Source organism: Dromaius novaehollandiae, chromosome 3 (genome assembly GCF_036370855.1).
Source record: "Dromaius novaehollandiae isolate bDroNov1 chromosome 3, bDroNov1.hap1, whole genome shotgun sequence".
In the NCBI taxonomy this organism is placed as follows: domain Eukaryota; kingdom Metazoa; phylum Chordata; class Aves; order Casuariiformes; family Dromaiidae; genus Dromaius; species Dromaius novaehollandiae.
Window position 1 is genome coordinate 7720264 of NC_088100.1, and position 72089 is coordinate 7792352.

Genomic DNA, 72089 nt, shown 5'->3' on the forward strand with positions numbered 1-72089 from the left:
GAGACCTGCAAACAATGCAGAGAGACCCATAGGAACAGGATATTTGCATGTGTGGAGAGACAGGATCAACCACTAAGCACCACAGAGACCTCAAGAAATGCAAGGACCAGAGGGAAAGCCAAGGAAAAGTAGTAAATGACAATGTAGACTAACTGAAAAAAGAATTAAAAAGCCTGCTTTCAGATTCCCAAAGACATTTAAATGCCTAGGAAGCTTTAAAACTATCAATCCCCCCTGTATTTCCCTGGACATTTATGTACTTATAGTTTCTAAATACTTTAGACATTTATTGTAGAAGTTTGAGCTTGACCCTCCTGGCTAAATGATGGGAGGCACAAAAACAGCTACCTCCATACGAGATGGAGCAGAAATATTCAAGGTCAAACAAGAAAATTCATAAACAGGACTGGCAAAAGAGACACTGCTCCTGGGGATTCTCCATAGAAGTAGTTGCCAAGCACAGCTGCCTATTTAAAACCATGTTGTTATCCATTTTGCTTAGAAACATTTGGGATCGGGGCTGGAAGTTTGCAAGAATAGTTCTCCAAATATGTTTTAAGCTTTTGGAGAGATGAGGATACTCCCCTCTGTGGGTAAGAGCAGCTATTTTTACTACATCCTTTTGCTGCTTAGTGCTAAAGAAATGAGATTATTTTACTTACTAAACTGAGTGGCGATCAGAAGAAACCCTACAGTCCAGGCACAAGCCTGAAGTGAGGAGAGCAGTGGGTTCTTCCCTGACTCATCCCACAAACAAGAATCACCTGAAAGCTTAGTCATGTAATACTTTTTCTAGTCAATGCATGAATGGCAATAAAAGAGAGGGCAGCTTCAAACTCAAAGCAGCCTGGAAGAACTCAAGAACACGCACTTGTCCCATTGAAACACAGCCTAGGCCTTTCACCAAAGGAGTCAGTTCAGGTCTTCATGGTCCTGACAGAATTGTCTCTTTGACTCTCTATAAAGTCCCCAATTCAGCAAAAGCTCTAGAATGAATTTTTCTTGAAGGAGAAAACCAGAAACCTTGCAAACGGCGACAGCAATTTTGAGAGTAAGTTTGGTTTGGCCATGCTGGCCAAAGTATAACAGATAACGCATTTCAATGGGACAAAGCCTCACCGGAAGAGTTCAACGATATAAATAAATCTTTTTCCAGCTCTAGTGTGCTTGACGCAGGTTCAATTCTAATCTCATTTACAGAGGTCTGACCACGACTGACTGTATTGAAATTGACTGTATTTTCCCAGTGTGAAAACAGGACTAGACCCTATAGCTACAATTATGTAGAAAAATAGCTTTATAAAATAAAGATTTGAGTTGAAAGGAATCCCACTGACAGATTGAGGCACCAAGACCCAGCTACTATAAAAAAAAGACACAATATTTTATGCAGAAAAGTAATAAATGCTTAACAAAGTTCCTTGCTTCCTCTGTGACTGTAACCAGCCTTAAGCTCAGTAACACAGCTGGAAGACAGGAATCAGATGCCCCTGCAAACTTCCATATTTTGTGTGATTACTTTCATTCTGTACTGAAAAATTACGACCAGATTAGGCTGAATTAAAATGTTTTCACTAACAGATTTGTCAGTGCAGGAGGATATAGCCATCTTTATCCATGAATGGAATTTAGTGTATCTTTTTTTCTTATCTTTTCCTTTTATTCATCCTCTTCTTTCTACCTCTGATCAGATGCCTTGGAGGCATGGATTCATCAGGCTCCTGAAAGTGAAGAAGAAGTAAAAAGCTCCTGCACGTTGCACTGCATTCCAGTTATGATGTTTTGCTTACAGCTGTACACTCCCTCCTGCGAACCCAGCTCCACCATCTGAAATGGTGCCTTGCTGTGACTTCCTCCTCCTTCTCCTCCTCCTCCCACAGCGCCATCCATCTTTGCTTGCTGCTACTGATTCTAGTAGTTCATGATGTCTAACATCCTTACAGCTCATCCCATTTATGCTTTGTCATTTCTTACCCTACATGTTTCTTTTCTAGAAATATTTGAGGAATTATCTTTGCCACAAAATGTCCGTTCTCCACGTGTATCTTTAATGTAGTGTTGAAAAACTGAATGCCCTGGAATAGGGTAATTTTATTCCTGCGGGTGCCCCCTGTGAAGAATAGGTCAGTGGCCTCATGTCCTTGTTTCGTGGGCTCAGTTAGTTGGCTAGCTTGCAAGTCCTGTGAGGTGTAACCCCTGCAAGTACGAACATCATGGTACCACACCAGGTTGTAGTCTAAGTAAAAGATCTATGCTATAGAGGAGAAATGGATTTGAATCACTCAAACTATTACTCTTGTGAGGAAGCATAAGGGCATTTCTAAAACCAAAGATTTAACTTGGAGGAAAATGTTTGGCAATATTAGAGCTTCTGTTAAAACTGAAAGTTTTTGTAGAAAATTTGCACCAGAGCAGTGTTCTTTGATAAAAACTGTCATAAGAAAAAAAAACTACCAAAAGTATTTCTAATCATCTCACTTCTGCCGCCCTCCACAAGCTCACGTGCTGGCCTCATTTTCTGTACTGTTGTTGCAGCCTTTTTCTGCTAGGCTGCTCTCATACCTCCTGGCCTCTTCAGAGCAATATTGCTGCCATCTCTGTGCCCATTTTTCAGACCTGTTTTCTTCCCTGAGTGCCTCTGTGGGTTTCCTTACTCCATCAACCAGTTTTCAGCTTCTTAACCACCCTTCGCACACCAGCCCCTTCCAATTGTGCACTACTTTGTCCTGTCATGATGGCTTGCATATGACCTGCTTTCCTCACATGCTGCCAAATTCAACTGCTAATTTTCCCACTCTTTCGACATGCCTTTGCATCTGCTTCTATTCAGGACAGTCGCATACATGAAACACTCTGTAATTCATGGCACATCATTTTTCATTGTCAAACTGGTCTCAGTAGCAGAGTCAGTGCTTCTGATAAATGCACAGTTTCATGTTTTTTCTCTTATCTTTGAATATAAGAGTGATCCACTTTATCTCTGCTCTCTTTGTTAGACCATAATTGTTGTAAATCATTAATAATTCAGAGTGCTTTTGCTTGTTTCTCATGCTCTTTGTGTATTACTGATGCTACAGCATACTACTGTTTGTTCACCACTAACAAAAGTGCAAGTGCAGACCTTGCTGTTGCTAAATGAGTTACTTTAAACAAACTAGTTTGGGTACTGGTTCAAATCTAGCCACAGCAGCATGGAGAACTTGTCTAGGTATTCATCAAGCCTCTTGAGTTTTTCAACTTGGTATGTGCTCTGTGACACTGCATTATGCATTTATCTACTGATTTCTTTTTCTTTTTCTTTTTCTTTTTTCTTTCTTTTTTTTTTTTTTTTTTTTGAAGGTTTTGAGAGCTGAGATCAGCTCTGGTCCCAGTTAACTTGGGCCTAAGTCCTCAAAGATATGTAAACACTCGGTGAAATAAAAGCATTCACAGACAAAGATATTGAAGTATGTAAAGGTATTTTCAGACTCATCCAACTGAATTTTTTTTCCAAAGTGCTCAATCAGGTTTGAATTGAAATCACAAGGAGTTCAGATCCTAGCTTATTTAAATGCTTTTAAAGTTCCCAAGAAACTCTAATCTATGTCTGTCAAATACCTGTGAAAATCTGGCCCTGGTAACCCAGCCATGATTAATCAGGTGGCAGGAAATCAGATCTTCATAGGTGCCAGAAGTGATGAGTTAAGTGAAAATTTAAAATTTAAACCTTAAAGCTTCCTCACTCTTCATTAATATGCGCAGTAATGAGCCCAAAATATAGAAGATAAAATTACCCATCAATGAAGAGCCATTGTCTGGAACAATTCATATTATCATTTTTTAAAATCACCTTTATTTACTCATAAAGATCGATATGCATTTTTGTGTTTTCACAGACACTGAATGTCACGTCAAAGAATAGTGACTGACATTCAATCAGAAGATTCAGCCTGCTCTCAAATTTCTCATTCGTTATGCCTCAGAAGTTGTCTATAAAGTAAAATCAATACCTCCACCAAACTCATTAGTATTTGGTAGGTGATTCTTCCTCAAAGAATATACATCTATTCCATGTCAATTCTTGCATTATGCAGGTAAAAGCATACCAAGAAAAAGGAAGTAGAGCCTTTTTGTAGACAATCATAATGACCTATTACCACATCAACACCTTATTTTGTTCAAATGCCAAATTTCCATTTTATTTCATAGCCAGACACCTGGGCTTTTTCTGCTGAAGTGTTCAACAATGCCTTCAAGCTTTTGTGTGTGTGTTTATACTATCAAATAAAACTAGTGAAGGTCCTTTTTCTAGCACTGAGGTCAAACAGCATGGAAGAGCTTATTTCTACAAATCTGTTTCCATACAACTCTAACACTTTTCTCCAGTTGAAACTGCTTATTAGGACCAGTCCCTGGCTGATAGTATTCCCCTGCCCCACGCCTAGGTAAGGCCTGGGAGAGTTTTAGTTGGTATGAGCCAATCCTGGCCCAGGAATTGCACTGGCAAACACTGTGGGCACTCATGGGAGATACTTGATCCCGTGTCTCAGTATTGCATTTTTACTAATATAGACAAGGTCTGCCAAACCTGCTAGTTCCAGCATAAAAAACCTTGACAAAATATTTGAGGCTGTATAAATGGTCTGAAAATTCTTTACAGAAGATTTTAAAAGCATTTATTATGGACAAGCAGTCCATAATTATTCAGAACATAGGCACTGTATTCTAGCAGTTATACTCACTTCAGATGGGACTCATCTGACCAAACATGGTTGTCTCTAATACACGTGCTTACATTTGACCAGAGTACCTTTGGTCCATTTTGATGGGATTCATCTAATCCAGAAGAGAAGTCTAAAATAGCTCAGAGGCATCACACCTGCAAGTATCTGTCTCTCTCCAGTGAGTATAGTGAAAGCAAGAGCATAAAAATTCCTGCATTGTAGAGCTAAAATTAAATGAAACCACTCTTAGACTTTGAGCCAAACGATCCAGGTAATTCAGTCCAGTCAGCAGAGCAGGGAAGCTCAAAGAAGAGAGGCAAGATTTTTTACTTCAAGGCCACAGGTCTAGGCCTAGACTCAACATTTAGTGAGTTATTTTTATTCCCAATTCACACAGCCAGTCTCTCATCACTAGAGCAGGTGTTATAAGTAACTAATAAATTGTCATAACTAAATAATATATTGGGAGAGTATCCCCAGTGAGTCGAGCCCTAAATATGAATGAATCATGTTTATATCTAAGTAATTTTTCTTTCATTGATATCTTTTTTATTAAAAAAAGACACTGCAAGCTACTTGCAAAGTCAATAAATTGAATGCATTTCTGTTTTTAAATATGTTGGTAGGCACTGAGTGGGCATTGCATGTCTAAAATTAAAAAATCCAAGAGCAAGGGCAAAATTAGCTATGCTCTAAAATACATGTTCTCTTGGCTGTTGGAACTACAGTTTCCTCAAAAATCCAACACGCTGCTGTTATATGTTTAGAAGAGCACCTATAAAGCATTTAATGGCAGAGCCAATGCCTCATTGGCTTTTGGCTAATAGTCTTTTCTACAATGATTTGGAAAGTGTCTAGAAGTAGAATTTTATTACATAAATCACTGTGTTTTTGTATAATATTAGCTGCATGCTTTGCAGATGAAAAGCATTATGTGCTACAAGAGCTAACCATTATAATTTATCTTGTCTGACTTTCTGAGTCTAGGAAAATGGTGTCAGTCCCAGTGATTTAACCAATGTACAGTCTATAAGGCGTGTTATCTGTGAGGAACTGGGCTGAGAGGAGGGAAGTGGTGAGGCACACACAGATACTCAGTTACTCTCCAAAGTCTTGACTGTATTTTAAATAAAATCTACAGCCAATCAAGGACTTTGGGAAGATGTACAGATAATTTAATGTTATTTATATGGACGCGGGTACTTAAAATCAAAACTCTCATCCAAAAAAACCCCTTCCCTTCACCTAGGGAGACACTTTGATTTGGTTGCAATCTCCACATTTGCTCTGCAGGTTCTTTAGGTACCCACAATTCTGCTTCTTGGTAAAATGAATCCGGTGTTAGTCTTTAGATATCAGTCTTTGGCTAACCCCAGTCACCATCAGAAATTTGACATTACTGTACCTAGATCAACTAAGGACCAAATTCAGCCAACATAATCTCAGCTGATGGTCAAGCTGCTCACAAAATTCAAGCTATATATATATATATATATATATATATATATATATATATATATATAAATTCAACCTCACCTTTCTTCTGCTGGAAAACTCAGGTTCAAGTTCCCATGAAACATGTTCCAGAAGGCTCATTAAGTCAGAAAAAAAAAGTAGAACAACTCTAAATCCATGAACCAGCATTTCCTACCAGATGGGAAAGGAGAGGGTCCTGAATCCCATGACTACTTCAAATATTTTATAGAAAGCAATAAAAATAAATAAATAAAAATACATATAAATTAATAAATGAATGAAGTAGAAATATTCCTGGGAACAGAAATCTGAATTGGGCAGTCTTCCACTCCTTGTGTATAGTAAGAATAAGGTTACCTGGTTATGAATGCCCTACCTACGGTTATCAAAAAAAAAAAAAAAAAAAAAAAAAACCCTAGTTTTGCCATATATTTCTTTGTAGAGAAAACACAGATGCTTTCTTTCATTTGAAAGATCCATTCGTTCAAATAATGGATGCAAGGGTCCACCCTCAGCAGACAACTCCAGGTATAGGGTCCCAGGGACCTTTTGTCCTGCCTTGAGCATCTAAAAAACAGAACAACCTGAGAGTTCAAACACACTCCTTTTCACAGTATCTTCTAATGATTACCTCTAGGCATCTTCCCACTCATACTAATGGCTATTTTGGATCTCATTCTCTAGAGGAACGAATGTAAGACTTTGAGCAAAACACATCTAAATTCATTCCTCTCTTTCTCCTGCATCATCTGTGACATTTTTGATACATTTCAGCTTCAGAAAAACACCTCTACTTCCCTAAACTTTGGCAATGACTCCAGCTGACTGTCTGTATTTATAGCAGAGCTGAGTGAATAGTAAGAAATAAGTGTCTTTTTTGTTTTGTCCAAAGCTGAAGTGTCCATCAGAGGGAGGCAGCTTCCACAAAGCTGAGCCTTATTTCAATTCACACAGTATTTTGAAATATGAGCTGGATAGCTTAATTGCATTTGGTCAGTCAGTGGAATTTCCATTTTCTAATTAAGTATTTGTAGCCTTTATAACATACACTCAATGAAACCAGTCTTCTTGGAAAAAAAGAAAAAAAATACTCTCACGCTCCCTTCTTTGATTGAGAAAATGGAATAATAATAATCTAGAGAGGCGAAACAGACTAACAGGATTAATGAATTTTAGAAAATGTAAGTCTTTTTGGTTTGCTCTGGTTTGCTTTGATCGTGATATCATGCTTAGGCTAAATTAAGCTATCATATAATTTGTCAGCTGGATGAAGGATACTTTTATTTTTTGTTTTCTCTTGTCACGCTGACCAAAAAAAAAAAAAAAAAAAGGGGGGGGGTATGAAAAGCCAACTTTCAACAGCGTAGCTGGATCTCTGACTTATTTTAGTTTCTCTGCTAAGGGCTCTGGAGGGGCAGACTAGAGCCCTGGCTGGTGGCATGTTGAGGACTGTCCTGCTGTGTGGTTAGGTCGTGAAGCCTTTCCACCATGTACTAATGGTGGAAGCACCAGCTGGAAGGGAGGTACAACAGCTCAGCACTGAAATATCACACAAGGCAAGAGGCTGCAGCTCTGTAGCACTTCAGTTATTCCACGCTCAAGTGATTCTTAAACTGTTCTTCAAGAGTCCCCAGGAGAGGGAATGAGAGAGAAAAAGAAGACCTTGTTCCTGCTTTACTCTATTTATTGATATGAAGCAGGCAGGTTTGGCTGACTTTTATCAAGTCATGTGAGATACCCGCTTGGTAAGCCAAGCACTGATGCACTTGAGGTACTGCACAGATAAAATGCAACTGCAAAGCTCTGCTGCGACTTTGCTTTTTATAAATTAACTTTCTGCTTGGGGTACCTGGAGAGGGGAATGGCAAACTCATAGGAGTCTGGGAGGACTCTCGCTACTGGCTTATAATGGCTGAGTACACAGAGGGCCACTGGGGATTGCTGATAATAATACCATTAAACATGGAAGCATCAAGCTGTGCATACAGGTTATAGGTAACTATTGGCCATATCCAACTGCTTATTATAATCGTCAAAGTTAGACATTATAGCTGCATCAGTAAATCCAACAGTGCCAAAGCCTAGGCCCAAGTACCACTTCAGTAATCTGTGCTGTCACATTGCTAGAACAGGCCCAGGCTAAGGAGGGCTCTCCAGAAAAACTCCCAGGTGCAAAATGGGATTCAGCCAAAGCTGGGGGCCATTCCTGATAGGCTGGTTGAAACAGCTGCCCTGTTTCAAAGACTGAGACAGTTGAATGCCACAGATGCGAGCAGATCATGGCACTGGCCTCACAGCCAAGCAAGAGGCTCTAGCACTGTTTATTTTACTAATTGAAGACATAACTGCTACTAGGATGGCATCTAAACAGAGAAAAGGAAAGACAGAGCCAAGGTTTCTGTGCACTTCCAGGCAAGAGATAGTAACAAGATGCATACTAGGCATGCACAGTGAGACATCTGATGAAGCTGGGTGCCACAATTATCTTTATTAACTTAGACAAAACAAGTTAAGGCTTATTATCATGACACTGAGTAGCAAAGATCCTGTCTCACTGATGTACAGGACAGGAAGGAAAATTGACTCTGTCTCTGGCAAGTGTCCTTCCACCCCTAAGTTTCTACCATGTCTTCCAGTTCAGAGTGGCATGGATCAGAGGGACCACCTATGCTCCACTGGAGTCATCTGGTGAAGTCCTAGCTGCCTTCCAGAGCCACACTCCTAGGGGACACAAAGGGGCAGAGCTGGCACTTGTCTTTCTCCAGGGCGAAACTCCTTCTCAGAACAGAAAGAACAAGACATGAGTAATCTCTTCACCAGGCCTGCGGTCTTCATTAATTTGGGTGTATTGGTTTGCATTTCCCTCCCATACCACAGAGACAGAGAATATAAAGAAGAGCCACTCACTTTCGAGGAGCTGTACCAGCCATAACAGGGAATAGCATAGCTGGCCTTGTAAGAGGCATTCCAGTTTGAAGCAGCCTTTTTTCAAAGTGTTTAATGAGGAACATACTCCTTACCTCAGAAGCCCTTGCCTTTGTACGGTAATTTGTTTGCTGTATCTGAGAGGCTTGCTATAGTTATAAGGACAATTTGGAGTTCTCCTTGACCATCACCTATGATGGCAGTTCACACTCCACAGGCAGGAAGAACGCAAAGGATCTCCAAGTAAAGCACCCCCCAGAAAAGCCAGGGTTTCTGGAAAGAAATTTCAACTGAAAGCAGAAAAGGATAGCATATGTTTCCAAGAAGAGGGAATTCCTTGATTTATTCAGATTTATTCTGAGGTTGAACTGTTCCTTGGCTAGGGAACAGCTGCTTAGGCTATGGCATCATTCTTCAAGAAGACAAAGATGTTCTGTCACTGCTCTCCTGCTGCTCTTTGCATGCAGGAGGAAAACAAGGAACAGCTTAACTGCACACTTCCATTTTTCTGTCCTCTGTCTTTCCCCACTCCTTCCCCTTCCTCCCATGAGCCATCATCTACGTAGCGGCAATTGGCTAGCACCAATGTTCTTGAAAGTAAGGACATGGTCACTCACATCCACGATTAAAAACTGTGAACAAGGAAGCTGTCTTGCGAGAACTGCAGCTGACATTGCATTCACGAAGTCTATCAGCCAATATGCTGGGGCAGGAGATGCCCTGAAATAGTTATGAGCTGGAATGTATATATTTGTGTTTTGGTTTCATAACTGATGGCTTTGTATTATTTTGAAGGTACAAGATAAAAATTACACGGTACAAGATAAAAATATGGAGCACCTGGGAGCTGCTAAGATTAGCTAGCATAGATTAGATAAACAGGACCAATAATAAAATGACATAAAAGAGGAAGCATATCTTATGAACACTCTCTCCGTTACACTTACACACACAAGCCATCTACAAGATTTGAAGTCTAATAATGAATACTCTCACCCAACATTTCTGTTTATGAATTCTCTATAGTTTCTTTCATCTTTCATCAAGCTCTATTCAGACTGAAACATCCTGTATTGGATTTTAACTTGAAGACCAACGTTTTCTTAAAGGAGCAAAATCAGTTAAAAGGAATCCTGGGAACTAAGATTCTGAGTACAATTTCCCTACAAGTTCCAGCAAGTAATTTTGAGTTCTGCACTGTGTTTGTTGAAAACAGAAGCTCCTAACATTACTTGTTCTATAGATCTCACTCAGCTGCATGTTGAACAGTACTGTCCAACATTAAAAGTTATGAGTTTTTTAAGCATTTTTTTCCTCCTGGTACACATATGGGGTTCAAACCAAGAGCCTTTATCCAGTGCAGATACTCAGGTGACAAAGATCTCTTGCTGACTTTACTTGTTTCTTAAAGCACCTCCAAGACACATCTGTTTAAAGTTATGTTCTACATGATTTGAGAATTTTAAACATTTTTCACCATGTGGCTACTGATGTTCTTATGATCACTTTACTCTGGGATGCAAGTTTGACAAGGTATGTCAGAGATGTGGATATAAAGAAAAAGTGAACTTTTCACATGACCTTGGGCTTATACTATGTGTAGTGGACATGTGAGCTTCTTCAAGCCATGTGAGCCAAAGGTGGTTTAAACTACTCTTAACATTTAAAGTAGGTTGAACTATAGAAGTGGCTCTGAGGGTTTAAGCCACATAAACCACTTTCAAGATTTTAAGTAGTTTAAGCATTATTATTTGTCTGGCTGAGCTTTACCCTAATGGAAGCCAAATATAAAAGGCTTTTCTAAAGGATAACAGAGTCTTAGCTGAGAACAATAGTTTGGAGAGATACGGAGGCAGATAGGGATAGGTATTTATGAATGCCATGGGTCTGATGGCTTTGAATAAGTAAATTTAACAACTGTACAAGTAAAATTTTAAACCCTGGGAGCCAAATTCAGCTCCAGCTTGGAGTTACAAAGTTTTCTGTCCATATTGTCAGTGCCAGCAGCTCCAAGTTGTTTTCAGTCCAGCCCATCTCTAGAGTTTTTGTTAACAGTTCAATGGATGGCAAATGGTGTCCTAAGGCAATCACAAGGTTCAGTCCATTCTGGGAGACACGTCCTTCGGCACCACACAGAGTCTCCCTGGCCCTCCACCTGTTTGGATGGATGGCATGTTTATTTACAGCTTTAACTAGCTTAAGTACAAGGCAAGAACAGCTAACAGTTTTTTCTTTTTTTAAAAAAAAAGCGTAGTTATCCAGGTAATAAATTCATCTTTGCATTTCTCTATGAAGTTCAGCAAACATTGGCATACCACATATGTCCAGACACATTTCAAAAAACAAACATTAGCTGAGCAAAAATGTATAAGTAGTCTCATAATATAACTACACCAGGACAGAACATGAAGAGGGAGTGGATTGAACGCTGGTGCACCTTACAGATGAATGAGTTGATCCAAGTAATTTAGGTTGATACCAATTCATAGCATTGTGCAGTTAAGAAAACAAAGTATGATTGCACAAATGGATTAATTTAATTGCTTGAAGTGTGAATATATCACTTCCCCAGACTACAGTGTGATGATAATAGAGAATAAGCTCTCAGCTCCCAAGGATGAGCAATGTAGAACCGATGCAAAAACTTCAGTTTTTTTTTTTTTTCCTGGGCTTTCTTTTCATGCTCAAAGCACATAAAAATCTCTCTCCACCTTTTCATTATTTTGCTTCTATTTTCGCTCTATCCTTCTGCCTTTTCTGATCCAAGAGTGTCTTGATCTCTGAGGTTCTATTAAAGAATCTCTTTAATCCATCTTAACTCACTGCTTTGATACATGTCAATGAACAATCGGCAGCACCATTAATTGTCATTGTGTCCACTTAGGCTCTTTCTTATGGCTAACCCATATCAGAGGTCTGACCTTATGATATGGGTGTACTTCATATGCTGTGCACTAGAGAAAACAACTAAGAAACCAGTAGCAATGTTTTCAGATTGAGATTTTCCTAAGTTTCATCACTGGCTACTCAGCTTTCTCATGAATACTTGACTTTCTTGTTAGAACAAAAACTCCATTTGGGACCCACATTGTTTTCTAAAAAATGAATGCAATTTATGTGCTATTTCAACTGCAAATAATTCATCCCTCTCTAAAAGTTAATGCTTAAACTGAACAAATTAAGGTGCTCTTGCAGAAAACTGAGCCATATACACATCATATGATCACTGAAAAAAATGAACAAATGTAAGAATGGCCTTTCTGTGAGACCAAAAATACCATCCAAAAGCATCAGAGCACGCAATGAGGTTTTCAGTGCTTGGCATCAATATCAAAGCCCCACTCACAGAAATTTTGAATTTTTCTACACTTGCCTGTCAGTCAGTACCTCTGCAATTAGGGCCTCATAGCTGGCATCAGATAGGGAGAGAGGAGGAACGTTGTTCAGCAGAAGTGTATGGTTCAGAGAGACAGGGCAAATCCATCTCTAAACTCCGGGTGACTCCAGACCTTCTCCCTGTGATCAAGTCATGACAAAATGGACTTTGCTTCCACTGCTTTGCAGCTTGCCTTCATTTTTGAATAAAGTGCATATGCATTAAAAATAACTTCTCATTCTGTGAAGGCACGTGTGTGTTTCTTTAGAAGTCAGCAAATAGTCCACAGAGCAGACACTATGATGGTAAACAAATATACCATAATATAACAAATGCACCCACTGGTCCAGCTTTTCTCACCCAAGGTTTTTTACTAGATTGTTCTGTTGTTTGGTTAGCTATTAGCAACTTTCATTTGTATTTACGTTTCTTTGACTTTTCACAGTTTTGAATATATCCTGGTATTGACACAGCCACCATGTTTTTCCAAGTACTACTACAACTGCACACCAAAACCACAGTTCTGTTTTCTTTTTCTTTTCTTTTAGGGAAAGAATTTGTTTTTGCAAAGTTGCATTAAACATAATTTGGCTTGCCTATTTTTTATTCCATTTTGTCAGCTGTCAACGCCAGGAAGGAGAGTTGTTTTTTGCTGCCAGGTGACAGCACTGCAGTGCTCAGGGAGGCCTGTTTAGCCTTAGGAGTCTGGGCTAGAAGCTCTTTGCTGCAATTAGCAGCAACTCACCAAAGGGTGACTAGCAGGAAGGTCTCACTGGGTTAGGAGGAAGCAGCCAGCCTTTGCTGGTGCCGGCATGTCTCTGAGCATAAAGTCTTTGCTGAACGTGGTAGGAAGGTTGTGAAGGAAGCAGGGGGTGGCAGGTGGAATTGTCAGATTTCTGCTCTAACCAGGAGGATTTGGAGGGGGCTGGAATTATAGGGGATTTTTCTGACAGGAGGGATTTTAACAGTGCTCTGTGGCAAACCTGCTGCTGCTGCTAGCTGATTGCAGGCAGGATCTCAGCAGGGTGGGGGCCTGCAGCTCAAGCTGGTAGGGAGCATCGGGGTGTTTCTGGTGCTGTCAGTCGTGTGGCTTAGCTGACCTGAGCTAGCTACAACGAGAAGAAAAAGAACATCTGAAAGACCTTTTCAGGAACAGAGGGGAGGGTAAAGGTTTACCTGCCAGGACTATCCGGGAGGGCTGAACATCCTGTTCCAGCGTGAGTTAGCACTGCTTCATGGTAACTGGACTTAGGATCTGTCTCTAATTTTAAACACTTCCTTTAATCACTGCAGCATCCTACTGCTGTGTGTTTACTGGATCCCGTTCATAAAATATTTATCACGCTGTTTCTGCATCAACGAGGTCTAACAGAACACTGAAACGGGAAACAAAGACTTGCCTTTAATAGGATAAATGATGCTTTCTACCATTCATTAACCACTGTTTTCCCTACTGCATTAAAAAATCTGTTACATTTTGGAAGACAAACGGATATGGAAGACAGTGGGCACCCACTGAAAAAAGCCATTATTTGTCACAATTTAAGATTTACTATAGAAGGTGTGTGCAATGATGATCCGAGAGAATTTCCTAAATACTGCAAGATCTTGTGATAGATCAAACTAATGCTAGATATTTATCTCCACTGGAGATGCAGGCTCTTCGCAAGCTGTATTATGATATTAGATTATTGTTTTCCAAGTATTTAAAGCTTAGTTTTCAAAGGCAGCAATGTAGAGAGATCGTTTCAATATCGAGATTATGCAGTCAAAAGAACATGATAGTATTCCAACTGTCTCTGATTATTTCGATAATGGAGCATTGCCAATTTTAGAATTTATTCTGATGTCCTTCTTACAGTCCCAGCTCCTGAACATGAAAAACACAGCTTCTCTTTTTTATGCATGAGAAGGTCCGTTTCTAGCTCTTACTGATGCATGGAAAAGATTGTAAATGTGAATGCTTGAGAAAAGAGGACACATGAAAATAACCTTTTTTTTTTTTTTTTTCCAACTTGTATTTTTAAACTAAACTTCAATTCTGGTCAGTGCTCAAAATTGTCAATATTGCTTATTGCTGACCTTGAGCATAATCTAGGTCTCACTGTGTTAGACAATGTACAAACATTAAAGCCCCAGCACACAGACTGAAATAAGTATCTTGCCTGAATTTTCATATCAGTTAAATCTTCTAATTCCCTCAGCATGTGCCTTGATCCACAAAGCTTCCAAATGCAAACATACTGTGAGAAATCAGATCCAAACTTTCAAAAACATTAAAGAACATAAGTACTCCCATTGAATATGCTATTCTTATGTTCTTATATATTCTTATATGATCTCATTTTTTCCTTAAAGTCCTGAAAATGAACACATTATAATTGTAATTACTTAGCTGTATAAAGCAATCTTGGTACAACTTGAGAGAAAGAAGCAATTAGATGTCCAGGTACTTTGTCGTGTTGCATCTGAAATTTTGGGTGGAACCTCTGCAAGCTGTGAGTTTCATCCCCTGGGGACTTGTTCCTTTTAATGCAACTTTTCCTGGGTGACTAATATATTGGGATTGAGATGAACCATTATTTCTTTGTTAACAGAAGGCTGTGTCTCTCCCCTTGGATCTGTCTAGTAACTGATACGCTAGGCCCCCCCAAAAAAGTGTTTGGCGTTTTAATTGAGAGATTTGCTAAGGATGAAAGCAAGTTTTAAATTAAATGATGGAGGACAGAACCATGAAGTTCTGCATTGACTAATACTATTGCTGTGCTTGCCATTTGTAGTGTGCAGTCAGGCTTGGAGGGAAAAACTTGAAAAAAAAAATGAAAAAGAGTTTTCTAGCAATCATCTGTGTTTTACTGGTTGCTTATAGGTTGCAAGCCTATTGTTAAGCTGAATATGTAAGAAAGAAAATTTTTCCAAGTATTTTTTTTTTCTCCTTGACTGTGGAAAGGCTCGGCATGTGGTTGGGAGTTTTCTGATATTACAATTTCAAAGCCATGATAGTTACCCTGATAGCAGGCAGAATCAAATACATCTGGCTTTTGGCTTTGGTTGCAGTAAGCAAAGATGAGAGTTTTCTATATAAGTGGTAAACAAACAAAGCCCACAGTAAGTTTTTTGGCACCTGGAATGAAGACTTATGGAGACAGTTAGCTCTGCACAGTGCTTCTGTACAACTGTGTAAGTATGGCTTGCCTCAGTCAGACATGAAATAAATAAATAACTTTTGTACAGTGAAACATTGAGGACAGATGTTTGAACATGATTTTCAGGAGGTAAAAAAAGCATAATTTGTTTTATTTTTCATGTAAGAATATAAAAAATTCTACTTGGAGACAGAGGAGTCTTTTGTGTATCCTTCCCACTTAAAATCCAAAGTTGTTTGTGTTCCAGTTTAGCAGAGTTTGAGCTCATGTGAAATGCCACTTTTATTCTGCTTTTTCATGACTTAAGGTTAGGTCTTACGGAAAGTTATCATTTTTTTCTTATTTCATATCAAAGCATCAAAATATCATCCCAAATTGCTGAGCAGCTTTGCTTACAAGACCTGGCAGCAAGGTGGCAAGGAGGTGGGACTGGAGGAGCAGAGCACATGGACCTCTAATCACAATAATCCCATGCCTTAACCTTTGCCATAATAATGCTCTGAGGTTAATTCATTTATAGCCAGTACTACAGCTCCTGAAATCAGCAGAAATATATTGAGTTTAATAGGGTGTTGGGTGTTGTGTTTAATAGGGTGCTGAATAGGGATTCAGGCCATGCCAAAGGAAGTGCTAGTCTTAGAACCATACACTCCTTTAGACTCCAAACGCTGTTGTAAGCACATGCATACATCTCCACGAACTGGATTTTTAATAGTGACCAAGCAATCCCATGTCACTCTTTAGCCTCAGATGCAACAACTCTGATGGCCAAGTTGCCTTGTTTAAAACAAATGGATGTCTAGAGAGAGTGAATATTATTCAATTCTTTTAGACAAACTGTATCAGAAGACACTGCTGTGATTTCATTTCCCAATATTTTTTCTTCAAATGGAGTTAAATGATGCATGAGTTTGATTAAATTGAAAATTTAATGTATTGGCATTTTGAATGCCATAAGATTTATCTTTTTAATGATTTCTATTTATGTTCTAGTTTTGCTTTACTATATTTCCTGGAAACCTCCTTTTTCAGAAGACAGCATCAGCTGCCATGCGGTGAAATCCAAATTTCAGAGAATCTGCGGTTTCTTTGCTCCTCCACATGAGGTGGAACCAGGTATATTATCTATATCTTTTCTCCAAAGAGGCTCAGAAGATGTTGCTCTATCTCCTTATTTGATCTAGGTTTTTTCTCCTTTCAGTATAGGAGCAAGAGAGAGAGATTAATTTATTTTGTAGAAAAGCAGTTTATATGGGAGCAATCAGGTGGTTTCAGGTAGATCAGGGTTTGACTAAACCTTGTGATAGGGCATGCGAGGAGCCACGACCACTGTTAAAGATGCTAACAAAAGGACCCTGCTTTCCAGTACTCACAATTGCCAGACATTAGTAGTTTCTGCCAACATTTCCTTGTGCCTGCACAAGCCTGCCCCTCAAGCTGATTTTCTTAAAGAAGACTGAGTTGAAATAATTCAACTGGTTGCAAAGGAAAGAGAGAACAATTTTGCCTATCTGAAAATGAAACTAAACCAAATGGTATAACAGTTGTGCTAAGAATTCTTGCAGGATTCAAAATTCGGGGGGGATGTATGTGTGGGAGGGTCCTGTTTAGTAGTGAGAACATGAGTTTTACCATTTTGCTGACAAACCTAGCAAGGTTCACCAGGTTTTAGGCCTCGAGAGTTGTTATTTTGATTGTCATCCCTACCAGGCAGGAATTTAATGCTGAAAATATGAGTGGGCTGCCAATGGTTTGTCCCTATATAATGGCTGAATTTACTCTATACTGAGTATCCTAGAGAAAAGCATGACTTTCCTTTGCAGTTATTTCTCCTGCTGGAGCTTTCCACGTGAAAGGCTCCCAAAGTGACATGGGAAAACTGCCTCTCCTGTGATTTCCATGCTGCCTGCAGCTGGTAGCCTGACAATGAGGAGAAACAGAGATGGTGCATGGTGGGAACTGGAATGAGGAGCAGGACACAAAGGATGGGACTGGGACACAAGGGCAGGTGCAGGCCAGGGGAAGGGAGGGAATGGACAGAAACAGAAAAAAAGGATGGAGATCATGGCACAAGTTAGAAACTGGTGCAAGAATTTGCAGAGGGAGTGTGGGAGAGAAAGGGGTGGGAGGAAGCTGAAGTTTAAAGGTTTCTCACCATGGAAACACTCTGTCCTCCAAAATTCAGAACTGATGTCAAATTTTGACATCCCTTTGCTTTCCAGGAAACCGCTATGAGAGACTTAGTGAGTGCATCTGTATGCATGTGTGTGTATAAGTTTTTCCTCTGTAGTGGAATACTTGTGTGCTCTGTGTTTGTGCATGCACCTATTTCCCCTAGAAATGAGATGGGGTAACTGGGAACCATATATTCCTTACTTTTTGAGTGCTTGACATTAAAACCTTAAAGCCAAGCAATTATTACCTTAAAGCCAAAACCATACTTTTCAGTATGAAAGACAGAGGCCTTGGCCTCCTCCTAGGAAACTCAATGAGGTGTACCTTTAATGCAAGCGCATATGGGACACTAAACAGGTTGACAACAAAATAAAAATAGCTGTGCTGTAGCGTGAAAGGAAACAAATGGAGTTTGAACCTTAATTAACTCCTTCTTTAAGTATCAGACAGCAATCAGCACAAATTATGGAGTAGGAGCTTTTTTGCTCTTGAAAACATGGAGTCTTTGCTTCCCTGCCTTCTCCCCTCCCCACAGCTGCAAGAATCCAGCTGAGATCAAGAATGCTTTTTTTACAGCACTTGTAAAAATCAAGTCCACAATCAACTAGACAAAGCAAAGCCATCATGAAAGGAAGTAAACATCCGGTCTCCGTTTCTGCGTGATGTGCTGGCTGAAATCTAGCCTTGCCAGCACAGCTGAAAGCCTGCTCAGCAGTCTGTGCAGAAGGAGCTGGCAGCCTCTGATGAGCCTCATCAGACAAACAAACAAAAAAGAAAAAGCTTCACAAATTAGCACCGAAGACAAGTGTTAGAAGATTCTTGTGGTTTGGTAAAGTGCATCCATCCCCATTACTTCTGGGGATCGGGGAGGATCAGTCCTAGCATTACCCCTGGAAATGTGGGGCACCTAGTATAAATCAAACACTAGCCTTCTTCTGGAGCCACTAGTGAGAAATAGATGCTCCTGGGGGATGAGTCACTTGGCTTTTTTTTAAGCCTGTTTGAATGAGATAAATGACATCCATGAAGTGCTCCTCACCACTGATACCAAAGACCTATCCCTGTTGAAGGAATAAGATAATCCCGGGGATTTCGCGCTGGGGATTTTTGCCTTCGCCCTGTGGGTTCTGAGCAGACTGACAGTTACCAGGGCTGTCACATGGACAAGGAGTCACAGCCCCCCCAGATCAAGTGCAGTTCACCCCAGGACAAAGCCAGCCCAATTACGGTGCATGGCCACTCTTCCATGTTTCTTCTCTTTCATTGACTTAATTGATGAATAACATTGCTCTGCATAACAGTATAAGGTATAGGACTTTTTTCTCTCTCTCTAAGCATAGCATCTGACCTGGAAATAAAGTATTTTCTTGTCAGCTGGTGACAGGCCTAGGGGTATCTATTTCCTGCTCAGCACAGGACCACAGTCCTTGGTAAAATTTGCATGAGATCTGAAAATATGGAAGGAGCAGTATATTCTATACTATGCCAAAGTTTCTGCGAATGTGGCAGGAATAGCACAAACTGCTTACTAAATTCCCTCCCCCCTCCCCCCCCCCCCCGCAAAGAGCTCTGATTTTTAAGAAGAGCAAAGACTAGAGAATGATCCTTACATAAAACTGACTGCACAATTCTGCCTAATTATCTGCCTTTGATGGTGACTTTCTAATCTATCTCCTGATGCATTTTTTTTTCCTTATTGTGATTCTTTGCACAACTGGCCTAATGGCAAATATCATTTGAACTGTGAACAGTCCTGTCTAGAGTGCATGCATCAAGAGCTTTTTCCAACAAGCCGCAGCTCCTACCTTAATGAGAGGTATGTGACAACTACAAGGCTTACAGCAGCAAATACAGCTTCAGTACTGCATACTCAGGCCTCTCTGTATTCAGAAATAGATCATCAAATTTGGCTTTCTACTAGCTAAAAACTAGCCCAAATACTGCAGTGCTTTGGTGTAGAAAAACAAGGCTTGTTTTTAGTCTTGATTCTTCTTCCAGGAAGGGGGAGTGCTAGGGAGGCTTCTGGGGTGAGGCATCTACACTAGCATTTTAGTTATCATATGCTGCAAAGGGGTGTGACAGCACCCAAATGGGATTTTTTTCTGGGTGAAACTAAGCTAGAAAAATGCACTACAGAAATGCAGCTAACATGCTCCGACCGTGTGCATTCCCCAGGACCAGACTAGGACTAGACCAAAGTAAAACCCTCTGAAATGCAAATGTGGAGGCCACTGCATCCTCAGCACCAACCATTTCACTCTATAAATCTGCTCCTAATGGTCTGCACTGCTTGTAGATGCAGATACAGCCTAGCTGCACACAAAGGCAGCAGGTGTGCCAGGAACTGAAATAAATGTAGGAGGTGTGGGTGGAGAAGAAATATTGAAATGGGATATGCAAATCTGCTCAGGGGAAGCGGCTGCTTACAGAGCTGGGGCTGCAGCATGTTGGACATTCAGAGAGAGCACCTTGGACACTACAGAAACTGTTTGAATTCTTGATCGATTTTAGCTTTTGCAAATCCAAACCTACACAAATGAGGCTTTGAAAAACCAGGATGACCCCACTTTCCCTAGGTCTATTTCCATCCTGACTGCGGACTAAACTCGGAAGCATTTTACCAGACACTCCTGATGGTTCAACACATACTGGGAGCACCATTAGAGTCGCAGCTGTACCTAAGCTCTTTCGGTAAGTCCTTATCCAGACGGAATGAAAATCACCTCTTCTAAAGTGGAAATCACTTTTCTAAAAGAAATCTGAGTAACAATAGATGGTGCCTAAAAGCAGAGACTGGTGAATCACAGTGAATTACAGATGAAAATGCAACTTGGTATTTGGCATGGATGTATCCAATGATGTCAACAATGTACAGCATAATGAAAATGATTGACCTTATCCTCCTTCACTTGCTGAAGTGGAGGCTTGGAAGAAAGCTGTGTGAAAAGAATTTTTGCTTTCTGTTTTTTTGTTTTATTTCGTGGAGCAGGAGTCTTCTGGTGTTTTCAAAAAAATCAAAGTGTTTAATTTTGAAAATGTTGAAATGATGTATTGTGATTTTTGGAAGAACTTCTTCTCAAAGGTACACTAGGAAAAAGAACTCTTTGGAACAACTTTGGGCTGAATTAAACATAATTTCATGAGCTGTTTTGGTCAGTCTCACTTCATGTATTTTGACAATGAGGAAAAAAAAAGAAAAAAGCTTTCAGTGAAAACCTGTGTCCAACTTTAGCCCTGAATGACATTGTAAATCTGGAAGAAAGATTCCTGAGAAACAGTCTGTTTGGTGGAGTGTAGCCATTCTGATAGGCACTGACGGCAGCAACCAGAGCTGGGTTCAGTTTCTAAGGGCTGCTAACGTATACTAGCCTGAGCCTTCACTTAGAAACCTGGAAAAATGGAAGTCTCTGCACATTCAGTGAGCAACATTTCCCTCCTCCAGACACTCACTGACTTAGGAGAACAGCATCATCCTGAGGGAAGTGAAAAAAGGAGACAGGAGATAAATGCAATAACATAAAATAAGGAACTATCCTTTTATTTCTATACAACAATCCTGTAGTTCCTTCCTCCCATCTTCTTTCTTGATAAAGAAACTGCAAAGGCAGCTGGTTGTTTCCCACCCCCAGAACCCCCGAGACCCCACTCACAGCTGGGTGCTGTCGGGTCCCAGGGCTGTCTCACCTGTCCCACTGGGATATGCAGCATCCTTGGTGCAGCAGCAACCCTGCTTGTGAGCAGCCCAAGAGCTGCTGCAACTCCTCACTCTCTTCACCAGCCTCCCTCTTTCACCTACAACTTTTGTTAGCTACCTAACCCCACCTCATTTTATTTTGTTCCATCTGATGACAGGAATTTTTAGGTTTTTTTTTTTTTAAAAGCCTCAATTTTTTAAATAATGATGATAAAAATGAAAACTGAGCCCTGCCCATTGATCCCTTCCATTTAATCCCCTCTGTACACCAAGGCCAGTGGAGCCTTTCTTCCTCCAGATCTTTCATTCTTCTTTGGGAATGAAAATCCATCTTTTCTTTCAACCCTCACAGCAGACTTAGACGACTTTTACCTTGGTTTGCAATTTCATCATGAACATACCTCAGCTTCCTTCAGGCATAGCCAGTTTTGAAAGTAGTCACTCAATATTTATTCATCCTCAGAGTTCTTCATGGTCTCCAGAGCTCTTCAGTTGTGGCCAAAACTGGGAACATGCATGAAACTATGTGAGATATGGATATCTATTTTTAGCTCTATCTCTATCATACTGTGTTGTTTTGTCCTTTACACCACCTTGATCCCAGAGCTCATCAGTGCCAGAGAAGCTAGTTTTTTAAACTGAATACGCCAGTTCTATAATGTATATTAGCCTCGCTGTTAATGCCAGTGAGGCTCATTATATATTAATTTATTGACCATTTCTTCTTCCTCTTGTCTCTCTCATTCATTTATCTTCTATGAAAGTATACAGGCCATGAAAATAGTTTCTCTGCAGACATTCTTTTGTATGTGGAAATGCTAAAACAATCTGCAGTTTTCCACTTGCACATAAGATAAAAAAAAAAAATTACTGCAGTCAAAACTGGAACAGCTTGCCCAGAGAGGCTGTGGAGTCTCCATCCCTGGAAATATTAAAGACCCACCTGGACACAGCCCTGAGTAACCTGCTTTAGCTGATCCTGCTCGGAGTTGGAGGTTCGGACTAGACAATCTCCAGATGCCCCTTCCAACCTCAGCTGTTCTGCGATTCTGTGAATGCTACAGAGTACCTATCCAAAGTGCTTTTATTTGGTACCTGGTGGCTTGAACCTCCCTCACCATATTGTGCTATTGGCTTCAACAGCAACAGGCAGAGACCACTAATCTGACTGAGGATATATCTGCACTGCAACATTTTCTAGAGATACTTAAGCTAGCATGGGTATCATTGTAATCTAAGCATAAGAGTGCAGAACTCAGGGTGGGCTTTTCTAGAAATAGAAAGTAACACCAATTTACATGTCTCTACCATTTGCTGAAACTACCAGTGTTTGCAGAAACACTTGCTACAGCTCCAGACCATCATTCCATATGACTGCAGCACTAACAAGTGTTGCAGCAATGGAGCAGTGCTATCCTGAAGTGATCAACCACTGTTATGGATTGACACAACACCTTGGCTAACACCTGTGTGTATGGGTTACAAGGTATCGAAAGCTGGATTCTTCTCTAGGTGACCCTACATGTTTGCATAATACACTTCTCCTTGTAAGAGGAAGTCTGTTGTCTGTCTCAAGATTTAGTAATTCAGTAATTTTGAAAAGGTCAGCTTTGGAATTTAGCCTATTAATCAAAACGTAGGCAATTCATTGCAGGCTAAGTGGTAATTTCAATTTAGCATCAACCTGAGGGCATATGCCTCATCCTTTTAGCTGGCTAAATTTATCATTAATAGAAGCATTGAAGTAAACGATGTCATCGCTGGCAGTGTACCGATCTACCATCAGGATCAGATGAGGTGTATAATTCCTGAGCTGCACTAAAGAAGGGCAATCAGCTTAACACAGACTTGTAAATAAATGCAATGGCTGAGCTTTTTAGACATTCGTATAACACCGAGAGTGTTAGCTTTGCCTAAGGCAGCAAGTGGGAACAGAAAAAAGAGGTTCCAATTAAATACTTTTGAGACTTCACTTAAAAATTCTAATAGCACCTCTTAAAGGTTAATGCTACACACATACACGTCCTTCGTTTTGTTTTCAAATATTTCCGCAGTTCCAGTTTCTGCCTAAGGTCAGAGACAGAAGTACTGATATATATATAACTGGGAAAACAATCTATACTTAAAGAACCCTTGTAAGAAGGAAAATGGTTTCCTCTTTCAAGTGGAAAATTACAATAGGAAGGCCTAGGCTTGCCCTGCTTAACCAGAGAGCAGTGAGGGTCCCTCTGTAGGCAACAGGGAGACTGACTGTCTTCAAAGTGTACAAAGAAATGTCTTGAGAAATAGCAGCAGGGAGTACGCATTTGTAGCCTCAAATTGCAAAAGGGCTCATTCCTATAATCTGGTGGAAAATACATTTTTTGGTTCGGTCCAGTTCTGAGTGGGTGTGTGGCTATGTCACAAAAATCCAGCTGAATATTAATCAGCATATTTGTTCTCCATCTTATCAAAAAATTGCAAGAAATAACTTGGCATGAAGTCAGATCTCAGATTTGGATCTGGCTACCCTAGGACAGGTTTGAGGCCAGCCAGGAGCGAGCAGAGGTCTTTCTGCACAGGAGCAGCCTCTGCCCTGTCTTTACATTGATAATCTGAACAGATGCAGAGACAACCTATTGAATGGCATGGGCAACAGAAAGATTGTCTTGCAAGAAAAATCTCCAAGAGCTGGGCTTGCTTAATCGGCTTAAATGAATGTTGAGAGGAAATATGAATACTACAAACAAAATGCATCAGGGGAGGAAATATTTGGAATAGAGAATAGCTATTTAAGTGGAAGGAGCATGTTGGAACAAGAGCCTGTGGATATAAATTTGGCAGGAAAAAAAAAGATTAAGCTGGAAATAGAAAAAAAGTGTTCATTGATCAAAGAAATGAGGTTCTAATACAGCCTCTAATACAGTGTGAAGTATAAAGATCCTAACAGGTTTAAAAAAAAGGCACCTGGGATATACATGAAAGGGGCTGTAAAATGTGGCTCCTTGGCACAGCCAGGGAAAGAGGCTTCCTCACCTTACAGTGAATAAGACTTTTCTATAACATATACAAAGACATTATTTCTCATGCATGTCAGTCATCTCAGATGGCATATCCACCATTTAGCTGTTAAATTTATAACAGAACAACGAGCAGTAATCTTTAGCACCAAGACATTGGCATTCACTGTGGTAAAAAAAAAAAAAAAAAAATTCTTCTGCTGCTGAAATCCACTCCATAGCATATAATCAAGAACTGGAACTTTGTATCATGCTGATAGTGAGGTATTTAATGAAAAATGATGTTGCTCGACTAGAAAAGTTTTAGTATTTTTTCCTCATCCTGAAACAGAAAAATATGCTCAAAGTATCAATCATATTTGCAAACAGAAAGGTTCCCCAAGAAACAATTATTTCTGTATTGTAAAAATATGAATATAATGACATATGTGTTTTTAAATGTATTGTTTGGTATCTTCCTGGGCCACCCTAAGGGCATTCTGTCTAGACTCACATCTTGTCCATGGAAATTTTAAATGAAATGAAGCTTCACAGTTCTCAAAAGTGGAACATTTTAGTTGAACAGCTCCAACCAGCTTCACATCCTAAGAGTTTCAGTAGAAACATGGGTGATAATTGGACAACTCCTATCCCTTCAAATATATTTTGTACTGGTTTGTCTGCTAAGACTACGTAAAAATATACGTCTACATTTTAGATTTCAGATTTTATGTCCTTTCTAGATTCAAAGTTGACTAGAAAATCCTCATATGATGTAAAGTTTCTTATCATCTTTAGCCTTAATATTCAGTCCTTCCTATTATTTTTAAATATGAAAATGAAGGACAAATTCATCTCTGATGTACACACTTCGAACTTTCAATCCTAAATGCAATCCTAAAAGCAATCCTAAAAGCTTTAGTTAATCACTGGCCCAGTTTCGTCTACTATTGAATATGAAGCCACTGCTGACACTGCTGAATGTGGCTGCAGCATAGGGATAATTCACAAAACTGAGCATGCAGTGGGAATGCAGGGGAAATTGGAAGAATGACGAAAGGATTTGTGCAGGATAATAGGTCATTCATTGCACTAAGTGCCCAAATGCCCTTAATAAAGCCACCAAGACTACTGGAGTGCAGTGGGAATGACATTGTCATGCCTCCATGGAGGAGGATGCCACGTGTGTACAGTGAACCAAAACTGGGCACCAAGCAGAATACTTCCTTCTCCCAGATGGAGAAGAAAATGCAAGCAGCAGTGTTGGAGATGCACAGTACTGAAACTTGAAAGAACATACAGATTAAGATTATTTGCAGCTCTTGATCATTGACCTCACATAGCAGGAGACACACAAATGGGAGCAGTCCTGATGCATGATATGTCCGGGCAGAACCAGGCTGTTGTATGCCACACTATGACTTCTTCTGAATCTATTTGAAATTCACTCAGGCTGAGAGCAGTGACCTCGGCTGTGTCAAGGATTTTTTATCCAATTCAGTCAACATCAAATACTCTTGGAAACAAATGCCTTCGCATTGTCTGAAAAGGTTTGCATCAGGCCTGTGCACCAGGATTGAGACTATGGAGACACTTTCTTTTTTCTTTTCTTTTCTTTTTCTTTTTCCCTGCAAACACAAGATTTAGCTGAAACCAGTAAGCTGGAAAACTCAGTTATTATGACACTACCTCTATATACCTGAATATATGAGCTGAACAATGCACCAGCCTATTTTTGCACCAGCATTATATTAGCTGCTGGAGGATACATGGCAAGTATCAGTGAGGTCTGGGAGTTTTCTGATTTTTTATATCTTTTTGCACCTTTATTATATTTTAAATCTGTACAGGGCATACTCAGCCTCCTGGACAAACCTTCCTCCATTATACAACTTGCATCTTCATCCAAAAATCACAGAAATATTGTCCCAAGGTTAGTATTCAGTGCTGCTCCAAGCAAGAGGCAATGAAGCTGTTGCTTCATTAGAACTTATTTTTCAAACACAGTCTCCAGGGATGTGCATTCAGTGCAAGATTATGAAAAAACTTCATTTCCAAAACAATACTTAGCAAAATCTCCCATGGAATTGTTTGCAGCCAGGGTATTACTCATCAGACTCTACTGTCCATTTTCAAGGAAGACTTTGATTATGACAGATCTATTGCTGGATAATGATAATGCCTGTGACAGTAGGGACTGAATGTTAATGACTGCCAGTCAGTTTGAATTAACCTGTTTTGGAGGGACACAAGTTAAGATGTGAATTTATGCTTAAATTTGATGGAAGAGGACTTGGTTTCAAAATCATCATCATCTAATATGCCACTACTTAGATAAGGCAGGAACAGAGAGCTCTCTACAAAACCTGACTCGATCTCAGTAATATTAGTACTTTAAAATCTTGCCAGTGTCTGTGGTCTCAATTCAGTTGTTTAAATATAGTTTCTAAAGACCATTTGATCTGACCTGGGATATTCCTCCTGGTCCACCACAGCTGGTCCAGAAGGGTACATGCCTCCCATAGGTTCTGCGTGGACAGCTAAAGCCTCAAATGGTGCTACCTACCTATGCAGCAGGCAATGGATCGAGCCTTGCCTGTTAGCTACAGTCACCTGGAAATGCATCAGGAAATTTTCTCCGCTTGTGAAATAAATATTAACTGGACAGAAGAAGTAAATTGAAGTAGAAGAACTGATAGCCTGTGGTCCCCCCAAGCACCTTGTGTTTATCTCAGTTTTTTCGCTTTTTTAGGCTGTTTCGTCCGCAGACGTGTAACAGTCCGTATCTCAAGTCTAATACAAAAATAACCCAAAAACTGTGACATTCTCTATCAGAATCAATCATTAAAGTGAATCATAATGATAATTATCAATTTCTTAACATAATGAGAGCAGAACAGGATTTATGCAGTATAAGGAAGCACTGCTAGGCAAAGCTCAGTCTATCTCTACATCCTCTTAACATAAGAATATAGCACTCTGCCAACCCTTATTTTCCACTGCTTCACTACATCCTGCAGAGATTTCACGTAGCCTTAGCCAGCTCCCAAACTACCGCTAAGTAACACAATGTACCCCATGACAGCAGTGGGCATACTTGGTCCCTGTTCTAGTGAATAGGTCAAATGCAGAAAGCAGAGCGAAGTTGAAGAAATAAAGCAGGATATTTGGCTAATATACAGTTGAACTTCAAAAACTGTTTCTATTGCAATTCCTTGGTCTAGTTTTATCAGCTCTAATCACAGCAGCAGGAGTGTTATAAAAAGGGGGCCTGTAATTTCAACACTGTCTACTGGCTACTTTACTGAAAGTCAGGTTTGGGACAATGCTTAATAGACAACACGTGTAGGTCAGGTATATCAGGATATCAGTGTGTCCTCAAAACGATACTAAGTAGACTATATACTTGTATGTTGTGATGGTCTCAGTCTATGTCAAAATGAACAAATATTGTCTATGACATGAAATTTACTTTGCCTATCAGCAACAGCTGCCTGATGTATTAGGAGATATGGTTCATGAAGATGAAGGAATGTCTCTTTAACCACAGTGATAGTTCCTATAGACTGAGACCCATATTTTTTAATGGGAAAGGGGTTTAAAATACACTTTGGTATCACAAAAAAGTTATCCAACTTGACATACCATCTGTTAAGTGCCTTGTTACCAAATATCATCTGGGAGAAAAAAATCCAATGCCTTTATGTATAAATAGAAGATGTCAGTCTGGAAGCTTGTCAAACCAGCAGCTTTTAGAAAAACTATTTGTAAAAGAAAGATGTCAGCTTCCAATTTTATTTTGGTTCTCTGTTGAAGATGTATTGCAGAATTGATATTAATGGGTTTTTTTCTTTGTAATTAGACAGCAATCAGATTCCTTTTATGATAGCATGTTTTTTCTTTCCTTCTCGGTAGAAGTTTTGTTTTAATTGACCTATTTTTTATATATAATCTACACAGATGAACAGAGATAGTCCTATATAAAATAGGTTTTAATTGACCTATTTTTTAAATGTAATTTACACAGATGAACAGAGATAGTCCTATATAAAATAAAACCCTACTATTAGTATTCTTCCTCTTCCTAGTGTTCATTTACTCATATAAATCCCACTGGCAGTAAGGCAATTACACCACAGATGGTAGAGTTCAAACAAATTAGATTCTACTGTCTCCTCACAAATGGCTCCAGTGCACAAACTTCTCTAAAGCATGTATGTGCTGAGCCCTCACCTTGCCACTCAATTGCTAGTGTAGTGTTGCCAAAATTTCATTTCATTTTCACTGATTCCCTCCTTTGCCTTAGTTTTCCCTCTCAGCCATATACCTTTCCCAAAGTTATTACACTCAAAATACAAGTGAAGGATAAATGTCATGTGCTCATCAACTCCCTGATTGCTTTTCTAATAATTTGCATCTCTTCTTCGCAATTGCTGTGTCGCTCTCCCCCCTCTCCTGCATGCGTAGGTATTTGTGTGCCTTTTATATCCTCCAAGTCCCTAGAACACAGACTGTGTCTCCTCGTGTGTCCATATAACGCCTTCTACAAAGAGACATCAAGCCTGACTGCACCAGGGGTTCTTCCACTCGGTATTACAAATAATTGATATCTTCATTAATATGGTGAAATCTGACCCTGCAGGTTTTGCATAGGAAGATAGTTTTATTCTTATCTCAGCTACCAAGGACAGCTTGACTACTGCTGTAAATAAAATGAGTCTTGCCTTGGCATGAAAGAGTGCAATGGCTGCCTCGCTAAATATGGAATAGATAATGTTAGACCTTGAGGACCTGGTTAGCCACCACACCATTAAATATAACTTCAGAGTGCAGCAAAGCCAGAAAGGTCCCAACATGCTCTTCCTCTGATGAAGCTGCCTCAATACACACTGATGCAACAAAAGTAGCCAGATCACAATTGCTAATTTTTTATGCCTCTTTCTTGGGAAACCTAAAGTTCTGGATCACTTCCATCCAATTTTAGCCACAGCAGATGCCTGCTCCTCTGTGGGATGGGAGTGGTCCAAGGTGAATGTGTTTTTGGACAATCTGTCTGTAGTGCTTGTTATTTAAATTCATAGGACAGGCATCCTCAGAGTGAAAGGGGCACCTCTAGCTATATTTATGAAACTTGAAGGAAGAAATAGAGTGACATCAGGTCCGTGCATTTCAGCTGAGTCAGAGAAGAGGTGGACAAAGGACAGAATGGAAATTCAAGAACTCCGCGTTCAGCTCCTTGTTTTGTAACATATATATTGCATCACCTTGAGCAAGGGACTTGAGGAAGGGCACTTAGCTGTGGCCACGTAGGTTAAGAAGCTAGTCTGCCTGTAAGCATGATGAAGAGAGATCAGTTTCTCAGGGCAATTTTGAGGCCCAAAGTTCTTCATGACACAGATTCTGCTCTGTGTGGTCTTCAGGAACGCCCTGTCTCCACGGACTACATGACACCAAGACTAGCATGCAAGTTTAGGCATCCAGACTCAGACAATAGGAAACACTCCTAATCTTATCATGTTTGCATTCCTGTGTTGAAAAAAGGGGCTTGCATTAATATTCTAAGCTTTTTGTAACAGCAATTTTTTACAACTCCATCTGTGCAGCACCTCATTAAAAATCATTTGATTTCCACTGGTCTCAGGCATCACAAAGTAAAAGAAATTTGAAAACTAAGATCTGATTGTAATCATAATCAAACCTGAAATCCTCAGCACATCCTTACATATCTAAGCTTAGTAGACAGAGATAAAAATTTTCCCACATAAGAGCAAGATCAAACATTCAGCGTATTAAGACCCAAGAGACTATTTAACTGACTACACTTCAAAAACTGTTTTCTACTTTTCAGGTGATTGGACTGGTGCTTCCTGCATTCTGTGTGTAGTAAATTATTTTTTTTCTTTAATTAAATTTTGCAGGGAAAAGGTTTTCTTATTGACAGAAACATTTAGCTTTCAGAACCCATCTGCTCACTTCCCACTCACTTCTAGAATCTTTTAGTTAGTAGAGGTATTAAGTTATGTTTTTTAAACATAAAAACATCACTTGTTAGCAGACAGCTTTTATAATCAACTCTCTTTTCATTTACACAGAAATCTCAGTACAGAAAACCAGAGAAGGCAAATATCTGTCTCCTCATCTGGATGCAGAAACTGAGCTCTGTCCACAGCCTGACTGTTAGACTTTTATTTTCAAAAAGCTGTAGTATCTGCAGGCCCTCATTGGAATGCATTCTTAGTGCTCTCACTGCTGTACACAACCAGATAGGGATGCAATCCTGAAAAGCTAATAGGTACAAAGAGATAGGGAATCTGGGATGCTAATATAACATTCTAGAGTAGTGAACACAGGAAATGATTAGTAAAACTTGGCTACTCTGAGAGGTGAAGAATTTTAGTTAATGTTTAGGTAAAAAATAATTTTAAAAAGTTATAAAAACTTTAGTTAAGATTTTACAGGTACAAACTATGTTGTGAAGGAGCTGGAAATAGATAAAAGGTCAAAATAACAGAAAGAGAAAACAAGTATGAAGTAGGTAGCTTATTTACAAATGTAGGTTTCAAAATGAAGTTACCAAAGTGCCACATCTCTGCTGTCTTGTGGATGTACTATGGTCATAGTTTTGCTACTGTTCTCATCCTGTTTGGATTTGTATCTCTTTTTTTCTGTTTGTTTGGTTGGGTTTTTTTGTCTTTAGATTTGCTTCTTAGCTAGTAGTGCATTTACTTGTAATTATCTCTAGTTGGTTCTTAGATATTTAGCTTCAGAGAATGGAAGCTTCATAGGAGCCAACATTGAATACAATCATTTGAGATGTACAGCTGAGTGTATTAAAGGCAGGAAGAGACAGCTCCACAGGTCTAATCTAAAATCCTGTGATATTCTGGAGAAGCTTTTCTTTGACTTCTCTGAATTATTAAATATGAAGGTGGAGGGAAAAAGGAAGTGCTGCTGGGAAAAACATAGCAGACTGAGGAGAGGAACAGCTGAAGTCCCCAGTGAAATGCAGGCAGCACAGGAGTATCTAGGAGGTTCTTGGGCAGGAATTCAGTCCCTGAGAAAATCATGGAGAGAGCCCTCTTGGAACACATGTCTGGGCATGTGATGGAGGAGAAGGGAACTGTCAGCATGGATCTACCAAGGGTAATTCAAGCCTGATCAATCCGAGTGCCTTCTATGACAAAATGACTGGTTTTGTGGACAAGGGAAGAGCAGCAAATGTCTTTTCCTTGACTTTGGCAAGGCTTTCAACACCATCTCCCACAATATTCTTGTATCCAGAGGTTATGATCTGGATAGGTGGACAATCAGATCAGTAGAAAAAGGTTGGGCTCAGAGCTGTTGACGGGCCACGCTCTAAATGTAGGACAGTGACAACTGGGGTACTGCAGGGGTCTTTGCCAGGAACTCTGTGTTTAATGTCTTTATCAGTGACCTGGAGGAAGTCTTTTCTACATTGCTGAGAGCTTTTAGATTACAAAGGAAGAACTGCTGTAAGATGAGGTTAGGGTATCCCTTGGAACTTTGGAGATGTAGAAGACTTCTGGGATATTATGAGGGAGCAGGGGAACTGGGGAAGAGCACAGCAAAGGGAGCAGATAGATTACTGAAAATTATTTAGGTGGAAATAGAAAGAGAAATAGAGGTATAACAGTCTATCTGCCTATTTTACCCATACACACATAAAGGGAAAGAAGTAGGATGAAAAGAAATACTAGCAGTGGTAGGGAGGCAGTGAGACAGTTAATGATGCAGGAAAGGCAGATGTGTTCAAAAACTTATTCTGTTCTGTATTTTGAAAAAAAGCAGTACGATCTACACTTATCACTTGAGCATGATAAAGTGTTTTCCAGTCCATAAGTAACTCAGCAGGATATTAGACCATAACCATAAGGAAGAAATGCTTTCAGCAGACCCAAATAGCTTGCACCAGAAGTCGAAAGAGTTGGCTTACGGCATTCTGGCCAGCTGTCGTTTATTTTCAATATATCTGGGAATGGCACAGTCTGGGAGAATGGAGAAATGTTAACATTCTAACATTCAGAAAATGAAGAGAGATAACTTGGGTAACAAAAAGCCTGCTATAATCCTACATAAATTAATGGGAAACCTGACTGAGCATTCATTCATCTCAGAGACAACTAAGGAACAGGGATATAAGTACTGCCTCTCAATAGCGTCTTTTGAAAAATAAATCATGTCACATAAGCCTGATTACATCCTTCAGGACATTACAAGTTCAGCTGATAAAGCATTCAGTAGAGATGTAATATGCTTAGATTTCTGCAAAGCATTTGACCGTAGAGTAGAACAATCTGATGAAAATATTAGGACTATACAATATTAATAAATTTCAGTTTAAATAGATTAAGCAAAAGCACAATCTCAAAAAGCAGCTGTTAATGGGAAATCATTAAATGCGATGATTAGCTGTCTTTTTTGCTGAGAAAGGTATGAGGCACAGTACAATTCACTGAGTAAGTATAAATATGCTACTGATAAACTCAATAACAATAAACTGATTTGTAAATAATCACTGCAGGCCAGACAAACAGAGTGGTCTCCAGCACAAGAGACAAGGAGGTAGAGAAGAATTACTGTGAGCACGTGGTTTCAAAAACAGAAGATGATAACCAATGATGTGAGATGAAACATAGATTGAAAATTAGATGTGAACATCTAGCAATGAGCATTCAGCCAGGGACTGTGTTATTAATAAATGGTGGATTCTCTGACTCTTCATTTCTCCAAATGAAGAAGGGATTCCTTCCTAGAAGGTTCTCTTAAGCAAAAATAAATTAAATCCAAAGTTTGGAGCTCCGTACTTGTGTATGTTAGTAAAAATCAATGGTCCACTGGAGACAGTAAGCAAGATAAACAAAAGCTCCTTTCCACTTTTCAGATCTAGATCTACACTGCATGAATGTAATGAGAACCTCTTCCTTTTTCTTTCTCTCTCTCTCTTTTTTTTTTTTTTTTAAGAAAACTTTCTAATCCTCACACTGACAGAGAAAAACATAATCTTTAAAATGCACCACACTGAGAGGTGGAGAAGAAAACATACCTTCATCTGTCTGTGTTCCAAACTGGCCAGATCAGAGCCAGCAACAATGTGAAAGCTGGAATTATTCATAAGCTCTCAGCATTTTACCTTAGCTAATGTCCCCCATCTCTGGGTTACCAGCAAACAAGAACAGCAAGCCCTCCTGAAAACAGAAAAAAATGTCAGGTTAAAAAAAAAAAAAAGAAAGAAAAAGGTGACTGAAGCAAACATTGCTTAATGGAGAGCTGATATTTTCTTCTCCACTCATCTTCTCATCTTAGCTGTGTTTTGGCACAAAGCAGGAAGGCAAAAAAAGCTGTTCATGCCCTCTTATCTTAACATTTGCATCCTATTGCGAGGATGCAATGAAATCTCATTTGCAAGCTTGCCATAATGTTATAGCAATTGCTGCCATTCCATCCACCTCCAGCCAACAGTCAGGAAATGCCCTATAGGATAATTGACAGGCTACTGTGAATTGCACAGCTATAAATAGCACATCAAAGGTGCCTGGTGAAAGGATGATAAAACATAAGTGAAAGTTGAGTTTTTATGAAGTCATTTGCACCATGGAGAAGTATTTATCACCTTACTTGCAGTTTTCCTATTTTTTCTTCCCCAATATGTACAGAACATGGAGCAGACTGCAATAAAGATCTATGAAATACGATCTTTAAGAAGTCATTTATCTCTTTCATTTCTGTATTCTTTCTGTCACTTCTCCTTTGCTAAAGTTCCTGTAGTACCATTCATATCAGATCAATCTGGTTCTTATCTCTTTCTCCAAAATACTTTCCTATCAATAAGCCACCCTTGTTCTTCAAATCATCACACAGGACAGTGGAGGGTGGGCAGGCATATGTGTGTGCATGTATTCTGACAGCTCTCCTACTGCTTTAAGGAGTGCAAAGACACAACTTGAAATTTTCCTTTAGAACCAAGATAAATCCCTTATTTTCTGTTCTCCACATTGAAGAGACTATTTGCAGTATCATATGGTTGATTAGTGAAGAAATACATCCTTCGGGAAGTTATAGAAAAGTTTAATGAAAATTTAAAGAAGAAATGCACCCTTCCAGAAGGTCAAGGACAAATAGAAACAGACATGCCTGTTACTGCATAGGTGGATGAGGATACATCAGTTATGTACAAAATATTTCAGCTGTGTATGAGACATAATTACTCATGCAGCTGAGCATTAGCCCAAATATGTCTGTGTTTTTGTAAAGCCATACACTTGACAGAAATACAGAACTGCAGTTCAAGGAGTTTGTGAAGATCTGCACAATTGAAACTTCCATTTAAAACACTAGTTGCCATATTTGCTATGTTAAGAATCATTAAATAAATTAACTTAAAGAGTGAAAGGTGGTAACAGGACGCTGCCATTGAATGTCCAGTGGCCAATGTGGCTTGGAGTTCCGGTTATAGATATAAACTTGCTTAATTCTACAAGAAGTCATTGCCATTAAAAATCTCTCTCCCTTTACTAAAAACGGAGGTGGGGAAAAAAATAATAAAGACATTTGAAATGCAAAACATTAAGTATGGCTTTCAAATTAATGCAGCTTTTCCCCACCTAACTGACATAAGATGACCCAAACTGCCTTTTGAGGAAAGTAGGGAAAAAATTAGTTGAGACAGCCTGGAGCCTTTATGTTTACTTGAAGTCAGAGTCATCCTACTTTCCTGAAAGCAAAACATGGAAAAAGGTCTCACAGAAAGAAGAGAGCAAAGACAGAAGAGATAGGAAATGCAACTCTCTCTCTCCTGGCCACTCCACTGCTGGAGGATGACAGTCCTGTCATGCTGTCTTAAATGCTGTAAACACAATCCCACATTCTTAGTGACTATTTTGGTACAATATTGACCAACGAGTTAGGCTGATTCACACTGATTCACTTTGAGAAGCATCAGATTTGTACCTGCTGGTGTAAGTCATTGCAGGCTGTTTGCTTTTTGGTCATGGGTTCCTACACAAGGCAATCAATAGCTGGCAAGAAAAGAAGATAAGAAATAAAGGGAAGAAAGGACAAGGGCAAACAGGAAGAAGTGGGAATGCAAGTCTCACATTGCAAGTGAGGATCATGGCCTACGTTAGGTTGGGGAGACGTGACATAAACCACATCTGTGGTTGGTCTAGTAAGAATGTCTCTCAGAGCAACACAAGCCTGATGGTATCACAGAGCATCCTGGCATCTCAGGAAGTAAAGATAAAGCTTCTTCTCCATTTGATGTTCATTCACCTGATCTCAATGTCAAATTAAGTCTAGGGGGACCACAGGCAGAAGAGCATATGGTCTTTTTTTTTTTTTTTTTAAAAAAAACTCTTTACCAGTTCCAGCTGGTTAGGTTTTATCCATTCATTTCTGATCTCTTGCTTGCCAGACATGATCTCAACACTGTTCTTAGGTCATATCAGTAGACACTTTTGCTGAACTATGTTAACCATCCTTATGCAGATGACTAACCAATAGCAAATCTGCAGGTTAGTTATAAGGTAAGGAGGCTGAACCCAGTATCCCTATAGGGTGAGGCTGCCGCAGCCCCATGTCCCCAGGTCCAACCAGTAGTGAGGCTGAGAATCTGTTCCCAGTAGGTACCCACACATACACAACTTATACATACCTATACATATGGCTGGCCACACAGATTAACATAGACAGACACTCAGCACTCACACAAACACAAACAGCACCAACAGCCCCATCCTGTTCCCCTCTCTGGCTGATCAGGAGTGGGATATATATACATATAAGTATACATAAGTATGGTGTGGATCCCTCCAGAAGCTGGGCTGAGACACTCAGTCCACCCAGTAGCTGTCCCTGGATCCCCAATCTCCCCAGCTGCCAGCACCTGAAGCTCACAGTCCCACTCCAGTTGCTGGTACAGATATACACACACACACAGGATCCATCCAGTAGCTGCTCCTGGATCCTCGATCTTCCAGGTGTCTCACTCCTAGAGACACACACACCAGACACAAATGGGCCCTCTGACCCACAGTTCCACTCTGGTTGCTGGCACTTAATTTCACTTGCTCCGATTTCTCCGGTTGCTTACACCACAGACACAGAGGCCCCTGTGACCTGCGGTCTGACTCCAGCTGCTGACACGCACACAGAGAATAGAGAGACCCTCACCCAGGAAAATAGTTAGAAAAGAATTCCATAAGAAAACAAAGCAGCTTGCACTGGTCAGAGACAGGGCATGGCCAGACAAGTATACTGACCAGTCCCATTTACACACAAACAGCCCCTTTTTATCCCCTTATCCCTCCATTTTTCCCACATTTGTTCCTCCTCAGATCACCCAGATCCCTCCCTTTCTCTGCCTTTGGTTCCTCCCTTGAACATAAGTCTTGCACAATCCCAAAATGCTCTTCCCCTGCATCCCATAATGTGTCCAATACCCAGAGAGTCACTCCTGTTGACTTGTCATCATGGGTTCACACTTGGACAACGGCTCTCCTGGGAGGTCCCCGGACAGGATGTGCCTTCCTCCGAGTAGGTAATTTGGGTTTCCCTGCCTGCCCTGGTGCCTCTGTGCCCCTCTGTGCTTGTGGAGACGAGCCCTGGACAGGCTGATCACTCTCCCATGATGGACCTGGGGGTAGTTGGGGGCAGGGTGCTATTCTGGCTCCCCCTCCTGAATTCTCTCTCTGTGCTCCCTCGTGTTTGTGGAGATGAGCTTTTAACCACATAATCTAACATTAGTATCTTCTGCATTGAACAGAGGAATAAATTACTGTGACTTAACTGATGCAAGGGAATTTGTTAGGCTACGGTGGCTCAACTGTTTATCTGAGTCAATGGTCTCTTCTTCAATTCATAATCTGCAAAAAGTGACAGCTGCAATATACCTCATATATTACTTGCTTTGTCTTCTCCATTCATTTGGAGATTGATTTCTTGTCAGAGCAAAGACTATCTCTTCCTCCATACTTGTACAGAATCTTTCACAATGAATTTCTGATCTCAATGGCAGATTTAAGTGGTTGGATGTTCCCCAATCCAGACAATTCTGTGGTCTTTATCATTCTAAAAGGTGTGAGCATACAAAAGGAATGAAAAAAAAATTAGCTTACTCAGATTGTACGAATATTATTTGGGATGTGAAGTTTAGTATCATTCACAGTTTCATTATTATCAGTCATGACCAATCAGATTTCCTGCCAAAAGCTGATCAGTTTTCAGAATATTTTTAGACATTCATTCCAAACACTTACTCCGGGAATTCTGGACCAGAGAGAAAAAGCTTTCATCATGCTATGTACCAGATGAATTCCCTCTCTGCCTTCAACTCTTCCCCAAAATCTTACCTCTTCTACTTAACATTATTTTCATTTTTAGTCCATTGAGCATCACAGACTCTCATTTAGGCTTAAATTCAGGAAAGCTAACACATCCTTACTCTTTGACTCCATCACAATTCTGGACAAGATTTAAGATACATTTAAGGCTGTGGTTATCCAAATCCTGCTTTCCTGACCTGATCCTCTACAAAGTTGCCACAAGGTTTTACTGCACTATTTATGTGTTGAGTTTGAATGAAGGAACCTTACACAAATGAAGACTCCTTTCCCCTTCATAGGCTAAGGAGACTATATGCTATAGAGGCTATATGTGAAAACATAGTAAACCCCAGAGGTATTATAGGTCTGCAACAGAAGAAGAAGAGAGAGATATATAAAGCATGGCTTATAGGTAGTAAGTGCTGTAACACCATGTGCAAGTAACCAAATCTGTATGTGAAGCTTTGAAGAAAGGAGAAGTTCTCTGAAACAGTCTCAAATAAAGAAGAAAGGAGGACAAAATTCAACTATTTTTACATATTGTCATTTGCAGCTCGTCAGCAGGACAGTGCAAGGGAGGATTATGCAACTCCTTCAGGATGGTTATCCTATGAGAAATGTAATTAGAAGGACTCTGCTCGCAAAGCATATCAGTCTGGAAAAGTTTCCTCAAAGGGAGATATCTACTACCAGCTCAAAAAGTGGGTCAAGGTGAAGACAGATAAAGAAAAGGAGAAACAAAGAGTAGAGATAGTAACACTGTGAAGAGGTCCATGGAACAAGCTTTTTACCCTCCCTTATATCCACAAGGATGGGAAGAGAAGAGAGAACAAAAGCATCTGCCCTATCACAATAGGTCACCAAGAAGGGGTAAATAGGCTGAAGTGCAGAAAGCAGATGTGTCAACACATCATTGACAGCAGCAGGAACACATGACGGAAGCTGGAAGGAGGCCAGAAATACATGAGGAAAGCAGGCTTCTCCCTTTAAGGAAGGCATTTGGTGCACCATAGATCTACCTGTCCTACAACTGTGGCTTCTGCAAAAGCAGCTAAGGCTGTGTTGGCATTCACACGTCATTTCAATAACACAGTGACTTCTGTGCCTCACAATGCAATAAGTAAATGCACTGGAATTAGGTAGAAAGCTGGGATTGCACCTCTTCTGAACCAGAACAAAACAGCTCCATATGGTGACGAATTCCTGAACCTTGTGGTGTTACATCACCTTTCCAAATACTCAAGGGATTCTTTTCAAGAGAGTTTGAGGACCTTTGCCAGGTAAGCTGCACACCCTATGGTGCATCTGTCCCAAATTAAGGCTAGAAGGATGTCACCAGACCCCCAAGTCAGTTTCAAGTGAGGTTTTGTTTAATTTCTTAGTTGATGAGCATAAAAAAAAAATAAATGAAGTCTGAGATTTCCAGTCCTTTCACCATACTCCTATTTTTCAGATGTGGATGTATTTTTAAACTGAAAAGGTACAAGTCATTATTCTGTACCATGGGCCATTGCCTTTGATCATAAAAATAAAGAATGTAAACTAACCAAGTCATTTACCCTTGAAACAGACCATAGCATGGTAACAATAGCTGCCCCTATCCATTCGTGAAGGTGCTTAGCATACAGATTTAATGGGCATGAACAGCAGCTTTGTTGACACAATAGTTAGTCCTGCGCTACCAATTCACAAACTGTGCATGATTCTAGCAACACAGTCCATCAACAGATTTCTGAGCCCATTGTGGTCTACTGGGTTGATAATAGCAGGTATCAACAGATAGAAAAATTTACAAGTCTCAGGCTGACATCTGCTATTGGTAGGTTGAATATGCCTTGAACAGCAATGTCACAAACAAGTCCTTTGACATGCAGTGGCCCCAGATCAAAATCTGCATACAGACATAGAAGCCTAAACTTCCTGGAGGTCTGCAAGACACTGAAGTTGGTAAATTCCAGTGAGGTTTTATATAGCTACGAAGTGATCAGATATATTTTAAAAGCAGAACAGGGAAGGCCCTGAGGAATTTGCTAACTTAAAATAGAAAAGAAACACCCACACTCTGTTTTAGCTCCAAATCAATGCATTAATGAACATCCTGAAATTCAGAGCTTCTCTCAGAACTTTTCAGGAGCTTAGCTACTGACTTATCTTAAAAAAGAAAAAGACTAAGAAAAGAAAACCAAACACCACCCACTCCCTTTACTACATCTATGTCAGATCTCCCACTCATCTCCCTTCCTCTTGTCTCCAAGCTTTCCTATTTGCTGATTAAAGAGAGGAACCGGAGGCAAGGGATTTTCCCATTATCACTTGCATATTGCCTCTGAAAGATGTGAAATGTCTGGTAACAAGCAGCAGCATAATGCCATAAGCTAGATACAGGACCTAAACTGAGCACCTTCAGCCCCATCTTCATGCCAGAGACAGAATATGACATCCACATCACCAAACCTATTCAGGTGTTTTGCATTTAAATTTGCATTGCTTTGGAAACTAGTCCTCCTAAAGTGCATGCTTAATTTCTGTATAGAGTTGAGGGAGGGATGGAGTAAGGTTTTGAAAGGGTCCAAAGGAAGACCTTTAACCTTCTGATGACAGTCTGACAACTCTCCTGAGTAAGCGGTCTGGATTGTTCATTGTTCTTCTCAATAAATTCATTGTTCTTCTGAATAAACATCCCATCACAGATGCCCAACTTCATCTTAGATGCCATGTGAGGTCACCTAAAAAGAGTCCTATATTTTTATATAAAAGTCCTAAACTAATTCCTTCCTACCAAAACATTGCACTGCACACACAGCTTTCTTGCTGGTGGAGAATGAATAAGCAAACAAACCTCATGAGGCAGATGTTAGTCTCAGTGCTCTGGTGGAAATCACTCAGACATCCACAATGCTGAGGGTTGTATAAGGACAGAAAGGACAGAACAGCTGCTCTGGAAGAGCTTTAGTCTTGGGACACAACATATTCCATCAAAATCCAATCTTCTCTCACTGCATTCATCTGTGAAGCAATTTACTCTTTCCTTCCCTCTCAGCTGTAGGGGATTCTCTCTGCCTCTTGATATGGAGGGTTTTGAGTGCAGTATTTGGGCTGGGGGAAGGAGGAGACAGGCAAAAGATAAATCTATCTGTGGATGGATGTATAGATTGATGTACATATGAGACAAACCTGTTAGGTAATTTTTTAAAATTTTGGATGTATTCTGGGCTTCTTATCAAAAGATCATCATGTGAAAACTCCATAGTGTGTCTTTCCTCCTAGCATGAAAACCTGTGTATTAATATTGAAATACTACAGCTTAGCCACATTCTCCCACAAACACCCACGTATGCTAGGCTATAACTTTAAATTTTAAATATTGAAGTGAAAGACTTGAGACCTATTTTTCAGCTGAAACTAGTGGTCAAAAGTTTGCCTCTATTTTGTATTTGAAAATCATCAGTCTCTATTTTGGCTTCTCAGAATACAATTTTCATTTCAGAGATTGCAAATGTAAAGCTGTAAGAACACAACAATAGTGCTCTTTGGTAAGACCAAAGTCCATCTAGAACAACATTGTGTTTCTCATAGTGGTCAGTAGCAGATGCCTAGTAAACAATTAAAAGAACAGAGAAAGTACAGTTGACTCTGCCTTCCTGGCTTCTATTGTTACAAGACAACCCTGAGAAGCTCAGAAAGAATGTTTGAAGTAGGTAAATTTGGATAATTTCTATCTTAGATAGAATTTGCTTAGCATGAGTAGCCGCACACTTGCTTAGCATAAGTAGCTAAATTTGCTGAAGCCTTAGGCCGCGCTCCTAGTTCGTTAAGAAAAGGCCTCAGAGCTGGTGCAGGCTGGAAAGATAAGGGAGTTGCAAGCAGTCTGCATTCCTGTGCCCCACTCTCCAGAAGGGAGGATGCCAAGGCTGAGAAATAAGGCCTGTTTGGGCGCCAAGACCTTGGGAAGTAAAAAGCTTCCTCTCACTGTTAAAACAGTGATGATTAAGGGGTCTGGATTATGTCTTCTTCCTCAGGGCCTTGGAAGATAACACCTACTGACCCAGCTGGGGCAGTGTTAATTAATTGATCAGGACCTTGAGAAGTAGGGGTGGGACCCAGGGAAATGTGAAGAAATCATTAACCAATCAGTGTGAAAGAGGAAGGAAGTCACAAATATGGCAATAAGAGGAAGGAAGTCACAAATATGGCAAATTTGATTGTATAAATGCTACCTGAAAAGTTAGGGGGGGTGTGCTTGATTTGTGGGAGACCACCGAGCACCCAGGCTTGCGCAACTCTGAAATAAATAAGCAAATGTCTCTCCTGAGTGTGTAATTATTGGCTCATTGCACACCGGGCAACGAATCCGCTTTTCGGACAACAGTTTTCTGGCGACCCAGATGGGACCTCGCTGTAAAGCCTTGCCCGGATTGTCTTGCCAGTTCCGGCGGGGAGACACTGCTCATCGGACTCCAGCGCGCACCGACCGTTTTGTTCGGGGACTCCGTGAGCACCCTCCCTGGTCGGAACAGGTAAGCGACTCAAAGGTGCAACGCAGTAATTATTAAGAGACATTGCATAAAGGGTATGATACAAGGGTAATTGGTTGTGGTAACCAAAGGTAAGCTTTGTACACGTTTGGACAGTGACGACTGGAGTGTACGAAAGCGTAATTGGTAAGAACGTTCCTTTAAGGGTGGTAATACGGGAACAGGACAATCTGTGGGGGTATCCTCCTGTTCTCCTTTAGGATGCATCCTGAAACATTGGAGAAAGTTTGGTGGGAATCCTTTAACAAGGAGAAAATTAAAGGAATACTGTACTCAGTGGTGGCCAATGTATAAACTGGAGGATGAGGAAAAATGGCCAGAAATGGGAACGCTAAACTATAATACAATCTTGCAACTTATGTTGTTTTGCAGAAGACAGAACAAATGGGATGAGGTCCCATATGTAGATTTGTTCTTCTCTCTGAGAAATGATCATGAAACTAGAAAAAAAATGTAAGCTGTTGATCTCTGATTCAAATGTGTTAATGATGATGGGAAACAAAGAGAAAATGTCTCGGTGTTGCTCTGCTTGTAGCATTGGGAAAAGATGTTTAAAAGCGGGTGATGAGGAAGAGGATGTACAATTATTGGTCTCTCCTGAAAGAGATCAAGATAGTGTTAATAGCAGAAATAAGGGAAGTGAGGCATGTAGCCCGATTGCAGGCAGAACTCGGGCTACTCGGGCTCAACAAAATCCCGTGATTCAGGCCCTGCTGCGTCAAGCAGTCGGACCAGACGGGATGCCTGTGTATGTGAAGGTCCCTTTGTCAACTACAGATTTAATGAATTGGAAGGAGTCTGCCGGGTCGTACCGAGAAAATCCAGAAAAGATGTATCAATCCTTTAAAATGATAATTGAAAATCATAATCCAGATTGGCAGGATTTACAGGTGCTTTTAAATACTTTGCTTTCACCTGAGGAGAAAAGAATGGTATTAGATAAAGCTCAAGAGGAAAATGAAAGGCAAAATGCCAGAGACGGACCAGACCGTTTTATGCCGACCCGGGAACCGGGTTGGGATCAAAACACAGGGGCAGGCAGGTTAATGACTAAACAGTACCAACAGTTAATACTATATGGGGTAAAGCATGGAGTACCTAAGCCCAAAAATATTGCAAAACTATATCAAGTCACACAGGGTAAGACTGAGGATCCCTCTGCATTTTACGAGCAGTTATGTGAAACTGCCCGAAAATGGACAGACTTGGATCCCGAGGACGAAGCAAATAAAATAACTTTTACTACATTATTTGTAGGACAATCAGCACCAGATATAAGGAGAAAGCTTCAGAAAGTAGATGGTATGTTGGGGATGTCGATATCGCAATTAATAGAAATTGCATATAAGGTGTACAATAATAGGGAAGAAGTGGAGAGAAAGGAAAAACAAAAGGAGAAACTGAAAGATAAGAGGCAAAATGCTGCAATCTTGGCAGCTGCATTTGCCCAAGCACAAACTCCCTCTCAGGGAAGGAGTTTTCCGAAAGGACAAGGACGTAGAAGAGGGTGTAGAGTAAGAGGGAATTTGGGAGATGGAATTCCGCTAAGGAGAGATCAGTGTGCAATTTGCAGGGGGAAGGGGCACTGGAAAAATGAGTGCCCGAAGAGACAAACAGATCATTGGAAACCTGAGTCTGCATCTGTTCCAGAGGCAGATTTGCTCATGATTGGTACAGAGGATTCAGACTGACGGGGACCGGGGGTTGAGGAATTGGATTCCCCAGCCGAACCCCTGGTTTCAGTAAAGCTGGGGAACGAAACAGTTAAATTTTTAGTAGACACTGGAGCAGCATACTCAGTACTAAATAGCTGTAAGGGACCAATGAGTAAATTCTCTATGCCAGTAATTGGGGCCACGGGAAAGCGAGAGGTCAAACCTTTCTGTCAACCAATTAAATGTGAAATAGGAAATAAAGTGTTAACACATGAATTCTTATACATGCCAGAATGCCCATTACCCCTAATGGGGAGGGATTTACTGAATAAACTGGGGGCACAGATAACCTTTGATCAAAACAAAGTTAAGGTGCACATTCCACAAAGTAACGCCTGGAAGGCACAAGCATATATGTTGCAGAAAGCACTGGATTCCGAACAGGTGGAGGATGGACCAAGTGAAATTCCCTCTGAAGTAATGGACGCAGTAATCCCTTTTGTGTGGGCAACGGAGAAACCTGGAAGAGCCAGATGTGCAGAACCGGTAAAGGTGGAATTAAAACAAGGAGCTAAACCGGTAAGGTGAAAACAGTATCCCATGAAGTTAGAGGCCCGTGTTGGACTGGAGCCTATGATTAATAATTTCTTAAAGTATGGACTGCTGCGAGAATGTCAATCCGAGTACAATACTCCAATCCTGCCTGTAAAAAAAAAAAAAAAAAAAAAAAAAAAAAAAAAAAACTTTATGTACATGAGACAGGGCACCAGGCTTTGGGAGTGCTTGTACAGACTTTAGGAAATTGGAAAAGACCTGTGGCTTATTTTTCAAGACAGCTGGATAAAGTGAGTGCAGGATGGCCAGGATGCCTCAGAGCAGTTGCAGCTGCTGTGCTGTTAATACAAGAGGCACGAAAATTGACATTGGGACAAAAAGTGACTGTTTATGTGCCACATGCTGTTGCAGCAGTTTTAGAACAAAAAGGGCATCACTGGTTATCCCCAAGTAGGATGGTGCAGTACCAGGCAGTGATACTTGAGCAAGAAGATGTAACCATGAAGGTGTATAATACCCTTAATCTGGCATCTTTATTACCATTTCATGAAGGGGGAGGTTGGCTCATGACTGTCTGCAAACTATTGAGCGAGTATATTCCAGCCGTCCAGATTTGAGAGATGTTCCATTGCAGAATCCAGACTGCGAATTATTTACCAATGGGAGCAGATTTATAATAAAGGGAGAAAGAAGGGCTGGATACGCTGTCGTCACTTTGGAAGGAGAAATCGAAGCAAGATCACTACCAGCAAATACATCAGCCCAGAAAGCAGAACTGATTGCTTTAGCCCGGGCTCTGGAATTATCAGAGGGAAAATGGACTAATGTGTTTCAGAAGAAGCCCCCCCCAGGGGAAGTAGAAAGGGGCTTTATGCCCAGGGATTACTGGCAAATTGATTTTTCTGAATTACCAAAATGTAATGGATATAAATATTTGTTGGTAATTGTTGACACCTTTTCAGGATGGCCTGAAGCTTTCCCGTGTCGTACCAATAAGGCCAGGGAGGTAGTAAAAATGTTATTAAAAGAAATTATACCAAGATTTGGGGTACCAGAAGGGTTTTCTTCAGATAGAGGACCTCATTTTATAGCAGAAATAGTACAGCAAATCTCAAAAATACTACAAATTAAATGGGACTTACATACCCCCTGGAGGCCACAATCCAGTGGAAAAGTGGAAAGAATGAATCAAACAATTAAGAGACAGGTAGGAAAATTGTGTCAGGAGACTCAGATGAAATGGACTGATGTTTTACCTCTGGCATTATTAAGAATCAGAATAACCCCAAGGGTTAGGGAGAAAGTTAGTCCATTTGAGATTCTGTATGGTAAACCTTACACTGTAAATTTAACTGGAAATGAAGTTCAAATGCACGTTAAGGGCGATCAAATTTTAAGTGATTATCTCTTGTCTATGGCAAAGGTTCTTACTTCTCTCCGTAGGTACATCCAGTTAAGATCTCCTGTACTTTTAGATTCACCTGTACATTCATTCCAGCCGGGAGATCAAGTGTATCTTCGGACCTGGAAGGACGAGCCATTGGTAGAAAAGTGGAGGGGACCGTATCTTGTACTGCTAACAACAAATACTGCTATGAAACTGCAGGGAATTGATTCCTGGATCCACTACACCCGAGTGAAAGCAGTACCTCGAGAGACGTGGAAAGCTGAACAAGTTCAACCTTTAAAGTTAAAAATATATAAAGATATATGAGTTGTATTGAAAGCGAATTGGTTTTAAATTTAGATTGTATTCAGGAAAGAATTGCTTTAATCTGTTTGTTAGGAATAGGGTTAATATTGTTGTTATGGTATCTATGGTATCTGTGTAAAAATGATGTTCTCCCAAATAACCAGGAGAGAAATGTGGTGGTTAGTTTTTCTAAGTTACCTGAGCCAAACAATTAAAGGGAACCAGGAAGGATTTTGGAGCCATAATCTCCATTTGGAAGTAATTACGAAATCTATGAAGATAATTAACCAGAAGGATTGCTGGGTGTGTACCCACTTCCCTGAACATTCCAATAAGGGCTTCCCCCTAATTGGAGTGCCTCTTAATTTTTCCTTTATGGAATTTATGAAACAGATAAAAAATGATAGCGATCAAACGAAATATAATGAAACAACCGAACAGGAATGGGAAGTCCAGAGTGTGACAGGAGATTATTATCAATGTGTCCGAAGATGTAATAATAGTAATAGATGGTGGGAAAAAAACTGTACCCTATGGAAAGCAACCGATCAACTGTACTGGAGCCATTAAGGTGGGAGGTTATAAAAATTGCTCTCATATACCTGAAATAGGTTATAAGTGGCCAAGTAAGGAACTAAATGGGTGGCATGTTCCGAAAGGTAGTGGATGGTATTGGTTGTGTGGGTACAAGGCACGAAAAGTGCTACCTCCTAATTGGTCAGGGACGTGTACTTTAGGGGCAATAATCCCTAATGTTACTATAAGAAAAGAATTGAGTAATAAATAACAAAAATCCTGGCTAAGAACATTCATGAGGAGACAAAAGAGGGTCAATAATCCTTTAATAGATCGACCTACTAGGTTTCAGTCATTCGTAAGGTGGCTGTTTCCACAATTGGGAGTGAGTGAACTTGAAAAAGCAATAGTAAATATTTCAGCAGTTATTGAAAAAATAGGGAATAAAACCTCTGATGCCATTGCAGCTTTACAAGAGGAGGTTTCAGAAATTGCTAAAATAAGTACCCAAAACAGGATGGCTCTAGATATGTTATTGGCATCTCAGGGAGGAGTATGTACAGTAATAAATACTAGTTGCTGTGTATATGTGGATCAAAGCGGGAGAATTTCTACCGATCTAAATGAAATCTGGAAGCAGACTGAAATCTTACATGAGGTTCAGAAAGAAGATACTTCTTTCGGATTTGAAGAAATATGGAAATGGTTGACTTCCTGGTTCCCTGATGTGAGCTCATGGGTTAAAAAATGTTTAACAATTCTAGGATTGATGCTAGTAATTTTTGTATGCGTTTATGTAGTGATTCAATGTATTTCTAAGTGTTATATAAAACTAATATGGGAAAGATTTTAAAAGAGTGAGACTAATATGAAAATGATCATATAAGTCTCAAAGGGGGGAATTGTTACAAGACAACCCTGAGAAGCTCAGAAAGAATGTTTGAAGTAGGTAAATTTGGATAATTTCTATCTTAGATAGAATTTGCTTAGCATGAGTAGCCGCACACTTGCTTAGCATAAGTAGCTAAATTTGCTGAAGCCTTAGGCCGCGCTCCTAGTTCGTTAAGAAAAGGCCTCAGAGCTGGTGCAGGCTGGAAAGATAAGGGAGTTACAAGCAGTCTGCATTCCTGTGCCCCACTCTCCAGAAGGGAGGATGCCAAGGCTGAGAAATAAGGCCTGTTTGGGCGCCAAGACCTTGGGAAGTAAAAAGCTTCCTCTCACTGTTAAAACAGTGATGATTAAGGGGTCTGGATTATGTCTTCTTCCTCAGGGCCTTGGAAGATAACACCTACTGACCCAGCTGGGGCAGTGTTAATTAATTGATCAGGACCTTGAGAAGTAGGGGTGGGACCCAGGGAAATGTGAAGAAATCATTAACCAATCAGTGTGAAAGAGGAAGGAAGTCACAAATATGGCAATAAGAGGAAGGAAGTCACAAATATGGCAAATTTGATTGTATAAATGCTACCTGAAAAGTTAGGGGGGGTGTGCTTGATTTGTGGGAGACCACCGAGCACCCAGGCTTGCGCAACTCTGAAATAAATAAGCAAATGTCTCTCCTGAGTGTGTAATTATTGGCTCATTGCACACCGGGCAACGAATCCGCTTTTCGGACAACACTATGAGTCTGATTTTTTAGGGACTTTCTGAGTTAGAAAGAATACTCCCATTACTGTATTTAAGAGTCTTCAGGGGCCTTTCCTCCATGGTAGATTGTTCTCCTATAAATGTGTCAAATCAGTTTTAACCCATTTTTGGTATCCCAGTCATCCTCCAGTAATAAGATCTATGGTTTTATTATGCACTAGCTGAAAAAGTGCTTCCTATTCTTGATTAATTTCCCTTTATTCTTCTGTAATGAAAAATAATGAATATTCTTTTTCAGTTTCTCCACAGCATTCATGATTTCAGATTCCTCTATCATCTTTTCCCTTTAGTCATCTCTCTTTCAGACTGAAGCATCCTGCTCTTTTTTTATATCTCCTTGTATAACATCGTTTGGTGTTTCTAGACATCTTCATATCCCATTTTGTACCGCTTCCAGGTCTAAACAGCTCCTTTTCAAGATGAGCTGATTGGTATTCAGGATGTGGGCAAGCCATAGATTTATACAGTGGCATAATGATATGTTCTGATTCTTTCTCTGTTCCTTTTCTAATATGTCCTAATAATTTATTTGCTTTTTTGACTGTTGCCAAGCACTAGCCTGAGGTTTCCAGAGAACTGTAAATACTCAACTGCAAAACTATGGTAATGCATTTTTGCACATACAGTCCTTGATCCAGTTTTGTCACATTTTAACTCCATTGGTATCTGTGGGTCTATTTCACTGATATACTAGCACAACAGGCAGGCCTCTTCATAAACGTGACAAAAGCCTTTGGGATGAAGAGTGTCATGTCAATGTGTTGCATTTAAACTACATTAAGCCAATTTAAAGATATACAATCATAGTTCTGGAAACAGGTCCTGAAAACATCCATATGTACACAGATAGTTCTGGTTACTGCAGGCCTCAGTACTTTATTGGCCAAACATCTCGCTGAAGAGTCAATGACTTCTATTACAAAAGTGCCAAGAGATCAAAGAGGACACAGTCCCACTGTGCTAAGCAAAGATGAACAGATCGTCCTTGCTTCAAGGAACTTCTGATCTAAATAACGTAAAAAGAAACAGAACAATGAGAACAGGAACAAAAGCAGCATGAACAAGTCAATTCCATAATGTTCTATTAGTAGAAATGGCTGGAGTTTTATAGGGAGAACAAAAGCTAAGCATAGAGGTGACAATGGAGGTAGAAGCTGGGACACAAGAGTATGAGGAGAGTCTGAGGGGCTGCAGTATAGGTAGATTAAAGTGAAAGTCCTTGTGAGAAAGGGACCTAGATTTAACGGTGGGGAAGAGAGTACAGAAAGGTATGAGCAGGGCATCACAACAGTCTGTACAGCCACAGAGCCAAGTGCTGCTGTTATTACTAACTCCCAAACAGTGAGGCCATTGAGGCTTCGACAGGCAGAGAAGACATGTTCTGCATCCTCTGAGGTTATGTTTAACCTCATAAGGCAAATAAGCAAAATCATAGACAGCACAGACAATATAGCTGATGACTGGAGATGAGAGACCATGATGTTGAAGTGATACAGATTTATTTTTCTTCCCTTTGCTTGGTTTGTCACAGGCAGAGATTTAAAGCATGCTACCTCTTTGATTCCTGCCTTCCAAGAGAGTGGAAGGAAAAGCATTACTCTGCGACTCCGAGTAAGAAGAGTTGTTCCTGAATTGAGAAGGAATCATTGTTCTCTGGGAGTCAGTAGATTTAAAGTTTTCTACTAGTCCAGTGGGTTCTGCCCATTTTTTCTTCCCCAAAGGACTGTAGAAGGCTTCTTGGGGTGAGCAGTCCATCAGAGCTGGCTTCCCTATAACAGAGCAGTAGATTTTAAGGGTCTACATTCACTTTTCTAAATTCCTGCATGTCACAGGATTTCACTCTTTTGCCCTGCCCTGCATAGCTCCGGCAGTTACAGGGAAGAAATGTGGTCAGTTGGCAATGCCAGCCTTCCATGAGCTCTGAGAAGGAAGAATGCTGATGCTACAGCTGAGCCTAGCTCTCCAAGTATTACCACCAGGGCAGCAGAGTGCTGCTCTTCACCACTCCAGGAAGCCTCTGGCAAATCAGGAATGGAGAGGAGAGTTTCTCAGAATTTTCTCCCACTTCACAGTGTACTACGACCAAAGCTGCATTCTGGTGCAGTTCTGCAATCTCCTTGACTTATGCATCAGATCAGCCATGCAGCAGATTCCCTGACATGCAACCAGCTGCAGCTAGTGTCACAGCTAATTTGGTAAGGAAGAAACTGTGCTGTTGCACTCCAGCCAAAGGCAGATGCGGATCCACAGGCATGCAACTGAAATAGCCTCGCAAGAGGGTGCATCTTTACTGTCCACTCTAACCTCTCCCCCTTCCTGCTACCTAAAACACCAGAAATGTCCTTGTTACATGCAAAGAGAGATGTATCGATGCTTCAGACTGATGGAAAACAGTTGAACTTGCCTTTACTTTTCTCTTCTCAGAAGTTTCTTCCTGTGATAAAGTGGAAAGGCATGTGATGCTGGAGAAATAATGAGCTAAATTTATCTTCCTTCCCCTATCCTGTTCATAATGCTTAGGAATATATATGTTCATTGGTAGCTATACACATGTATTCATTGCTTGGTGAAGTAAAGAGCATAGGCACACTGTGAAGTTATGTTAAATTCAGTCCAAAACTGTTTATTTCCTTTTATGCCTTCATTAACTGATTTTACTTTCTTTTTCCGAACCTAGCCCCTTGACCTTGCTGAATAGAACTTTATTTCTCCCCATCACCTCATTTTTCCTCAAGACTCTACATCCCCTCCAGCTTTACTTTCATCTTTTGTCTATCTTACCACAGCTAGCATTAAAGGGCAGGGGAAGGAGGGAGAGAAGCATATTACAATAATCATACTACTTCAATATGGCTTCTTTTTTCCCTTCAGCACAGAATTATTTGGAAACCAGCTTGAGTTTTGCAAGTTATTTGTAGCCATAAAACTTAGTTCTCCTCCAGCCCTATTCCTCCAAGGACCTGAAAGTGCTCTACAAATGTCAATTAATTAAGCAGTCTTCATGTAGAAAGTTTCATAATGCTCATTTTAAAATGAAGAAACTAGAACAGCAAGAGCTTGGTTGCTTATTGCTAGTTAATGGTAAAATTAGTAATAGACCTCTGGAGTCTCCCAGGCATTATACTTTAATGAATTGCACCCATATCCATTGTTTAGAATGGAGATTTTCTCCCCCATGTTTTAAAAGGACATTCATTCCCCAAAACAATAGAAACATCTCCCTTTTCCTCATAAAAAGCATCATGTAAGTCCAGTTCTTTTCATGAATAGAAAAAAACAATGACTCTCATACCTAAAAGGATTCAATACTTCTCAATCTTTAGCCATCACTATATGCTCAAATACATGGGCTGTTAAAAATTCTCCCTTCTCTTCCAAGGTTTTTCTGGTCATCAGATCAGAAGTAATCAGAACTATACTGTATTAAAAATCATAGCAGTGAAATTAGTGCACAAAAATTCTTAGTATATGAACAAATTATCTTCTGCCACTCTGAATCAGAGGATACCTGTGCTGTCAGGTAGCTCTTTCTATTCAGGAAAAGTAAAAACCTTATAAATAAAATCTTACAAATTAAAGTGCAACATACCTGGATGAATTCACTGGGGAGATTTCCTTTATACAAAAAATATAAACCTTGCCAGTTCTCTCTTTGATGAGCAATAAACAACTCTGCTATTCTCACTCTGCCTTCCTGATTCTTAATGGCTATAACTAATTTGGCCTGTGGGTGTATCACAGGTGTGAAGGTGAATGGGGTTCGGACAGGCTGTGATTCCTGTCTAGCCTGTCACTCCAGATTCTTTTTTAATGCTTTAATGCTTTTTTTTAATGAAAATTTGGGCTTAAAAGGAAGGATGGTACACGTGGTCCTACGTGAATAGGCTTTCTTATCCAGATCGAGGAGCTCAGAAGCACTTTTCCGTCTCCTCCAGTTTAGAGTACTTAATCTTTAATATGCTTAATTTTAGACTACCTAAACTGGCTTAATGCATGTAGCTTCATTTCATTCTCCTTGGAAAAGGGAAGGAATAACATCAGGAGGATAGAGCACATGTCCATTCCCCAACTTTTTAGTTGTTTTGACTGGGTCTCCAAACTGCTTACTGACTGTGGAGCAGAGGTGGAACATACAACCTGGGGATATTGACTCTGCTACCACATCCAGCCACCTAAATTGGCATCAAATCCATGGCTAGCTGTGCTACCTTGAGGTCTAGCTCCTTCCTTCCATTTTGTTTGTGGCAGCGCATCGGTTTTTAGGAAGTTGCCACTGCCTGGATACATGAAAAATGCGTCTGATCTAAATTTATGCCACTCGCACTTAATTTTTCCTCTCCTTGCAAAGCAGCTTTAAAAGCGCTGCTACCGCAATCAGACCACTGGGACAAAGGCTGGCACAGAGCACAGAAAAGCATGTGCGCAAAACCACTCTCGAGCTGATACAATTTCCAGGAGACTTTAGATTCTTGTGCTTAGAGCAATCTCCTCCCTGTGCTGCTAGACAAGGACTGATGTGTTTCACATCCAACACCTTTCTAAGGGTGCTCCCTCTTCAGTTACACCTATCACAGCACTCTCGAACCTACCCTGACTCCATTAACTTTGTACATCAATGACTGGTTTTAAAAAAATAGTTTCAGATCAAAAGCTGCATAGAGGATGTCACCTGAATCTTATCTGTTTGAACACGAATAATCTCACTTAAAAACAAACCCTAACATTTTACAGCAGATCCTAAATTGGGAGGATTTCAGCTAAAGCCAGTAAGAATGCTTCCTGTAACTAGACCTTTGCTCAGTGCCATCCTGTGCTCTGACTCAATGTTTCTAATCAGTTCTATTGATGTCAGTGCTTTCTGCATCACCATTTGTCTAAGGCAGTTCTCCAAAAAATGAATGTGCCTGTCCTCTTAGCTGTCCCTCTCACATGCTCTATATGAACTTAAATTGGCCCCTGTATTACTCTTTTTTTTGTCCTTTGCCACGGACAATCCCTTCCCCTGTGCTACATGCTGTGCACTGTCTGCCTTGAGGTCCAGCCACAAGTCAAGAGAGATCCACAGCTCTAAAGGTGTTCAGGATTCATTTTATTCCATTAAATGTAGACACTCCACCAAAAAGAGGATCCTTTCATAGTCAAGAAAGAGAAATAAGCATACTCAGGAGAAAAATTATCTCAGCCAAAAACACATGCCAAAAATAGCTGAAATGAAATGCAGGCTAAGAGAACACATCTTTCTCCATTGGCTACAGAGGAAGCCTGAGGGGCTAGTTCAGATATATAGATCAGTATCATAGGCACCAAAATAGGTGAGATGAATCCCGAATTAACCTACCAGTTAAATATCATGGGAAAAGGCAGAAAAAGAGAAACGAGGAAATGAAGGCATTCACTAAAAGATACACAGATGAATAGTGGCAAACCAGAGGCAGATCTCAAGCTTGTTCCATTTCAGCCTAGTTCACCTGACCATTTCTCTAGAACTTCCGGTTCATTCCTGTACAGTGCAAGAGTGCACTTATGAACTTCATGACATCAATTCATACACACAGAGAAAAAATTCGTATTACCTACATTTGGCTTACATTTAGCTTACATTTTAAACGGAGCCTGATTTTTGACCTAGTCAGTTTAATAACTCAGAGAACATCCAAGAGGGTTCCGGCAGCTGTCTGCTTGGCTGATATTTGTAACTTGCCTTGTGTGCTTGCTGCGAATATGGGGATCTCTAGAGTCCAAGGGACTTCTTCTCTGTGACTCCTGAAAATAGCCACCACTCACCTGGGAGCAGTCTTGAGAGCAGGAGCAAAGGAAAATGGGAGAGTTCAATTCACATTCAGAGCTCCCCTCCATGGCTCTGTTCCTGCTTAATGTAACAGGACCTTTTTTCCTGGCCTGTTAGCCAGTAATAGCAATCTGTGTCCCTGTTGCACTGCATCTAGATGCATACTAGTTAACTGGCTTGGCTGACCCCAAGAAGACAGTAAGTTTCATGGTCCAGGCTAGGGGAAATCTTAGTCCCAGTTCATAGATTAAACTTTTGGGAATGTGATTTGTTTTACTGCTTTCACTCTCCCTTAAATACAGTGACTCATAGTACTTACCGTTGTCATTATGGTCTGAGCTGGTTGAGAAAAAAAAAAGAAATTAAAAACAGAAACAAAACCCAACCACTTGGTATATCAAGTCCCTTTCTAGACAGACCTATCAGTTATTGTTACTTGAATCAACTGAAGACAATGGAGCCATGTGGATTTACACCAGCAGAAGGTGTCAGCTTTTGTTTCTATTCCTGGACATCAGCACAACTGATAATTGGAGATCTGTTAATCAATGACGCACATAGGCAAATACGCATATCCTGACTTTAATTCAGTGAAAAACAGTCCTTCTCTTTCTCCTCTCAATTTTTCCATCCCTACTATTCCTGAGACAACTGATGTAATTGTCCCTTCCAAGTATGAATTCAAAGATGAAAATCTTACCAGCAAATGTGTCATTGGTTGGGATTCTCAGCTGAGTGACTGTAACAGTGAATGTGTGTGATGACACAGAGTACATTGACTCACTCCCCTACATGAATATGAAGATTGATTGCTCCACTAAATAAATAATGACCTTGGCTTTTCCTCACTCAGCTGATAGTCAACATTGAGGTCAATGAATATTGATAGTCATTAAAACAAATGTGCTTATATATTAGTTCAATCTATTGACATTTTTATGAAAATGTTCCATGAAAATTTAGACTGAGATGTTACAATATAGCATAGGGAGGTTTGACCCAAAATACTGCCTTATATAAGTGAAGTTAGCACAATGGAACCAGAAACTTGTTTCCAGAAACGTCTAAGCATCTTAGGTTCCCAGAACCTATCGGGACAAATCCTGTGCTCAGCAGCAGCAGCAAATACTCCCCATGAGCAGAGAAAGCCAATACTTTCCATCACCAAAGGCAAAACACTTCTTATTTGGAAAATGGAAATGAGGATGTCTGTAGCTCCATGTCTTAACCCACTTTCATTCAGAACTGGTGGCTCCATGCTAGTAGCACACTGCTACTTGTGTGCTAGGGGGAAGCGTAACGGAAGTCCTATAAAACATTCCGAATGCTCCCCGGGTGCAGTGTAACTGCTTGCTTCGGCTGCTTTTCAGCTACTGAGAGTGGGATTCTCCTTCAGATGAAGACACCTAATTTTTTACATCTACATGGAGAAGTCCACATGTGGAATGTGCAATTCAGCTCCCATCATAGTCAATGGAGATCCAGTCAGATAATCACAGCAGCTCAGAGAGTGATTCTGCTCATTCTAGAGTTGACACCTAGGGAGTCTCCTGGAGCAGGATTCAGTGGCCTAAACATAGGTGTCTAGCATAATTTTAGTGTGCCACATGTGGTCTCAGTTGCCTCTCCAGATGGGCACAGATCCTTTGTGGGTTGTGGGTCATCCCTGATGTGTGTGACTTATCTCAGGATTACTCACTGGACTGGAAGCAATGATTTAAAAGGTGAAACAGTACCTTGGTTATCTGGACAACTGGACTGTGGCTGTTCTGGTAATCAGGGCACATTCTCTGGCCCGAAGGCCAGCTGATATGTTCTGGCCACATCCATACAGCTAAACTTTTTAAGTGTCCAAAACAACACCCAGTCTGGCTATTGTAAATGGCGCCTCACCCGTTCCGGGTCTTGGAATGTCTCTGGGAATTGTCTGAGAGAATTCTAGTTTGTTCTAGTTTTGTGTGGCAGGGACTGCCCTAACAGTTTAGTAGTCTGGACAATTGAACTGTAAAAACTGTGCCCACACTCTAGCACTGTTTAAATTACTAGAACAGATACCATCTTCTTGTTCAACTATTAGGCCGATATGTCTCATGTACCTCAATTAGGTGTGTACATTCCTGTGACTAGGTTTTTTTTTCCAGCTCTTTTTAGTGACCTACAGGCTTCATGCTGCCAGCCTTGCTTAAAAAAGCTAATGCTGTATCCGGTGATTAAAAGCATTAGAATAATAACAACAGGAACACTCTTGCACACAAAGCCTCCAATTTCATCAAAGTCACGAATAGCATCTCCAGAACTCCTAGGAAGCCTCTTTCCCAAGAGATGAGACAACATCCCATCAGATCACATGTTGGATGTCACATCGTTCATGAGATGAATGTTGAGCTGCAAAGCTAAACTGCAACTGGTGGGGAAGTCAGTCTGCTCAGATTATACCACAAACCTGTATATCAGCAGAGAAATAGCAGCTGGGGGTTCTGGGTGCAGACAGAAAACAGAGACCATGTGATGCACACAGAAGGATTTAGTTCTGTCCTTTTGCCAGAAAGGATCTAACTATATTCCTCTGTGAGATCTCTCTCCAGTGGCTTTTATATTTCTTAGGCTATGAAAATAGCCTTTATTTCAGCTACTGGACTCAAGCCCCAAATAAGAACAATGTTATTTCCATTTAAATTCAGTTATTTATCCCTCATTTGTACTCAGCCTCTTGATTTTAGCTACTGCAGAGATACTCCATTTGTGGGTTTTTCTTTTTTTGTTTTTTTTTTTGCAAAGTGAGTATTAGAATTGCCTGCTATGATAAGTTCCCAGTTACCTTGTCATAGCTGACTAGATACCTAGTCAAACCCAGTCACAAACCCACAAAATATTCTCTCCCTGTCTCCATTCACATACATGTGCAAAGATGGTTTTACAGGGGAGGTTTTAACAGTGAATTCAAAATGAGACCATTATTTAATAACTGCAGGATGACTGGTGAACCTTTTTCTAGGATGTTACAGTCTCAAAGGTAGTTTAATCACAAGTTTTCTCTGTACCATGAAATAAATTTATTTTACGGCTAACCTGAAGCAGAGAAAGAGGCATTTAGAAATGCTTAAGGTAGTCTGAAGCAGAGACTGCACTGGGGTAGTACCTAATACAGAAAGATGGAAAATTGGTGTGCCTGTAGGCACTACCTAAAACAGGTAGATCATTTGAGTGGAATGACTTTTGCATTCCTCCTTTCATAAAGCCACATGTAGCTAGTTTTCAGCTGCTAGCAAAAGGGTGTTTCCACTCCCCTTTGTTTTCTCTGCCAGGAGCCAAGCACAATACCATGGCCAGCAGGCAAGGACCTTGTCAGCCAGGGCAGCCATCCTTAAGTACCTCCAGATAGTCCCATGGCCATGAGGTCCTGCAGCCAAAAGCCCCTGGAGAAGAAGGCTTGTGCGCATGGCCTGACATTTGGTGAGTGCAAAATAAGAGAGTATTGCAAGAGGATAGGGCTTGGAAGTGGAAAGAGGGGCAGAGAGAGCAAAACTACTTCCTTTGGTGACTGTCTCACTTAATTACATATCTAGACTTCAAGACTTCTAGCTCTTCCAAGGAGAGCAGGACCAAATATTTATTTAGTGAAAGGGTTGTAGAAGGACAAGAGGTGAGCAAGCCATTGCCAGCAAACTGCTTAATGAACTAGCTCCTTTTTTTCTTCATAAATTGTGCAGACCGATTTTCATACTTCATTCTTTACTCAGTGAGTGGCTTTGTGAAAATAGTTTTCATTGCATAGGTTACTTGAAAATTATTTGATGCAACTAATGTTTTAAACATTCAGTCTAAATAACACACTGCTGTTTGCTTATCCCAGTACAGACTGACTTCTGATGTTCAGTGGAAGCATTCGCAACCCTCACCTGAATTTTCAAGACGACTGCACAAAAACTTCTGATTGTAATACTCATGCAAATGCATGTCTTTGAAGTATTTGCTCTCCTCCCCTGTCATGAAAGTTTTAGAGCGGAAACAACTGCATACAAAAGGTCTTCGCCAAATTCAAACAAATATTGAAGTAAACATGTGGGATTTCTGCAATCATTTCTCTTTTTTATAGTGTTTAGTATAGCTCGCTTGTTATACAAAAAGATCAGGGAGCTGTCTGGGCTGTAAGGAAAATCTGCAAAATGTTTTAGAAGTCCATGGATAAGCCAATCTTTCTGGAAAATTTGAGCAGTCTATCTGCAAACATTTTAACAGAAGTGGTCTCATTCTTTCAAATGTGAACTGTTTCTCTACTTTAAGAAGGTCAAGACCTGAACAATTCAAGGAGAAAGAAATTTAGGAATATATATTCTTATAGGCTTTCTCTTCCTGGCTAGAACATGAGTATCTAAGAGCAACACTGCTGCAGCACAGGGACTTACTGCAGTCCTATAGGTGCTGTGCTGGCAACCAAAGACAAGTGCTCTCTGCACTGAAGAGATGATAAGATAGGGTAATTTGATGCTAAAATGAGGTTTTAAATAATTACTACATTCTTCTTCATCCCACATATCACTGCCACTCTGTGATGAAACCCAGGCTTCACCAGCTCCTGTAGCCTTAATGGAGCACTGAAACATTTACCACACACAGAGACTATTGCTAATAGTGTAAAAACATATTGAGCAGCATGAGGAGTGCAAAGAAGAATTTAAATATTATAAGACAGTGCATTTATTGGTGCTCTTTCTACATCTGTTGGTGTCCTTTTGCTGTTAGCACTTGCTCTTCTGTAAGACTGAAATCATGTTGCTGTTTCTATACTTTTTGTATTCATATAAATACATAAATCTAAGTATCTGTCACTTAGACTCGCTGGAGCTTGTAATGATATTCTTTTCAAATATCGGCAAAGAGGTTAATATCTCCATAACTAACACATTCCACCTGACAGTTCTCTGATGGGCAGTGAAACGAAATTGTGTTACACATTTTAAAACAAAACACCTTTGAGATTTCTCACATCTTGTCCCTCTCAGGAGGAATTCTCTGTAAATGTCTACATAGCTTCACTGATCTTCTTACTTTCCTTCCTTTTAAGACCCATAAAACTTCACAAATCTGGCCACCCATGTCTTTACTTTCTTTTTATCTACAGACCAGTGCTGTCTTTGTGTCTCTACAAGCCACAGGAGCTACCAACCTTATTACTTCTATTCTGATTAAGTATCCTGCTCTGCTCAGACACCAACCATCCTTTTCTTTAAAATTGTCTAATCAATTAACATAATTAAGTTAAATCCATAGCACTTGTTTCCAAACTCTGCTTAGCTTGAAGCTTGCTGGTTCTGTTTCAGAATTAAAGATTCAGTGAATCCAAAAGCTTGTGCACTTTTTCCAGTTGTCGATAAGAATGTCTGAGAAAAGATATTTCTCCTCCTTGCAAAATATGTGTAACCTGTATGCTTAAACTATAACTGTCTAACAATCCTAGTTTTACTTCCCCTAGACACTGGCAGATTTTCAGTTCTGTGCTTCTAAGAGGAGCTAAAAACTGTAGAAAGCTTCCTGTTCATAGCCATATCACTGTAAGCATAAAGAAAGCAAACATTGTGTTAATAAAGAAATAGAAATATGCATATAGATAAGGATGTGCATTTTACCTAGAATCTTCTGCCTTTTTGTATTCACACATAGCTGAGGGAAACTCAGCAAGAAGATCCTCAGGGAAAATATAGTGTGATAGGAGAATCTTCAGTACATCCTTTCCAGTTGTGTGACATAGTGCTGGATGAGTTTCAGTGTGGTACCCAAATGTGTGGGAAACCAAAGCTATGGGGCAGACATTAAAATGATGGCAAAAAATCCCAGTTATTTAGAGATGCCAAACACCATTTGCAGTGATGTTTCAGGGCTATGTATGAGTAGCTCTGATAATTAGGCATCTGCTAACTTTAGACATAGGGATGTCTACAGAGTTAGAATAATTCTGAAACGTCAGCTTCAGTGACATGCTCAAGGAGCAAGAATGAGCCAGCATCAGAGCAAGGATTGCCTGAACAGCTACCATGACCTAGTGATAACGTCACAAAGTGCTAATGTCTTTATCACATTAATTTGCAAGACCGGCTAACACAACAAAGACGTTTTTGTCAAAAACTCCAAGATTCTGCACAAAAATAATAGCGCCTCTACCAACCCTATCCCATTCCTCAGCTATTTATTTTTTCTTACGGGTACACTTTCAGTATCTAAACTCATGCAACCTGCAATCTAAATCCATATATCTTGCAGCTGCAGTCAAAGACCGCCAAGAGGAGATTTGTTTGTGGTAAAGGAAAAAACATAATTTGTTTGCTTTTTTTTTTTTGCTAAGGCAAATTTATAAATGAGGTTTCTTTTCTTTTTCTAATTCAAATGATTAAATAATCATATTTTTATTTTACCTCAGAGTATCTTATATATTTCATCTTAAAAATAACCAACAAAAGGATATATAGAGGACAGTGATCAAAGAATATTTAGAATCAGTATCTGAGTTACAAAAATTAAAAGATTTTTTTGTTAGAATGACAATTCCCAATAAAAAGAGCCAAAAAATTCATCCATTTGTGACATTGTTAATAATGCAAAATCCTCATCTAAAAAAACCCCCTGCAGTAAGCAGAACATTTGCTTTAAATGACAGCAGCTGGAAAGGGTTTCCCTCTGGAAGATGTAAATGTGAAGATTGTGTCTCCTTGTTCACGTCTCAGAAATTGTGAGCTGATCAAGAAAAAAATATGGAAGTGAAACAAACCTTCCCAGACCATTCCAAGCCAATCTTCTCCCTGTGATGCCTCTCCAGATCTTCGTAATTCTAAAGGGATTTATTTGCATTCAAATCTGACTAAACACCTCATTTCATCTTAATTGCACAGATTGAATTCTGCAGCTAGTGTGTAATTCACAGGTGTTAAGTAAACTGAAATGCTCCTATAAGTGATTGTGATCAGCCTGCCCATCAGTTCTATTATTTTAAAGGATCTAAGAGTCTGTCTTGTCAGTTAAAATGTTAGGAAAAAATCCAAACGTAATTGATGTCATCAGGCAAGTGCAAACTGGCTTTAAGATTAAAATATGATGCATTTTCAAACATTCTTCACAAGACCATGGTCTGGAGACTTTTTGCTCATTTATTTTTAGCAACAGGCCATCTATAAGATAGAAGGCAATATCTACACACATATGTATGACATTTATTTTTATAAGAATTGTGCATTAACACTCTAACATAGAGCAAACTTCCCTTCCCTGAGGTAAATCCAAAGCCTGTAAGCATCTAGTCAGTTAGACCAGTCCCTGTATATACCACCAGGCTGTCTTTCTTGTTGATGTTTTATGTCCTACAGCTGCAGGTCTGCAGCTCCCAGCAGCCAAAGGAAAAGCCAGACTGGGGCCCTTCAGACTCCAATCTGCAAGTCACATTCAAAGTTTCAAAAATAAAAAGTATTGTATTACTGTAGCATCTACACTTCGTAATGCAAAGATATTCACCAGGGACATGGCCTGGTTTTCTTTAGCAGGGTGAGGGGACCATCAAAACTTCCTCCTCTGCCAGCACTCCTTCTGCTTGTGTAACTTCATTGCTAAGGTCATAAGAAGTTGGAAGACACCATAGATCTGATCAACCTAAATGGCATGGTGCTAAAAATATATTTATTCAGAAGGGCTAATTAAGGTGAATGACTACCAGTCCTCATTAGCACTGAAGTAGCGTTAATTTGATTAGGCTCCTGGCCTAGATAGGTTTGCAAGGCATTATGTGCCTACTGCAATTTCTCTAATGAGAAGGCATTTTAGATGTGATGTTACCAGTCAATGTCTTTCTTTGTATAAATATTAAGTAGACATTTGCCTTTTAATGCTGGTGTAATTTTAAGGAGCAGGGAAACAGCAAAGAAATGACATCTGTATTGCCTTGGGATATGGGAAGAAATTGAGAAAATAAGCTTGTAACTCTTACTCCAATCTCATTATTTAGATACTTCGTAATGTTTTCACAGCAGAAAGTCATACGTGAAATGTGCTCATTAAGGTTGTCTTTCCTTTAACATACCATTATATACTTCTTTCTCCTTAACTCAAAACTCTTCAATCAATATTTCAGTGCTTAAGCATAGTTAACATGGCAACATAAGTTTTAGATTAGAAAAATACCTTCTGCTGTGTTCCCTTTACCAGAAGGCCCAGGAGGAATAGGAAGAATGTGCTATTTACTTATTAATTAGAGCTCACAATGATCTATGCTGGAAGAGAACATCCCAGAAAAATTTCCCATTTAGTTGGACTATGAATATTTTAACACAACAAGTCTTGCCTAGTGATTCCTGAGCTACAAGGTTGAGCTATCATCAGAAACCAAAAAGCATTCTCCTTTCTTAAGCACTGCATTTTTTGATGGATGTAATATAAGGAATTCAATAGTACCATAAAAGATTATCAAAACAAATAAACAGTGTAATTACCGAAAAATGCCAAGGATTTAGTCAGTCCCATGGACTTCTGGGCACTCAGTGGTTTTGAAAAGCAGGGTATACTTTTAGGAGTTCTGGGGGCACATTTGCAGAGGCAGTAATATCAGACCATGTCATGGTGCCCACAGACCTCCTGCCAAACCCAGGGGAAAGTTTTTCCAGTGCAATTCTCCTGCCACAACCCTTCTGCTTCTCACCTGCCCCCACACCAGCAGTCACGAGGGGATCAAGCCTCTCTCCTATCCCTCTATTCAGAGCAGTTCACGCCCTACCATAGGCATCTGCTTTTCCCCTCTCCCTTTTCACTTTCTTATTCATCCCAGGAGATAAAGAAAGCTGAAAAAAGCTGGCTTCCCAGCAGCTCTCAAAAAGAAAGAGGGAAAATTCAGTTACATTTTATGGTAAAGGACATTCACTCACAGCAGAGCAAGGACAGGTTGTTACCTGGAAGGTAATCTTGGATCTTGTACCGCAGAAGGTTGAGAGGAGAGGAAGAAATCCCAAGAGGAAGATGACACAAGAACCACGGGGGGAAGAACAAGAGACAAACCTTTATCCCAGCTCCTTCTATGGCCTCTCCCAGCCCCTCTTTTTCATCATATCTCCTCCATGCCAGACAGACTTCACTCATCCTCCTCCCTCACTCCTGAAATCCAGTCTGCTTCATCTAGAGGAGAAAGAAAAAAAATTATTTTGAATATATTAGTGGGGAAAAACTCATTTTTTCCTGCCAAGGTGCTTTAAGATGGACCTGTTAATTACTGAAGTACACTTAGACTTCTGAAAATCTGCTGTAAGGATTTTTAGGGTGAAACGGCCTCCAGGAGCTGGAAAAACAAGTTCCACCAAGGGCCAATGGGACTTAGGATTCCAGATTGTGTAGGTGCATTTGAAAAAAAATTATCTCTGAGAGAAAAACTTTAGATTTCCCTTTTTTTAACATCTTCTAGGTACGCTTACAAAGTGGCTCTACTGGACTGCACTCTTGTGATAAATAAAACTGTGCCGCAGTGAAAATTCAGTGGTCTTGTAAGGAGGATGATGTAGTCTCCTCTAGAAATAAAGGATCAGCATCTGGCTCGTAGTGAATAAAGACACGACAGTCATTTTTGTGGCTAATTCAGATTTATTCTCTTGTCTTCAGTACGTAATGGAAATCTTGCAATCTGAGAGCATGTGTTTGGCTCTGGGCATGGCAAAGGAAGTTATCAAGGGAGTCATTGCTTTCACTAATTAAAAATTAATTAAAATTTCAAACAAATCCACTCATTAAAAAATTCCACTTCTTAATTCAATGGAATGCTTTTTGGATTCTTTTTTCAGTTTTCAGTCACTTTCAGAACATAAGTTATTTTACTACCTCAGTAATAAAAACAGTTGTCCAGTAATTGATAAGCTTAAAAAGGTAAAGGCAGAAAAATTGGAGTGATTAACCTGCTACCGGACGGACATGACAGTAAAGCCAAAGCCCAGTACAGAATGGCTAGACATCCATAAAAATTTGTGTCTCTGGGAAAGAATGGATGTATATACAACTGCAGTTGTAGTATTGCCATTTGAATAATGCAGGTTGGGAATGTTTTTCAACTGATATGAATTATTTAAATCTGTAAAGCAGATGACTCCATGGCAAACTGCCTGTGATTCAAGGTAAATTAAAAGATAATAGCACTGGGAGGAAGAGGAGGGATGCTGGAGGCATCATATATGACTGTAACTGTGATTCATCCTGGCTGTCAATATTATCTTGTTAAAGAAACAACTTTATTCCCCCTCTTTCAAAAAAACCTGCTGCAGAAGACAGCTCAAGAGAGTGGATTAATGATTGCATCCTTGTGCTTCAGTAAAGTTAAATGTATTGAATGCTTCTTTCACCACTGAGGCTTTATATGTCATTAAAAACTTCTAAATAGGTGTATATAAAAACTTCACCAGGATTTATATAGCCAAGTTTTAAAAAATAATAGTCAATAGAATCATAAAAGATTATAGCTCTTCCAAAATTAAAAAAGTTAGCATCACAATAAATAAGGATGACCATTACAAATGGGTAAAAACTTCACATGCATCAATGCCCCCAACCACTTCACTTCCTTATTAAGGGACAGAAAAGCAACCACTTTCATTTCATTTAGTAAAAGCAACTTTAATGTTCAACTGGATTCACCAAGTTTCTGTAGCTTCTGAAGGTGCATGTGCTTTTTAAAAATGACAGTTTGTGTAAATATGATGGAATTCATCTAATAAAAACTATACAGAATCTAATGGAATAACAGAGATTAGAGATGGTCTGGTTTAAATACGTAGAGATTGTCCTGCTTTTAGTGCAGTGTCATATTCTAAAATACATTTTCATGTGTTTTCTTATATCTAGTATAAGTGTTTCTAAGTGACGGACCTTCTCTCCTTGCCTATGGATAAAATGAAGCATCATCTTCCACAAAAAACAGTAATTATCATTTTTTGAAAACAGATTCATCTGTTTCATCAGATTCATCAGATTCATCTAAATTAAAATGTGCTTTGGAGGACAGAATTAATCTAAATTTATAGCCATAAATTAGATCCATATCAAATGAAACTGGATTTTATCTAAGAGAAAGCTAACAATAAACATTTTTATATGCTTATACAAATGAAATTGGATCTAATGCCTTTTAAGGTTCATATGACTATATCTTGTAAAGAATAGGATCTGTCCAACTTCTGCTTTAAATTATGTCCATGTGACATTATTGATTCTAAATGGATAAACTGGAAAACAGAATTCAACACTGAATACAAATACAAACAGGTGGTACTAAGGTAGTCAGTACGTATTCCCTTTCTAGCTATACCCTTGCTTCTGCAAGTGCCTCAGGATGTAAATATCTTTTCACCTAAGGAGAATTTTCACTTGTTTTCCATAAAGCCCATCCTTCTCACTGGTGTTTCTTTGATGCTCCATATATCGTGAGACACCATGGAATTGAAAATGAACGTACAGAACACACATCCTTCCCTGAAGCCAGACAGAGCTAATATATATAATGCATCTTCAGTATGTCCACACCGTTATACCACTCCCTCAGAGATTCTGGGCTGGGGGGACAGTCCCCTGGGCCAGAGAAGCAGAATTGAAAACCTCTCTTAAGATTCCTTTGCTCTCTTTAAATTATCTTCCCTTCTCTCTCAATAAAAGCAGATTTACACCATGCTTTGGAACAAGGTCCAGAGGTGCCGAAGCTGATGAAGATATAAGCATAAAGTCAACACATCATGTTTCCATCTCCAGAGTTAGCTGCAGAGCTGGTTCAAGTTTCTTTACATCCACAGGGCAAGCATGCCCTAATTATCTCAATGATAAAGAGCAAGATGTTCAGGTTTGATATACCAGTCCCTGTGGGACAGAGAGGCAAGTTGAAAGCAGGTCTGTTAAATATGGGGTTATGCTTGTTGCTGCTGTATGATTCTGAAATAGATAGGGTTTCTTAGGGGCTACAGAGGCTTAGGCACAGTTTGCTGCTGTTGTCCAGCCAAGTGGTACAGGTGGCTGTTAAATAGCACTCTAATATTTAGAGTGAAAAAGAGGGAGTAAAGAATGAAGTAATGACTTTCGTTTCAGTCCCTCAGCGCAGAGCCCTCAGGAAAAAGATATTTCTGATTGGGAGAAGAACTTATAATGACATTGACACAGATAAAGTCATCCCTGGACTAGAAATAGGCTGTTGTGCACAGTCTGCCACAGTGGTGGTGTGAGGACTGCATCAAACTGCATATCTGTCTTGAATATTTGTCTTCACATCACACCATGTTTGTGGGATTCAATGCCCTGAGGTTCATACTTCCTGCACCTTCCTCCACAATGGTCCAGGTCATTCCCAACACACACATTATACAGATTTGCATCATCTTGTCCTTCACTAATGACTTTACCTCCTGGTCCTAGAGGGGCAGGGACTGAGCATGCTGCATGGACAACATATTCAGGCTCCAGAGGAAAGCAGGTGCCTCCTGCAGTTCCACATCCTACTTTTTCAATTGATTGACCTTGTAAAGATCTCCTGGATTAAATGGCCTCCTAATGCAAGGGAGTGAAGAGACAGATAAAGGGAGAATAGGCATGTGGAATTAGAGGTTCATTTCAAGATGCTGTAAATTATCAGAATGAAGAGTTTATAATATAACGAAGTGTTGGCATTAGTATTAGGAAATCATTGATTAGCAATTGCAATATATTTAACTGTGAGGCAATCTGTAAAGAGAATAGGGCTGCGAAGAGAGGAACACAAAGAAGTCTTGCAGGACTGGCAGGAAGCAACGCAAATGCTCCTAGGACCCCTTTCCACAGCTAACATTTCTGTGACTGAAGTAGGCTTCTAGAGGCAAAAGCTTTTTCAGGGAAGCATTTCCCTGTAAAAGCAAACAAAGGCTTTCAACACAAGGAGAAGAGCACATCAACAATTAAACAAGCTTGTCATTTCCTTTATCACACTTTAGAAGCTCATTGGTCTCCTTGTGGGGCCAAGGCTAGCGCACGGACAAAAATACACTGTTCTCTTGCCAAACGGACACATTTGAAAAAGCTGCTATTTCATCAGGATGTGACACTTAATTTCCCATGCCATCTAATAGATAAAATGAAAAAAACAGAAGCTCTAAAACATACCAGGTTCCAAACTTTCAAGCTCTTCTCTCTTGGATAACACATTTGCTACATTAACGAGATAGAGGCATTCATGTGTGGTGCAATAAAGACGAAATCAAATGCTCTTCTGCAGCATTCTATCAAATCCTCCAGGAGAATCTGTGACTGCAGTTTTTATGCCCTGATTCAGAAGATAGAAGATAAAAAAAGCAGAATCCAGCAAGGGCAGACTCATCTGGACACGGAAGTTTCTAAGTATTATACTACAAGGACATAATTAATTAGAGGGTGACATAATTAAGCAGAGGGTGAAAAGACTAGGGGCCTACTCAGATCTTTGAGTTTTTCTTCACTGAGCTCATTGGATTGCAGATCTGACTTTCAATTGCAGATGCTAAATTCATTCACATCTTTCCTGATGAGATGGTCCGTTCTATTTTCCACCCCAGCATGAAACTTTTGTTACTAGTTAGATAAAAACATGTAATTATTCAGGAGTTCTACAATCACATCCATGCCCTGTATTAAATCAATCAGGCCACATGGACTTTTAGCCTCTTTTTACGAAATCTTTTCACATCTTTTCTTTCTCGTTATCTTTCAGAAATAAAAGCCAGGACTCAGTATTCACAGTCCAGAATGCACCTATGTGGGATTCAGGCAGAGACTGTGCTTGCCATGCTATACAAACAAAGCTTTTACAGTGAGGATGTAACTGCCCTCATCCTTACTTCAGCATGTCCAGTCTGAGTCTCCAAGACGATTCTCAGTTTTCATCTAATAACTCATTAGAACAGATATTCCCTCCTTCTCCTTGTATTTCTCCCCATTCCCTGTAATGATGTTTTCACTGAAAAGTAAGAGCAGACTGTGCACTTTTTTCACAAAAAATGGTGCAAGTGGGATACCTAAAGCTAGAGGTCTACGGTGAATGTGCTAATTGGAATTAGTCAACAGGAGCTCTTCTTATAGTCCAATGAAACAAAAACATTTAGAGCATGGTTATATGGCCTACTGTACTTTAAATGATGAGCATTGCTCTAGAAATGCCTAAATATTAAGTGAATAGTCCTCACTAATAAATGTAGGTGCCTACATCTGGTGAAGTGAAACCTGCACAATGCATATACACTCCATTTTGGGCATGGACAGCTGCCCACAAATAATTTCAGAACCTACCTCATGTCTAGACTGTATAGATGCAAGCTTATGCAGACATGGATATGTGAGGACAGAGGACACTGAGAGAGAAATTTTAGGCCTGTCCTGGTACTTTGAGATGGCCTAAGCATGCACCAGCAATGTGGACAGATCAGTTAAATTGTGAGTCAAACAAAATGGGAATTACAGGTTAGTCTTGTTAACTACATGAAGGAATTAGATCAATTCATCTCCTCCTGGCCCAACCAAAATATCGCAAGTTCCTGCCTTTGAGGTTACCTATGAGCTGTGGGAGGACAAGTCATTTCAACTTGTCTATGCACGCAAATAGCACCCAGTGCAAATTGATTCTTCATCTCATTTGCTGCTCCTAGTCACTGCTGCAATTCAGAAGGGTCATAAACTGGTTATCCAATTGCCATTGGATTAAGAATGGTAGAAAACACAGCCTGATGTAAGCTGCTGTTTAATTCCTTTTCTGCCTGTTGCACAAACTCTCACAAAACTCAACGAGAAGTGGTGTGTGAAAAGAATTGCATACACAAAACGTATCTCTATTTTATATTCACTTCTTTGGCAGTTTATACAGTGTGGAAATGTGTGTGCTTGCTCCACAGAAACACATCAGGAATTCTGCAGGAACGTAGACTAAAACTTTTTACTATCCATCTGCTTTTTCCAACTACAAACCTACTACAAAGCAGCTTCCTGTTATGTGGCATCCTAAGAAGAATTGTATCTGAAAAGGCCAAACATTTAATTAATAGAGTTACGAAGATAGTTGAGAGGAAGGAAACAATTACGTGTTTCAGACAGGAGAGAACAGATACTTGTTCTCCGCGGATGTCTGATGAACAAGTGTAAGTCCATGAGGCAGAGAGGCAGGAGAGGGCTCTTCCGAAAGACTGGAGCCTCAGAAGAGAAATTTCTAATATTAATAGTTGTTGGCATGTGCTGAGGTACACAGAAAAGCCGGGAGGAGAGGAGGAGGTCAGCAGAACAGAGGGTTTGTAAAAGGGTGCCTACCTGTTTCCTCCATACGATAGTTTAAAATGCGATTCAAATTGCACTTTGGGAATAAAACATCCAGCTCGCTCCTCACCACTGCCCTGGCTGAAGTCACCATCTCCAGCCCATCCTCAGATGTTCATCCCTACCTTTTTCCTGATAATTACCAGTTCCTGCTCACACGCTGGCCGTATCAGTCAACAGGACCCAAATCGTTTCAGCTAACCTGGATCTTGCTGACTGAGTCAGGCTAGCAAGCACTGTCACAAGCTGCTGAGCTGTTGGGTAGGGAGGTGACATAACTTTGCTGGTGAAGAATGGTTGGGAGTGGTCTGAGGCTGATCACCTTTCCAACCAGCAGAGATGCAGTGTAAAGAGGAACCTCTCTCCGGAGGACAGTAGCAAGCCCGGCTGGCTAGCGTGAAGGGCCATTAGTACAAGACTGTACAGACACAGAGAAAAATTTGGTACCTGTCTGAAATAACTGGAATTATTTGTTGGGACATAGTTACTCCTGTAAAAAGCTATAGACCTATTGTCCTTGAAGAGTTATTTTTGCCTCCAGTTGGTTCATAACTTACACAACCCAGTTCTCTTCCAATTAATGTTCTTCCAGTTACAGTTCTCTGATGTGCACTAAAGCACCAATCAATTATTCATACTACAACAGCACTATTTTTTGTAACAAGGAGATTAAACTGTTTATTGAAGCTGCTGACCTCTCCTAGTAACTAATGGGACATTTGATTCATTACTCTACATTCTTCTGTCTCTGCTAAACCATCAGCTAGAAGGGCTCAAATAGGAATGCTTCAAGCCCCTTATAGGAGTCCATGTAACAGATGAGACAACACTCAAGTGCGTGAAGAAAAGTTTTAAAGTTTCTGAAGATGGGAAGTTAAAAAAAATACTAAAGAAAAGGCCTGTTTTTCTCATTTGCATTCACACAAATTAGGAGTTTTGCCAATAATTTTTCTGGATAGAGACATCACTTACTGGAAAAAGTTTGCAACTGAGAAGAGGATCAGCCTTGATGAATCCAGTCATGACTTAGGAAGACTGTATTTCTACCACAAGTAATTTATTCAGTTGAGATTTATTTAAATTGCAAATGCAAGAAAATAATATCAGTCCTGCCCTGCTCATCAGAAACTCCACCCTATCCCAAAACCCTCAACATCAGATCCAGTCACAAAATATACAGAACAATGTCATTAGAGCAAACTTTAATTAGGGGATCAAACCCAGAGGGCATGGCACTCTTCGTAACTAATGTGGGGGGTTTTGTCCCTTTCAAATTAACCTTTCAACAGGCATCAGATGCAGTGAAGCTTTGGTCCTTTCATGAGTTTTACAGTTTCTTTAAATTTAGGGCATGGCACAAGGAAGAGAAATGATACCCACGTGAAATTATGAATTGACAGGCTGCTTGTTTAGAACAGGCAGATTTATGCTTTGTGAGCTAAATTAAGCTCACCAGTGCACATCACAAGCTTATTTAAGTGTCAAATACACACATACTACTCTTATAACAATGCATATTTTCTTAGACAAATGGCACAGGGCTCAGTCTGAGAGTTGGTCATAAGCACAAGCCAGGTGAAAGGGAAGCTGGGTGCCACTGAGTTATCACTATTCCTCACATGAGCAGAAACATGAACAAAACATTAAATAGTTGGGGGATTCGGGGGCAACTGCTTCTGCTCTCCACTGAATCTGCCATCGTGCTCTTGCTGGTTACTTAAATGATTGATATCTGATTGATGGCTGATTACTTAACTGGTACATGCTTTCAAGTATTTACACAATGCTTACTGAAGTCCCCTATCTTGACATGGTTTCTTGGGTGCTACCACAAGATAAACCACTTCTAAGAAAAATTCAAACCTGGGGCAAAGCTTACAACCTCACAAAGTGTGGGGGAGTTAAGTATCCTGTAGGAAATACTCTGACACAACATACATGGAACCTACTAGCGCATATGGAAAATGGACGTTAGACAGGCCACCCTTCTGTATCCCAGGAGCTACAAAATGAACGCACCAAAAGACCTTTAGAAGTCTAGCCCAGGTACACCAGCCACCTACATTCAAATTGCCTATCGAGCTGAGAGCTGGATATGCATCTTTGTTGTCACGTAGCCTGTGCACTCAAGTCAAGGAGAAGACACAGCGCACCTTGGCCGGTTCTCCAGAAACGCTGGACTTTGCACTCAGTATGCTCACGGGTCAGGCTAGAAACAGCCACAGTGTCCACTTGCCTTTTAGTAATACCATCTGTTACGACCCAGAGTTGTAAAGATTCAGGTTTTGTGATTCCCTCGGGCTAAATTATGGTGAAACGAGATCAAACGATCGGTTACCTGCTTTATTCATTAACATGAACTTAGAAACAACATTAACTCGGAGGCAACCCGAACCTGGAAAGTGTAAATGGTCGGCAATGGGTTCTGTTGAAATGTTTATAAGAAGAAACAAAGAGAGAAAAGGAGTGAAAGACAGTTAAGGAGATAGTCACCACCCTTAGATCCCAGCGTCAATAACAGACATGGCAATTCTCCGGTGGTGGGCACACACATGCTTCACAGCATCTGTGTTTTTTATAGGCTCTT

The 72089-nt window shown here is 40.1% G+C and overlaps 1 long non-coding RNA gene across 5 annotated transcripts; it reads right to left on the minus strand.

The window, feature by feature from the left end:
* Nucleotides 1-8642: 8642 nt before the first annotated feature.
* Nucleotides 8643-52088, minus strand: LOC112988298 (uncharacterized). Of its 5 annotated transcripts, none has more exons than XR_010388164.1 (7): nt 52004-52088; nt 33538-33679; nt 21897-21999; nt 21252-21274; nt 13657-13856; nt 12478-12620; nt 8643-11259 (listed from the first exon to the last, which is right to left on the minus strand). It is a non-coding gene; the product is annotated as an uncharacterized LOC112988298 (long non-coding RNA). The 5 variants fall into 5 exon arrangements; XR_003260498.2 differs by having other exon boundaries at nt 12492-12620; nt 20696-21274; XR_010388163.1 differs by having other exon boundaries at nt 20696-21274.
* Between the last annotated feature and the right edge of the window lie 20001 nt (nt 52089-72089).